Source organism: Ipomoea nil, unplaced genomic scaffold (assembly GCF_001879475.1).
Source record: "Ipomoea nil cultivar Tokyo-kokei standard unplaced genomic scaffold, Asagao_1.1 scaffold0117, whole genome shotgun sequence".
Lineage (NCBI taxonomy): Eukaryota > Viridiplantae > Streptophyta > Magnoliopsida > Solanales > Convolvulaceae > Ipomoea > Ipomoea nil.
The window spans coordinates 1,064,937-1,137,025 of record NW_017616545.1 but is presented as its reverse complement, the minus strand read 5'-3'; the positions used below and the strand labels follow the sequence as shown (position 1 = coordinate 1,137,025).

The window sequence follows — 72,089 nt, the reverse complement described above, 5'->3', positions numbered from 1 at the left end:
GTTGAACGCAAGCATCAACACATACTCAATGTAGCCCGAGCTCTCCGTTTCCAGGATTCTCTTCCACTTGAGTTTTGGAGCCATTGTGTGATGCATGCTACATTCTTAATAAACAGGTTACCATCTCCTATTATTGGACTTGTTAGTCCTTATCGAAGATTGTACAATCAGGAACCTGATTACACAAATCTGAAAGTCTTTGGATGCTTGTGCTATGCCTCCAACCTTGCTCCAAATACTCACAAGATGTCTGCAAGAGGCCGAAAGTGTGTATTCATTGGAATACCAGCTCATATTAAAGGCTACCTTCTTTATGATTTACTTGATGGCTCTCTGTTAGTTTCCAGAGATGTACGTTTCTATGAGGATCAATTCCCCTTCACAAAGGACAATGGTTCTATGGAAGTCACAAATAATGCTGAGAATGAGCCATCCCTTCCCATCATCCCAATTACTACCACTTTGGAGCATGAGAGTCTTCAACCTCAACCGGTTCAAACCACTGGGATGCATAGTGATGTTGCACTGCCAACATATTCTCCACATGATAGTCAACATGGCAGTTCCCAATTCCATTTATCTATGGAATCCGAAAGTGCACAGGAACACTTTGATGATGATGCACAAATATCAGATGAGCAGAATGATGAGCATGTACAAGAAGCAAGCAAAAGTCCCTCACCTCTCAGACGTTCAAACAGACAACGTCGGGTTCCAAATAAATACCAAGATTTCTACTGTGATGCAATACACAAACGATCATCCCCCCACGTAATGTCTAAGGTGATGTCACTTGACAACCTCTCTCAATCACATAAAATTTTCTCTTTGGCAGTTAGTTCTACAGATGAGCCAAAGTCATACAGCCAGGCTGTCAAACATGCTCATTGGAGGGATGCCATGAACACTGAAATTAAAGCTCTGCAAGAAAACAAGACATGGGATATCACTGACCTGCCTTCCGGGAAAATCCCCATTGGTTGTAAATGGGTTTACAAGGTTAAGCTCAAAGCCAATGGTTCCATAGAACGATACAAAGCTCGTTTACTGGCCAAGGGCTACACTCAACAACTCGGAATTGATTACATAGAAACATTCTCACCGGTTGCAAGGATAACGACCATTCGGACTTTCTTAGCAGTGGCCACATCTCGTGCTTGGCACATTCATCAACTCGATATAAATAACGCTTTTTTGCACGGAGACCTAATTGAGGAAGTATATATGAAACTGCCACAGGGGTTTGAATCTGAGAAGCCTAACCAGGTATGCAAGCTTCGCCGCTCCTTGTATGGCCTCAAACAAGCGAGTAGGCAGTGGAATTCAAAGCTAAGTGCTGCTCTGCTACAGATGATGTTCGTGCAATCAAAGTCCGATCCTTCCCTGTTTACTAAGGGCGAAGGTACTACTTTCATAGCAGTCCTCATATATGTTGATGACATACTGCTTACTAGCCCAGACATGTCCCAGATTCAGAGCCTAAAGGTGTATCTTGACAATGCTTTCAAGATAAAAGACTTAGGCGAGTTGGGTTACTTTCTTGGAATTGAAGCACGGAGTAGCGACACAGGTCTGAACCTCTGCCAGCGCAAATATGCCATGGACATTCTTACAGAAACTGGTTTCCTCGAGTGCAAGCCGGCTTCCTCTCCCATGGTTCCTGGTATCCATTTATGTCATGGAGACAGTGAGCCCGTCGCTGACATTGGCTCATACAGAAGACTTGTTGGCCGATTGTTATACCTCACGACTACAAGACCAAACATAGCGTATGCCATTCAACAGCTCAGCCAGTTTGTTGATTCACCAACTGTGAAACACATGCAAGCAGCGCACCATGTCCTGCGATATATCAAACGAGCCCCCGGGCAGGGCATCTTTTACCCAAAAGGCGAAGCCACACAACTCAATGTCTTCTCCGACTCCGACTGGGCCACATGTTCAGAATCCCGTCGGTCCATAACAGGCTTTTGTGTGTTTCTTGGCAGTGCGTTGATTTCTTGGAAATGCAAGAAACAATCGACGGTATCTAGATCCTCCTCCGAAGCCGAGTACAGGGCTTTAGCCGCAACTGTAAGCGAAGTCCAATGGATCACCTTCCTTCTCTCCGATTTGCAGATGAAAATGAAGAAGCCTGCAGCAGTGTTTTGTGACAACAAATCCGCCATTGCCATAGCCGAGAACTCCGTATTCCATGAACGCACAAAGCATATCGAGATAGACTGTCATCTCGTACGCGAAAAAGTTTCCCAAGGTCTCATAAAGCTTCTCTCTGTCACATCTTCGAATCAAACGGCCGACGGATTCACTAAACCCCTTCCAATACCACAGTTTCAGTTGTTTACATCTAAGTTGGGCACACAAGACTTGTATGCGCAACTTACGGGGGGGTGTTGGAAGAAGAAAAATAAAGAAGCATGCAGCAGTTCCAGTTCTGTTTTTGTTCAGTTTGGCTGAGGCCTTTTTTAGTCTTTTCTCTCCTACCGGTGTAACAAACTTTTCCGCCCTTATTCTTTGGTATTTAGGCGTTCTTCTTTTCCTGTAACCGCTGAGACAATTCACAATGCAAATTACCATTCCCTTTTCTCTCTTTCCATTCAAGCTAGTTCGCATATGACTTGTGTTCCAACAATGAGTCTGCTGGTGGGCACCCAAGGTTGCAAGAGCATTTGCCACCTAACTGCTTAGCTTCCTCAATATAATGTCTCGGATCTTGTCGTTGGAGAAAAAAAATATAGGCAGCCATGGCGAATTACAATACTATAGCTTTTACTGTCATAAGTTGTAAATCCAGGATGTATAGTAGAAAGATTATGAGAGTTAATTGCTCTCTGCAAACTTCTGCTCTGCTCCTTTTTTTGAAGCAGTCTTCCATTCCTATTATCAGTTTGAGTTTAAGTGTTATGGTTGTGTGTCCGGTGGGGGAAAGGTGTTCGTACGTCTTTGGCGGCTCTAGGTGGAATTTGTTGCAGTGGGTGGCTGCAACTGCATTGGAATCAGTGGATGGAGGGCTGAAGACGCATGAGCTTGAGCACCCTTTGTCGAAGACGACGACGAACCCGAGGGTTTAGATTGTCGGGAATTTTGCTCCGGTGACGGAACATCCCGTTCGATAGTGAGCTATGCTTGCCCGATTGGTCTACTTCAATAACCGCCTGCTTGCCATGTCAAAATATGATTTGCCATACAATGACATCAATGGCTGGAATATGGCTATTGGCTGGTGAAGAAGGAAGGGAAAGGAGGATGGTGAAGGAGATTATTTAGACTGTTAGGAATTTTTTTAATGAGGTGTGAAACAATTGATAGGAAGGACCTACAGAAAGAAAAAATAAATAAATAAATATAAATCGGTGAAAAGTTAGAAAAAAAAAATTAAGAGATAAAAATACACTTGACAAAAATAGGATTTTATTGAAAAGGTCAAAAGTATTTAAAAAATGATAATTTGAAATGTTAAATAACAAAATTAATAATCTGAGAATAAAGGACATCTGTTGAAATTAACTCAATATAAATCATTCAATGGATTGGGAAAGATAAAAGATAAGCCAAGGATGGGTGGTATCTATGAAGTGGACGTAGGCCACATCATCTAACATATTTACAATAAAGGAAACACTTTTCAACATCCAAACCTAACTTGTTTCTTTTGTTTTATTTATTTATTTATTTATTTATTTATTTATTCAGCCCTATTCCCTTCCACACTTTGTTTATTTATTAAGAAAAATGATAAGTATATTTTAATCAAAAAAATTATCGCTACATTACATTTGTGCGAGATCATCTCACAAGTCCTTATTCGTGAGACTAGTCGGATCAAGTTGAGTTAATATAGAAATGTAATACATATACTACAAATGTAATACTAATTAGGAATAAAGTATTTGTTAATTATAAGGGTAAGTGTAATACATTTGAGAAAAAATGTAATCCTTTTAAATTAAAATATAGAAGTATTATATTTTTCTTCAAAAGTATTAAACTTACTCATATAAGTAATAAATATTTCATTCCTAATTAGTATTACATTTTTCAGTATAAGTATTACATTTTATCTCAACTCGACTCATCTCACTGATTGACAAGGATCCGTGAGATAGTCTTACACAAATTTTTACCTTTAAATTTATTATAAGAATAGAATAAATGGGATAAAAATCCTAACTCATTTTTTCCTAAATTAATTAAAAAATGTAATGTTAAAAAGTGTTTAAAAAAAGTCAAAAGGGAAAAATATATAATTTCAAAAAACAAAAGTAGATGCGGGTATTACCCCTTCATTATTGTAGATAGACTTTCAAGACTATTCAAACCCTAGGCTTGCAATTCGTTTGTGGAGATTTGGAGTAAATGTGTTTTATTAATGGAGTTTTTTTCCGAAATGATCCCTTGACTATTGCTCATTCTGAATTTTACATTTTGACTTTTAATTGCATTAAATATGGTTCATCGATTTTTAAAAAATTCATCTAATTTGGTTCTCTATTACATATTCCGTCTAATCAGTGTTAAAATGGAAGGTATTTTCGTTCGTTTACCTATTGTATGCCTAATATACACTAAAAAATAGTCGATGGACTATTTTGGGAATAGTCGATGGACCATTTTGAGAAAAAACTCTTTATTAATGTACAAAAAAAAACCCTTATTAAAGAAGCAGAATGCATTGGTAGTTTAGTTGGTTTTTGCTTGACAGATACAATATAAGGGGTAATACCCACATCTACTTACAATATATTTTTGCTTTTTGCTTGTAATAGTTGGTTTTTGCTTGACAGATTATAGGCGAGAACTCAAGATTAAATCAAGACAATTACAATATAAGAGTGGCGTCTTATAAACACTAGAAGCTAATCCTACTGTTGGAAAAAATAGCTTATATTAAGTGATTATTTTGTGGTACAATTATTTGTGGGGTCCACTTCCAATTTTGGTCGGGTCAAAGTGGATTGGTTGGCCAGCCATCACCTCGTGCTAGGTTGACGTGATGAGCCGTGAATCGGCCAGGCCAACCAACACGAGTTGATCCCATGGTTCGGTTCGACCAACTAGAGTCGTTGTCGGCTCAGGATGGTTCTGGCAGTGACCATTTTGAGTTTTAATTCATCAATTACAGAATTAATTCAGATTAATTTCAATTTTGAATTTCGAACTCAGGATGGTTCTGGCAGTGACCGTTATGAGTTTTAATTCATCAGTTACGGAATTAATTCAGATTAATTTCAATTTTGAATTTCGAATTAAAAATTCCAATTTTGAATTTCGAATTAAAAAGCTCAACTGGCATGCTGTTTCAGATGTTACAAATGACATGTTAAAAGCTATTGATATCCTCAACTCCTATATAAGTAGTGGTAGAGCAGAACATTTTAACGACAACAAAACATTGTTTTTTCTCTCTCGAAATTCTGCTTCTATTCTATTCTTGCCTACTGTGTTCTTGTTTTGCTCTATTTCGTTGGGTTCTATAATTTGTTTGGGTGCTCAAACACTGAATCGTAGTACGTTTTATCTTAAAAAATCTAAGCTACAACGCTCCTAGGACTTTTGGGAGATAACAAATAAAATTTTAAAAAAAAATAATTCGTTCGACTCTGTTAACCACCTACATCGTACCTACCATATATCGATTCATCCTTTCCAATTTTTCTATAAAATTATAATCTTTTTTCGTAACATTATTATTGAGTTTTTCCAACTTTATTTCCTACACCTACCACCTGATGGCTGGAGGCTGAGTTATCATAATTTATCACTTTTGCAAATCTTATCGGATCATAATATAGATATTTAGACAAAAAATTTTGCCGCGTGTGACAAAGAAAGAACCAACGCTGGGTCCAACGCTCTTCTCCCTCTATTAGTGACAAAAACACAGTTCCCACAACCAACAATGGACCCCACCCATGAAGCAGTGTAGCTTTGTAGTGTTGTATATATGTCGTTATATATATATATATATATATATATATATATATATATATATATATATATAGGGAAGGGTTCAGGTGCGGGTATAGCTTCCCGTGCGGTTAGATCTAAGCTGTTAATCAAATTTAGATCAATGGCTCAAATCAATAAAAATTTAAAAAAAAAAAACGCGTGTCGGAAAGAAGATAGAGCCTACGCAGCGTCTACACAAATGATAGTGTCTACACAAATGAGTAGCGTCTACACAAATGATAGCGTCTGCACAACCTCACGCACATTAAGTACAAACACACACACATTAAGCACAGCCTCACGCACATTAAACACAAATCCCACGCACTTTAAATATTAACTCACAGATTTTAAGTTTCAACAACTATTGACCCTCACGCACATTAAGTACAAACTCCACACACATTAAACACAACCTCACGCACATTAAACACAAACCCCACGCACTTTAATATATTAACTCACAGATTTTAAGTTTCAACATTAAGCACAACCTCATGCACATTAAGTACAAACCCACACACATTAAGCACAACCTCACGCACATTAAGCACAAACCCCACGCACATTAATCACAGATCGGCTCACCTTAATTTTGACCTACATGCAAAAATTACAAATTTGTCACCGCGTTTTTTTTTTTTTTAAATTTTGATAATTCTGAACGTTGATTTAGGCAAGATGAATGGTCCAGATTCAACCGCACAACCGCATCTGGGCACTCTAACCGCACCAGAATCTAATTCTATATATATATATATATATATATATATATATATATATATATATATATATTATGGTTTATCACCTCACAGTCTTGAAGCTTGCTAGTTGCTATGATGAGATTGTGACAATGATATTATTCATTAGCACTAGATAATTTAAAGCTAGGAAAGCATATTAAATCAGGAGATCCAACACGTCCTCATGTATGTATAGTATACCAGAATTTTTTTTATTTATTTTTATTTTTTTATTTTATTTTATATCACACCGTATTTTCAAAAAAAAAAAATTCTTAAATTTATTTGGCAAGTATATTTTTTAAGAGAATAATAGTGATATATGACAGAATTCTTTAAACTATAATAGAAAATGAGTTAATACCTAAAATCGTCTTCGACTATAGTGGTTTTTCTCAATTTTGTTCTAAACGACTTTGGTGACTTAATGTAGTCCCAGAGTTTTGTGTTTTTACTCAATTTCGTCCCAGACTTTTGTATTTTTGATCAATTTAGTCCTCCATTTGTTATTCCGTCCATTTGTTGTTAAATAAATAGACAATTCAGTAATTTTAATATTGACATTTCTTTATTCATAGACATGTGAAGTGCGAAATCCCTCTTTTTGTTACGGATTACTCCCAGAATCACTTCTAAAGCTGCGAATATAAAATTTGATTCGTAGGTCTGAGAGTAATTCTGGGTGTAATTCGTGTAAGAAAGAGAGATTTCTCACTTCGCAGGTTCAAAGTAAAGAGAGGTCAATATTGATATTATTGAATTGTCCCTTTATTTAACACCAATTTGACGGAATAACAAACGGAGGACTAAATTGAGCGAAACACAAAAGTCTGTGACTATATTAGGTCACCAAAGTCGTTTAGGACGAAATTGAGAAAAACAACTATAGTCGAGGACAATTTTGGGTATTAACTCAATAGAAAATACTATTTATACTTTTAAAGTATCATGTAATGTGTATTAATTTGATGGAATAAAAAGAGAAAAAATAGTTTCGTAAAATTGAAAATCAACAAACACGTTAGAATTAAAAAGTGAATTTTTATACATCGAGTACAATTAATTTCTTTTTTTGAAATTACACTACATACAACAAAATTAAGCAGTGTATTCAAAATGTCCAATGTAATCAAGAAAGCATGCATTTTAAATTGTACATGGCGCAAATTAACAGATGGTCGAAATCAACAATTGTGTATAGGGTAGGCAAGTGCCCCGGCCACTCACTATGAGCATTAACTCGAAAGAATCCATCCATACACAGCAATTATAGATGCCCCCATAACAAAGTAACAATAATTGCGAGGGCACATTCAATAAGCTAGCTAAGGAACCTAGAAGAGAAGTTGTCCAAGGACAGGCAATACAACATGGCAACATCAAAAGATTGCATAAAAAATCTGGCAGAAAAGAGAAATTCACAGTTAACATTAAGCCATTAATTAATATGAGCTACACATCACATTATACATCTTCCAATACATACATATATTTATGTTCAAATATACTGTCCATAAAACAGTTGAAAAAATAGCATAAAAATATCATTGAAAGTGGTTATTTTATGGTACAAATATATGTGGGGTCTACATTCAAGTTGGGTCGGGTCAATATGGATGTGAATTCTTTGTAGTGAGACGAAGAGATTGCTATATTGTACGCTCGAAACGGATAATGGGTGAATGAGAAATTAATTTTCAAAGTAGACCCATTTGAGTTAGAAAATGAAAGTGGAATGGTTTTGTAAAAGCATTTGTCCCACATTGGTTTGGGAAGTGCGTTTGCACCACTATATATACAAGAGTATTTTAGTAACATGTTGGTTTGTATAGCATAGAGTTTCTCTTTCTTGTGCAATGGGGTTGTAAATCAAATTTCAAAATGAACTTGTGAAGGCTTGATTCATGTACGCTAGCACTTGCGGACATTTGTTATGCCAAATTTTCGTATATATGATTACTCGCATGTAACCTTCCGGGTACCACTCAGATTAGTTACCTTTTGAATTCGTAACCTTACGGGTACTGTTCGGAGTAGTTACTTCTCGGAATACTCACGTTCCGAACCATTCGAGCCACTCTTCGGAATACCGTTCTAGGTATTAATTCTGATGTTATGGAATTAATGAATTAATTTCAATTTTAAAATTTAAATTTTAAAATTAATTCCAAGAGTACATGAGTAATGGTTCCATTGTCCCTTACAAAGGTTACAAAGCTGAATTTATTTCAGTTGTTAATGCCATAGATTAGTGCTATTTATTTCTCCATCTCCTATAAAAGCTTGGTGTTTGGCAGGTTGTTTACCTGCTTGATTTTGGACTTGCAAAATCTTTGTTTTCTCTCTTCCTCTCTCAACTCTTTTCGTACAAAGAAATTCTGCCAAATACTTGTTCTAATAAACTCCTTAATATTGTTACAACATTTTCATAAATTTGTTGCATAACCAAATGTTCAATAATTTGAACTTATGAATTTATAAGACCAAATACAAGATTAATACTTATGGAATCTTGAGGACTTATTGTTAGACATACAATCCAATTTGAGATGTATGGAGACAATTAAATCCATAACCTTTAATGGAGCATCTTAATGATTTTTTTTTTTTTTTTTTCCAAATGATCACTCCCAATGATTAAAATATTCTTTAGCGAAATTAATGATATACACTCATAATCGATTTGACCAACTAAATAATGAAAATATAATTTCCCATTATTAGTTGAGCATACTAAATAATCGAGTAAAATTACACTTTTGGTCCTATGACTATTGGGGCGTTGTTAATTTCAATTCATGAGTTTTAAAACTGTCAATTTAGTATCAAAATCAAGCAACAGATTTTTCCATAAATTAATCTAGTAGTTATGATCACAGAAGTAGAATGGAAGGATTTATCGGCAATAGAGGAGAAATTTACCTTGATTGTCAGATTTGCGAAGAAACGGCTGGTGATTGATGCAATTAGGCTGAGATTTCAGGTGATTTTCCCTCTAATTGTATTGACGCATGTTGGAATGCTATACGCAAGACACATCTTGGTCCAATTCACCATGGAGGAGGATTGCAACAAGGTCTTAGCACAAAATTTGGATTAAAATTGTAGATGAGGGAGGAAACGAGAGAGGATGGTGGATACGGCGTCTTTGTGCACCGATTGGGAAGATTTAGCTGGTGGATTTAGCTACAAGTCAAAGATGCGGTGGTGAAGTTTGTTGGAAAAACCATTCAATAAAGAAGGATTTTTCACTTAATTTATTTCTTCTCCTAATGTTTTGGAGCTGCGTGAATAATTCCTCTACTGTTCACCAGTCAAAGACGTGGCTTTTATTCAGGATCCATTACCATTAAAATAGGACTATTTGTGTGGTCTGAAGGGAGAAGGTTGTTGAAGCTTTGTATTATAAAATCCTACTTCCAGTTCGAGCAGAAAAAGAAGACAGCAGAGCTTCTCCTTCTTTGTTCATAGCTTCCTCCTTGTCGGTTTGAGCATAACACTACATTATTAATCTGTGTAGCCTGTCGAAAGCATGCCGGAACCGTCACTGGAAAATTTATGCTTTTAAGGTATGTAGTGTTTTAGAAACACGGCACAATGTTCTATTTCCTATCTATCTTGAATTCCTATATGTGTTTTGTTGTCATACACCTCTTTCCGGCCTGTTCAAACTTCGCGTTGGCATTGTTATAGCACCAAATACTCAACAGTTAAAAGCATAAATCTTGTTGAAACAATGTCATCTATCGTCAATAAATATGGGAAGCGCAACATTCCATATCTGTACGATTTTATCTATAGTAACAATCTCAAGTCGCCGTCGTTCATCATCGAATGGCTCCTCAGCGTGGAGGATCCGGAGGGGGAGCTTTATAGAGTCCAGAAACTGATCCTCGGAACTCACACGGCAAAGAATGAGCATAATAGGATTTTGCTAACTTAGGTATGGTGTCATCTAGTGTGAAACACAATTTTAATAGGTCTAATACTACTATGCAAACTGCTACATGTGTTGGCCTTGCTAATTTTGATCATAGTGCTCATACTGTTAATTTATCTTTGGGTGTTAGTACTGCTACTAGTAATTTTATTAATAATGCTACAAGTAATATGCATAGAATATGATATGATATCATATGATGCCGCACATGCATATTGCTTGGATGGGCATCCTAAATAATGATTTTGTGTGTCTTGTTCTTCTTAAGTGGATGGACTATTTGACCATGAAACTGTTCAGTGTTATGTCTGAACTAACGACCGATATATTTTGCTGATGATGCAAAGCCGAAGGTCTGCTAGCTATTTGTGGTAAAGAATATCAAACGCCCAAAGCTTTACATGCCATCATGTGAATATATGATTCGAATTTAATTGGATTATTATTAGTGAATGTGTGACTATTTTAAAGCAACTACAAAGCTAGGCACCGCCGATTTCCATAAATACTATGCATGTAGTTGTGGTGACGATATGATGGTCGAATTCGGGGATGGAAATTGAAAGAAATTTCTGAATAAAACAAATATACTCAGGTAATTTGACTTTTAAGATGTCATATATGTGCAAAATAATAAACATGTGCTTGCTTTGAATTCCTCTGTTACACATGTCTCTAATCTTACACAAGATGAAGATATTAGTCAAGTTGCTAATGCTATGGCCGTTACTCATAATTTTCATATTGTTTCAAATGTTAATGCGATTGGTATTCATGGTTCTAATGCGTAGAGTGTAAATAATATTTCTACTTCTTTGAGTGTGCAAAATGCTTTTTTTAATAATGCTAGTCATGGTGCTACTTCTTTTAAGTTTGCATAATTCTAGGACTAATTTAAACCTTAGAGACCTAAGTGTTACTGTCCATGTGAATAGTGCATCAGTTCATTTGGCTGCGCTGCTTCTAATGTTGGTATCTCAAACGTTGAGCTTGGGTCTAATGATCATGTTTCGGCCGATGTGCCTAATGGGAATAGTGTTTCATGTGCTTATCTTAACAATAATGCAAATGTTGGCAGTGTGGCTGCAAGCCGTGACCATAAGTCTGGTCAAAGTGGTAGACAACCACCTAGTAATGGTGGTATTAGTTCACGGGTTGTACCATTTGTTAATAATGGTACGACTGGAGCTATATAAAATGCTACCAAAAATTCTTCTATGTCCTTTGCTAAGCTATTTTCTTTCCATGTGAGAGTTCAACTTGGTCTCATAGAAGTGAGGCGTGTATCACATTTGAAGATATTGAGGCCCAACAAATGAACATGATTGATAATATGATGCTTGTTGGTAAGTTCTCATTGGTAGACCTGTATTGGTTGTTATACGGGAACACTTTGCTAAAAATCTAAGCCTTGCAAATAGATATTGCTTTAAGTACTGTTGACTTAAAATTACCATGTTATAAATAACAATGGACTATTTGTTGTTTTGAGAATAAATATGAAATTTGTATTGATTTGTAATAAATCAATGCTATACATGCGTTATGATTTACTCAAGTGAGGAAAAAATTGTGAAGTTGAAATAATTTGAATGTTAAAATTATACATATCAAGTTCACTTTATTGCAATTTATTATTCTCTAATAAATGATGTTTGATGAATATATATTGTGGTTATGAGATTAATTTCTCTCAAGAAGATTATGTAAAATTTGTGATTGGGTTGTTCAATTTGAAGTAGAATGCAAACAACATCATTTATTTGGCTTATTGATAATGACTATCAAAATATATTATTTAAAATCTTAGTTGAGCCATGCTAGAAGACCTATTACTCTTGTTTAAAGGGTGATTATGGAGGTTAAGGGAACCATCTATTGAAATATATTCAACTATTGAGTATGTATTAATTAATTAAGTGCAGAGTTACTATAAGTCTTCACAAATCAAATTTGCAAAATTCAGTCCATAAAGGAGCCAATGTTGGGCACCAAAGGCTAATTTTGCAAGAGATCAAGTACTTTTGAGAAAAAGTATTTGTAAGTAGTGCATTCTGGGTGTAATTAGCTCCTTATACCTCTTCCCTGTAAGTTCCTGAATTAGCGCAATGATTGATTGTCAAATCTCATGTCACTACTGAAGGCGGTAGTGGTGAATCTTCAAAAGAAAATCAAAAAGCCAAATGGATCCATTAAAAGATTCAAGGCTAAACTTGTAGCTAATGGCTACACTTAGCTTAGAGATTTGGTGAATACTATTTTTATACAGATCCACTTGTAACAAAATTGCAATTGTTTGTGCTTCGTTCGCTTTAGCTTCTTTGCACAGGTTGATAGTCCACCAAATGGACATAAAAACAACATCCCCCAATCTTGATTTGGAAGAAGAAAACTACATAGAATAGCCTCTTAGATGTGTTGATCTTGGCTAGGAAGGAAAGGTATGTAGACTCAAAATCTCTATATGGCTTGAACAAGCAAGCAGTGGTATGAAAACTTTCGTTAGACCTATGTTATACTATTAACCGGTCAAATATCTCTTTATATACTAAAGAGATTGAGTCTAAAGTTGTGATCATATGTCTCTATGTAGATGATATGTTGATTTTTAGTTCAAACATTGGTGAAACCAATGAGACTAAGCGAACACTTTATGCCAAATTTGATATGAAGGATCTGAGTGAAACCGATGTTATACTTGGGTGAAAGTCACGAAAACTGACAATGGTTACCATCTGTCACAAAGCCTTTATACGGATAAACTATAAAAGAAGTTTGACAACTTTGATATAACCTCGGCTAAAACTCCATAGATACAAGTATCAATTTGTCCAAAAATTTGGAGATAAGTGTATCTCAAGAAGAGTATGCAAATAATTGAAGTTCTAGTGTTTTTAGTAAATTATACTAGACCTAACATTGCGTTTGCAGTGAACAAACTCAGTCGCTATTCACCTAACCCAAGTGACTCACACTGGAGAGCACTTAAACGAGTGCTTCAGTATCTCAGAGGTACCATAGACTGGGGTCTTGACTATACAGGATTTCTAGAAGTACTGGAGGGGTTTTGTGACATAAACTGAGTAAATGACAGCAAAGATGTTAGCTCCACTATTGCATAGCTAGATCAACTATGGAGGCAGAGTTCATAGTTCTTGATCTAGCAAGCCAAGAAGTAGAGTGGCTAAGAAACTTGTTGGCAGATGTGCCATTGTGGGGGATCAAACACCTTTGGTACCCATTCATTGTGATTCATAAACTGCCATTTGTGTTACAAAGAATTGGTGTCTACAATGAGAAGAGAAGACACATAAGAGCCAGACATGAGTCTGTACGGTAGTTAATTGCAAATGGGGTAATCGCAATGTAATATGCGAGAGGAATATTGCAGATCCTCTCACAAAAGATTTAAATCGGAAGGCTATCCTTGAAACATCAAGGGAGATGGGTTTAAAACCTGTGAGGTAAGGAATTCATGATGGATACCACTAAGATGGTCAAACGAAATCATTGAAAGACTTATATCTAATTTGTGAAAATAAATCGCCATGATTCACTCTGTAGCTTGTAATAGGTGGTCTATGTTGAGATAGACTTGACAGAGGTAAAGTCTATATTGAGATAGACTTGACAGATTTGAAAAGTCTATATTGAGATAGACATGACGGGGATATTTGTGAAAGTTTATGTGTGCATTAGAGTTCAAAATTTCTCTGATCAATGAGTTCAAGATTCATATATATCACTCTTGGGAAGAAAATTACTCAATGTCACTACATGTTAGTTCAAGAGCTGATTCACTAACATTAATGTCAACTTTGGTGTACTGCTCAAACATTCCTTTATTAAGCCTTCTTTCTGAATGTGTGGGGGATTGTTGGAAAAATCATTCAATAAAGAAGGATTTTTCACTTAATTTCCGTGTTTCGTTGTCATACACCTCCTTCCGGCCTGTTCAAACTTCGCGTTGGCATTGTTATAGCACCAAATACTCAACAAAGTTTTTGATGGGGAAGTTTTTGATGGTGGCAGAAGGTGAATCACGATAGTGGAGGAGGCTGTGGTTTGCAGATTAAAATTGCAAACAAAGGTCCCGACGTGGAGGAGGCGGTAATTTGTAGATGAAGGCTGCGACGGTGTGGGAGGCAGTGGTTTGTAAATTAAAATTGCAAATGAAGGCCGCGATGGTGGATGAGGCGCTGGTTTGCGACGTTTCGGCGGGGAAGAAAGAGAAGATGAGAAGAAAAGACTAAATTACCCTCATTATTTCACCCGTTAAAATTTTTCGGCCACTTTTCGCTGACAATTTAGCCGGATGGACTGAAATTGAGAAAATTGAATAGTTACGGTACTAAATTGGCAGTTTTGAAACCCGTGGACTAAAATTAACAACACCTGAATAGTTATAGGACCAAAAGTGTAATTTACTCTAAATAATCAATTTTTGGTTCCAAGTCCAACTAAAGGAATGTGCAACTAATGAGGACATAACTCCCCACCATAATTGGACATACTAAAAAAACCAAAATACACACTACAAGAAAAAATGAACATAGACAACGATTTTTAACCGTTGTCGTAGGGGTAAAATTTCTCTTGTTGAACCCAGTTGTTGTAAGTCCCGCACATAGACAATAGTTTTTAACCATTCTCTTTTCTATAAGCAACAAAAGTCTTTAACCGTTGTCTATTGAGTGTTGTTGAAACCGGTGTTATTAAAAGTCACGCACATAGACAATGATTTTTAACCATTGTCTATTGAGTGTTGTTAAAACCGGTGTTGTTAAAAATCACGCACATAGACAATGGTTAAAAACTATTGTCTATTGAGTGTTGTTGAAACCGATGTTAAAAGTCACGCTCATAGATAACAGTTTTTAACCGCTGTGTTTTCTAAAAAAAGACAACGGTTAAAAACCATTGTCTATTGAGTGTTGTCGAAACCACTGTTGTTAAAATTCATGCCCATAGACAATGGTTTTAAACCGTTGTCTTTTGTAGAGAAGACAACAGTTTTTAACTATTTCTATTATGTGTTGTCGAAACTTGTTGTGTTCTCGATAATTTCAAGAATAGACAATGACGGGTTTTAACCGTTGCCTTATATATTAAAGACAACTATTTTAAACCGTAGTTTTTAACCCGTTTAGATTTTAAACGTAATCATATAAAAAAACAATTTATCAAAACACCATCACCAGGTGTAGTTGCACAATGTTCACAAGGTTCAAAATACACAAGAACTAATTACCAAGTCTAAATACTTCAATGACCAATTCCAATCACCATCTAAGTCATAATATTTCAAAAAAAATAATTCCAAGAACCAAGTCCAAATGTTCACAAAGTTCTAATTATCAAAACCATACCTATTCTATATAACTTGATACACTATCTGCTTATTCAAAATGCACCAGATCAACAAACACTACCAATTGGTTCCTATTTTTCACACTTTGATTTTCAACCCCACCACTATTTTGCCTCTTTTCTAGATTCTCTCCAACCATTCTACCCTCAACTTGGTTGCCAAGAGTGACAACTTCACAAATTTGCACACCACCCCGTCAACACATTTAACGCTCTCCTCATTCCCCTAATCAAGATTCTCAAAATCATAAAATTCATCATAAGAATGAGAAGACATTTTATCATAACCACCTATAGACTCATCCTCCCAAGAATCGAGTGAAACGTTATCAAAAGCATTAACACATAATCACAAGAAACAAGAGAGTCATCTTCATAAGAAACACACTTCTCATCTTCCCACACGACCTCGATATCATCATCACTTTCACTAGCTTCATCCACCCTTGTTGTTTTTCCAATTCATGAAGTGGAATCTTTTCAAGAACGGGGGTGTCATCTAGCAATGGATCATCCTTGGCCCTCTTTGACTCAACACTCTTTGAAACATTAGCTTGAGCCTCGATCTCAATTTTTGTAGTGAGCTCCTTCATCATGAGGCTAAGAGTTTCCTCCAACCTTTACAATGGTTGGGTGAACTCTTCCTCAATTTCCTTTTTCACTTCGTCCTTGAGAATAGTCATTGCTTCCCTTTCCTCATGTATGATCATTTTCCCCTTCATCTCAAGGCATTCAAGCTCATCATTAAGGTGTGCTGGGTTATCTTGAGGTGGTTCATTCCAATATGAGTGAGTATATGGCTCATAAGATCTTCTTTCATCATCATGTCATTGGGTGGGTACTCGAGGTGGTTTTTCGGGTGGGTAAATATGTTGAGGTTCATATGAGTATATAGCATGAGTTTTTTCAATGTGGTATGGTGGTGGTGGATAATGAAATGGAAATGGTGGATGTGGTGGGTAATGGTATGCATAGGGGTTGTAATGGGTGTGTTGTCCACAAGTGTTAGATGGAGAATGGTTCATTGGTACTCCTCCATCGGGTGAACATCCATAAGGATAGGCATCCTTATTCATTGGTGAGCTCATTTGCTATGTTATTGAAAAATTTCTTGCACAAAAGCTCCACCAAACAAGTGTACTTGCAACTAAAAGTAGTTGCAAGGTGAGCAAATATGATATGCAAAGTATTTGGTGCTCACTTCCATAGAAAGTGGCAAAACAAAATATGTACAAAACAAGAAAAACAATGAAATGAATGGGCAACCTAGAACTCTTATCAACACTCTATTGGATTGTCAAAGTAAACGCACTCTACTTAGCACCTATTGCCATCCCCGGCAACGGCGCCATTTTGACAAATGGATTCTTTTACATCTACTTGTAGTGTAGTGTGATGCAAGGATGGAAAAGTGTAAACGGAAATGTGGAGTCCCCGAGTGTTGATCTCAAGGATGGCAAATCGAAGAAAGCAAAGTGCAAGATAATCCTTTGTCACAATGCATCGACGAGAGGAAACTAGGTGCAAGAAAAGAGTATGGGAAACATACGTTGCAAGCATATACGGCAAGGAAGTTAAAGGAAAAAGCAAATATATAAAGCGGGGAATTGGATGGAAAGGACTTGTGCTCATGCATTCATTGGTCTAAGGTAGACAAGGGATGGTGCAAGGCAAGACTATCCTAAGGGAGAACTATAGCACCAACACTAAGTCGTGTAGGACTTAATGTAACGCCCCTTGTTAAGATCTTCAAGCCCGGATTAATTATGTAAAATTAATCCCGCTAAGAATATTTAAAAAGGATTTAATTTAGTTAGAATCCCCTTAATTAATTAATGTGGTCCACAATGAACCATGGACCCTTGTCTATATTAAAGACCTTAAACCTGTTAGGAATAAAGAAAGTAGGCCTTTACTATCCAGATTCTGATTAGGATTCCTGATTCTATAAATAGGGGATTAGAAAGCAATTAGAATCCTTACCACCCATAGTTATATTACACGAAAATATTCCCAAGAGATTCCCCATCACCAAGCTTAGGGAGATCAATCAGAGAAGAACCTTAATAGCCAAGGGAGTATTAATTAAGGCTAAGAGGTAACCCATGTCTTACAAAACCTATTTTCCTTTCTATTGTTTATTGATTGGCTCCGATTGAATGATTGATTGTGTGATTTTGTATGTATATCTTGTTAGAGCTTGTCTTTAGGTTTATATGGTGGATTATTGCTATTCTTGATATTCTTGAAGGCCCTGTGTGGTTATTGATTTGATCTTGTATTTAATTATGTCTAGAGCTTGTCCCAAGGGTTTATATCGTGAATCTCGTGTTGTGATGATCTTGGTATTCATGGGTGGGTTTATGCATGCTCGGGTGTTGATTCTAGTTTAGGATTTGTCGTTAGGGCTTTGCATATAAATTTCTTGATGTTCTTAAAGTTCCGGATGCTCCTGAACCGTTATGTGATTGATGTCGAGTCTTGGCTTGTCTAGGAATTGTGTTAGAATGTAATTGGAATAGTTCTTGGTTCAATCTTTGTTAATCGAATCCGTGTTGTTGTTGATACGTGTTGGAATGTGTTTGGACATGGTTTTGGGTTCCACGAACGAACACCGGACCAAATAATCACCCTCGTACCAGTGAGGGGTAGGTGGGGGGGAACGAGTCCCCACCACTTACCCTCGGGTATGCTGCCCAATTCTAGCGGGCAGTGGATTGCCCGCCGGCCACCCGCTGGAACGGTGTGGCGCGGTGGGTCGTTTTCCCCTGTTTGTCGTTTCCCCATGTCCCGTTGTGCCCCGTTGTACCCTGTTTGATGTTTATGAGTCTCGTATGATGTTTTGAGTGTCGTTCTAGGAATTTGTGTGTAGTGTGTATCATTGTTATCGTACCTTGATTATATGTTGTTTGATTGAATGATGATGAGTGTTGTGATTATTGCGCAATGATGGTTGGGATTGATGATGATGAGATTGTGATTGGTGGAAATAAATTGTTGGCGCGTAGGAGTGGGTTACGAGCATTATTCGCTGATGGTTGTTACACCATATGTTTTTCAGGTACGGATCAGTAGCTTCAGAGTGCGCTAGATGGACACGAGGACCTAGCTTAGATAGTTTAGTATTAGTTAGATGGCCTGTGAGCCTTGGATTGTATATGGATATTAATTATCGTTTATGGTTGTTTAGTTAATTTAGCCTGTGCATCTAGGTTCTCAAACCTAGATGTGGCATAGCACCCCGATACTTATGTTGTTAGTTTCGCTTTGTTTGGATGAATAATGATAGATTTGCCTTTATTTTATAGGCTTTAAATGTTTTAAAAATTAGGGGTGTTACAGTTGGTATCAGAGTCTAAGTTCAACCCTAGGAAGATGCCTTTAAGATAAGACTTTAAGATATTAAGCTCGAACTCTAGGCGTTTAAGTACTTAGGACATAGGAATCTTAGGATGCGTGGTGAGATTGTTAGTTTATTTATCGCTTTTGATAAGTTTCCTATGTTTGTTCTTCATTTCCTATACTTGCTCTAAAGTTGTGATATTCTTGCATACTTTTACATGCTTTGTCGCATATCATTCTTTGATTAATAACGATTTACCTTGACATGCTAAAACTTGATAGACTATTGATTTTGTTTAAATGTCATACTTAGTTATTTGCCTAAGCATGAAAGTTGGATTATTTTCCTAATTAATTTGTTTATAAACCGGCTAAGGACTTGCATATTGTCACTTGATTACTTGATCAATGTGCCTTATTTGGATATTTGTTATTTGGCTAAATAACCTGGAACCTGTAATTGGTAATTTTATTCGGCCTATAATAGCTCACTTATCTTAATCGTGATTGTTCAATTACTTTGATAGTTAACTTACTTATAGCTTGATAAGTACTTGCATGAGTTTGCATGAAAGTTGTGGGAACGTAGCTTTATTTAGGAAGGGGGGGGGGGGGGAGCGGGGAGGGGGGGATGTGATGTGTGATCCTTATGATGTCTTGGACTTTCGTTTAAGTTTCCCGTGTTCCTTGTTGGTATCATAGTAATGTTATTCCTTGAGGTTTTTCATGTATTCAAGTTCCTTTTGTTGTTCATATGGGTGTGTAATTGTTTGGATTTGAATTTGTGCATTTTTGGGACTTTTCCCGAATTGATTCCCTTTTCTTAGTCACGTTCCAGCAGGACCCTGGTGGGACCTTGACGGGACCCTGGCAAGAGGTCGACCTCCCACTTACTGCCCACTGATACAGTGTGTTGATTTCTTGACTTTTCGTTCTATTGATCCATTGTGCACTTGTGTGTCTTCCTTGATGTTTCTTATATGTTTAACAAGTAAATAATAATCTATACTTGAACATGAAAGTTAATTTATTTTCAAGTTGCATGAAAATTACATGGACATAACTTTATTCCTCGGAGAGAGAGAATGTGATATCTTATCTTTGTGGGGTTAAACTTAAGTTTGAACCTCTCGAGTTTCATATTAGTCGAGTCTCCTTGGTTTCTTATTGCTTTATGGTTATGCTTCGGGGATGAAGCATCTTTTGAAGGGGGGAAGGGTGTGGTTGTAACAACCCAAAAAATTTAAAATTTTTTAACTTTCCGCTTTAAGAAACTCCAAAATAGCCATTTTTCACTCTTCCAAGATTCTTTATGATGAAAACAGTTTTTGAATTAATTATTTTGAGCTACATAAATTCAACATCGGGACTCGTTCTATTTCTAAAACCCTATACCAAGTTTGACCCGAAAGTCAATCTGAGTGAAACCGGGAGAAATTCGAGGAACCTAAACCAAGTGGTCATCTAGAAAATATCTTTGGAAAAATATATTGTGACCCCAAACCATTTAAAACTATCCTTCTAGACCATTGGCCCATGTTACACGGTGGACCACAAGCTTCCAATTCCTTGTCTGATGCCTTTGAAGAATCAAAAGGAAGACCATTAGGATAATACCCCCCTATTATTTTAGGATAATTATAATGAGCATAATAAATTCTCCAACCGAAATATATAATATACAGTATTTTCCTAATTATATATAGACAATAAATAGACAAATGCATAGGTACGTAGGAACATATACATGTACCGTACGTAGTAATCCTTGTTCCCCAATTTTATTACCTAATATCATCATGGACCCTATTAATGTTGAGAGTAACATTATACTCATAATTCTAAATATACATGTACAGAGTTATACATATAGGCATTGCTTAAAACATAAACCTAATCTTCCCTAATTATACATGCTTGTACGTCATACATAAGCTAAGCCTACTGTACTAATATGAATATCTATAAATATGTGTGTGTATTTTAGTCCTTATCCCCATATATTCCTTCATAACCTATATGAATATACCTTATACAGAAGCGTGTATATGTACATCTAGTTATTTAGTTACTTCCCTAAATATATGTAATATTCCTAGTCCTAGCCTAGGCCTTGTATTTAGGAATTTGCATATAGATTTCTTGATATTCTTGTGGTTCCGGATGCTCCTAAACCATTATATAATTAATGTGGAGTCTTGGTATGTTTTGGAGTCGTGTTAGAAAATATTTGGTGTGATTCTTGATTTAATCCCGTTAATTGAATACGTGGTGTTGTCATTATGTGTTTGAATGTGTTTGGACAAGGTTTCGGGTTCCACAAGAGATCCTGGGACCGAAAGTTGCCTATGAGTCAGTGGGGGGTAGGTGGGAACAGGGGTGCCTGCCACCTACCCGCTGCCCGTGGTTACTATTCCAGCGGGCAGGCGGCTGCCCGCCGGGCACCCGCTGGAATAGTATGTCGCTACCAGCGGGTGGTCCTCCACCCGCCACCTACCCGCTGGAAACCCGGCGTGGTTCATGGTGTTTTTCCCAGTTTGATGTTTCCCAGTGTCCTGTCGTGTCCCGTTGTATCCCGTTTGTCGTGTATGAGTCTCGTTTGGTGTTTCGAGTATCATTCTAGGAATTTATGTGTAATACGTGTCGTTGTTGTTGTGTCTTGATTGTTATTTGATTATGTGTTAATTGATTGAATGATGATGAGTATCGTGGTCATTGCGCAATGGCCGGTGTGACTGATGATGATGATGATGTTGAGATTGTGATTGGTGAAAATGAATTGTTGGAGATTGGCACCACTTGTGCCCGGTAATTATACTAAAGGTACAGGCTGTAACACCCCAGAATTTTAGAACATTTAAAACTTATATAATAAAGGTAATCCTTATAAAATCCCGGAAACATAATATAAGTATGCCACACCTGGGCTAGAGAACCCAAGTGCACAGGCAAACTAACTAGGATCCTCAATAATGTCAATACATAAATATGGCACGCAGGCCGAAAGGGAACTATCTACTCTACGCTTCACGTCTCTAGCGCGCTCCGGTGTCTACTCATCTGTGCCTGAAAGCCAAATATATCTGTTCAGCGAGAGATGCTGGTAACCCACTCTAACGTGTTGAAATACAATATGTATAGATACAGATATAGGAAAACCATTTTGAAGCAGGAAGATATACGTAGGAGACTCTAGCCTTTAAAACCGGGAATAGACTCGACAAGTAGAGGTAAGCATGTTAACAGTAATAGATAGTTAAGTAGAGATATCATCATAGAAATGCACATCAAAGGTCACAGTTCCCTTTCCGATTTCATCATATCATCATTCAATCATCATTCATAGCACAACCACGGGACCAATTGCATGCCCCGAACATGAGGGTTAATGCGTATAGCATTAACACGGCCCCGCAGCACCCTACCTCAATACCGCGGTATGAGGGGAGTTGATCGCAACCAACCCTTTTAGAACCGTTGACGAACTCAACGTCGGATCACGATCCTACACACCGCTGACGCACCCAGTCAGTGGACCGCGATCCCCTTTACAAGGGGGGACATACGACCCTACACACCGTCGATGCGCACAGTCGGTGGACCATAGCGGATCTAAGCCCGGCTTACCCCTGAGCTGTACTCAGTAGGTGGGCGAAGATCCTCGGAGACTATGGCCCTACACACCGCTGTCCCATCGTTCGGTGGATCGCAGCCAGCCGTAGCCCTACACACCACCTGATTACTCAGGTCAGTGGACTACAGTCTTCCTCGGCTTATTGGCCCTACACACCGTCCTGGTGCATTCAGGTCCGGTGGGTCATAGCACCGAGGCCCATAGTTGGACCTGTAGTCCAAGAAGTAAATCAATTTGGCCTCAGCCACTTCTGAGTTTTAACCCAGGACAATCCATTGGCCTTCAGCCACTTCTGAACCTTTAGTCCGTGATCAATCCATTCGGTCTTCAACCGACTTCCGAACCTTAGTCCGGGAAATATCCATTTGGTCTTCAATCGAATTCCGAACCTTAGCCCGGGAACCACCCAATTGGCCTATAACCAAAATGGGGGATCATGCAACAGATAACACATAGGAGCACGTAATAACACATTGGGATGGGAGAGCCATATAAATAATCTTACGTGTGATCATTCACATACTAAGAATAGTCCTAAGGGTTCATACAACTTCCACCTAGGCCAACGGGTTACTGATTCAACTAGCATGCAATTCCTAAGACTCGTTTAACCTACGAATGGTACCCGGAATATAAACTAGACTCGAGCACGACAAACGGGGTGCGTTGGGACACCGTGGGGGATGGGGAACATCAAACGGGGAAGCTGGAGAGCCGGGGTGGGGTACGGGCCAGCGGGTAGCCGGCGGGTGGGGGTCACCCACCGGCTGCCCGCCGGAATTCACTGTTCCGGCAGCGGGTTGCCGGCGGGCAGGCGACTGCCCGGCGGCTACCCCCTGCCCGGCGGTGATTCTGGGCAGTGGGTAGGTGGCGAGTTCCCCTACCCCCCACTGACTCATTTACCATAATTTCGTTCCGGGGACCTTTGTGGAACCCGAAACCATGCTTGGACACTTTCAAACGCAATTAACGACACCACGTAGTCAAATAACGGATCAAAAGCAAGAATCACATACGACTCATCCTATCACGACTTCTAAACATAAACAACACCCGAACATGCGAATTCCCACCCAAATATAAATCAAGAACATCACAATGCAAATTCCCAATTCATCCTAGGGCTCTAATCCCGCCCAAACCATCCAGAACATACTTTATCTTTAACATCAAGAAATATCAAGATTCGTCAAGAATCATTATATCAAAATCAAGAACTTCTTTTCAACATCAAGATCATCATGATCATCAAGAAGGCATATAAATCATCTTATCATCAACAAGATCATAACACAACTAGCATAGAAGAATTCATCAAGACACGAGAATATAGAGGGAGGCCTAAGAGGGAGATCATAGCTAAGAAAATAGGTTTTGTTGAGACATGGGTTACCTCTTAGCCTTAATTAATTTCCTTGGCTATGAAGGGTCGTTCTTTAAGCTTTCTTCTTTCTTGATTTCTCCTAAAGGGGATTCTTGGAACTCCTTGTGTGGTGAGAGATTATTGTGGTGTAAGATCTAGGTGCCTCCTATGACCCTATATTTATATATATTCCTAAGAGTCCCGATTGGGTTCTAAACACTATGGGCTTGCTAATTCTATTCCTTATAGAATTAAGGGGTTGGTTATAGGGATGTGGGCCCATGGACTATGGTGGGCCTTTCTTAGTTGATTAATGGGTTTTTAATTCTCCTTTAAGGGCAAGTGAATAAATACTTTGTTAGGGTTAGGGGTCGTAACACAGGATGTTACACTCTCCCCCCCTTACAAGAGGCTTTGTCCCCGAAGCCGGTTCGTGGGTCCACTCTTTCACCCCTAGACGTCACGTATTTTGGCCCCCTGGTTAGGAGATGTGGCCCCACGTGTTGTCTTCGTTGGGGTAGACTGGATCTTTGGTGCGGTGGTAGTTTTGGAGGGTTCGGGTCTACCTTGGTTCCCTGCTCCAGAGCTGGATGCCCCGCGAGTGCCCAGCATGGCCTCGATTGTAGCCACCCTTTGATCCAATGCACGTGTCGCGCGGATTAGGGACGAGAATCCCTCGTCCATGATCTGGTTCTGTCGGGTGAGTTGTGCGAGGATGCGTTCGTTGACGGTTTCTCCACTTTGGCCCCTTAGGTTTCCTCTTGCCTGTGCTGGTGGATTGGGCTCGCTATCTTCTTCCTGTTCCTCATTTTCCCCCGGTTCCCCACATTCTTGCATTGCCCTCTTGAGTTTCTTGTTGGAGATATCCAACTGATCTACCAGTTCCCTTCGTTCTTCCTCGGGTTTAAGGCAAATATCTTCGAGGGTGATGTACTGTCCCCCTTCGCTGTAGTAGATATCATTGCGACGGAGATTTTGAGCATTGAAAACCATGACACTTGCGGTCTTGACCTCAGTGTGGCTCAGATCCACCCCCTTTTTCTCCATGATCCAACTTAGGATCATTCCGTAGGGCAGGCTAAGTCGGTTGCTGGTTTTGCAAAACTCCATGTGTTTCAACATGAGGGCCGGCAAATTGAACTTGATCTTGTGTTTTAAGAGATAGGCAAAAGTACACTCCAAACTCCCCACATCCTTGCTTTTATTATTTGTGGGCAAAAGGCTATCAGTCACAATCATAACCAATATCTTTTGTTCTGCGGTTAGCCACTTCCTATTTGGCCGTGTGACTAAGGTGAAACCTTCTTCTTTTCCGAGTAGGTATCCGAGGTAGTCTTTGTACCCCGTATTTTGGGTAACAATCCACCCTTTTCGGTCATAGCTCGACATTCCTGTGGTGGTTAATTTCAGGAGTTTGGCCAAGCGGCCTTCGAAAAGTATGATTTCCTTCCCTCGGACCTTGGTGGTGATTTCTATTTTATCACCTCGCTTGATGGCTACCAAATGTTGGTAGAACTCCTTCACCAGTTCGGGGTATGTATCCTCTTTAATGGTGAGATAGGTATCCAATAACCCTTGGTGATTAAGCATATCGACCAATTCCGGAGAGAATTGATCGGGTTCAAGGGCTTTACCTCCGATCACGGTGTAGCCGGCATTGCTCCACTCTGGGATGCGGATTCCGAGGGGTTTCTTTGGCATTGTGAAGCGTTTCTTGGTGGCGAGATTTTCTGGCGACTTTTCCGGTGGGATTCCGGCGAGGCTCTGGCGGCGGGTTCGGCGGTGGGTGGCGTTCCTGTTTCGAACGGCGAGGAGAGGGGGGGTGTCGCACGGTGCCGGTGGCTAGGCGTGCGGCTGGCGGTGCTAGGCAGCGGGTCGGGGCTGGGCGTGTCGTGGGCGACCTCCGGGCGAAGGCGGGGCGGTCGGCTGGGCGGTGGTTTGGTGGTGCGAGGTCGACGGGCGGCGGTCGGCCGGTGGCGGCGGCGTGTGGCCGGTGGGTTTCGTGGGGGGTGCTCGCCGGCTTTGGAGTGGGGTGCGAAGAGGGAGGGGGTGAGGGTGAGAGTGGGAGGGTGTGAGGAAGAAGAAGAGTTTTTTATTTGGGGATTTTTTGGGGTTTTAGGGATTTGTGGGGTTTTAAGAAGGGAGTGTTCCCTTAAGGTTTCAAGAAACACTTATGGTTTAGTGGTTAGGAGCTTAGACTTGTAAGTCGGAGGTCTAGAGTTTAATTCCCATCGGTGACATTAAGCTTTCCTTGTTGTGTAGTATTTGTCTTTTTCCTTCCTTTGTCTTCTAGTGGTGTGGAACTTGATTGGTTTTTCTTGTGGTTGTTTGTTGTTTGGTCTTTCGTACTTAGGTTAAAATATTTTGATTTTATTTAAAATAATTTGAAAGTGGCTAAACTAAACAAGTAACTCTAACTACGAGGGTGGTTACAGGGGTTTCTTAGCTTATCCTAAACAGAATTCGTCCTCTTGGTTCTCCTCTGGTGGGTTTGCGTGATCCTCGTCTTCCGGGGTCATGTTTTCTTTGTTGAGGGTGTCCTCGTTCACGAGTTCGGCTTGCGTACGACTCATGACGAATACCTTTCCAGTGGCACTGCGATTCCCTTGGTTGTTCGTGCCTCCGTGTTGGCCCATGTTTTTGGGGCGTGAACTTGAGGGTTATGAGCAGTGGAAGGCCTTGTGTCCCTCTTTTCCACAGTTGAAGCACCGTAAGGGGTTCCCCATGCAGTCCCTGCCTCTATGGCTTTGGTTGCATCTTGGGCAAGGGAAGCCCCCCGCATTGGCTTCGTTGTTTCTTGGGGGTGCTCTTTGTCCGGCTGGGTTGTTTGGCCTGGTGTTGGTATCAGTTCTGGTTCGCTTAATTGGTGGTGCACCACCTCCGGTATTCCTCTTCCGAATCTGATCCTGTACCCCACGTTGTAGTAGTTGGATTCGGTAGAGGTTGGCAACACTGGAGTAAGCCTCGTTGAGGGTGCGGGGCCCGCTTACTATTAGTGCTTTCCGAGCTTCGAAGTTGAGGCCCGATACAAACCTTTCTATTTTTGTTGATTCCGTGGGAACTAATTCTGGCGCGAAGCGTGCCAGTTCGAGGAATCATTTATGGTATTCAGTGATGGTCGCCGTGCCTTGTTTTAGGTGGAGGAGCTCCTCGTGCATCGAAGCTTTCACGTGTGCCGGGTAGAATCGTTCTCGCAGGCGCATTTTCAGGTTTTCCCAGTTGATTCCTGGTTCCTGCCTGTAAGTGGGTCCTTCGTGGGTCCACTAAAGATCTGCCTCGTGTCCGAAGTAGAACGAGGCTATCTCCACGCGGCGTTCTTCTGGGCATTCTACCAACCCCAGAATTTTGTCGAAGGTCCGTATCCATTCTTCGAGGATGGCGGGATCTTCTTCGCCCGAGAACGTGGGTGGTCGATGGTTCGAGACCTGTCGGGCGACTTCTAAGTTTGTGTTCGGTGGTGGTCTGTTGTTGCGGAGGGCTACGTCGCTTAGTTCTTGGGCGACCTGGGTGAGTTGCTGCAGGGTTTGAGCCAGGGGGTCGTGTGTGGTTGGTTCTGGAGTCCTTGATTGTCTTCTGTTCGGTGCCATGTTGCTGATCTATAGAACCAATGTTTACACTGATTTAGAGGGTCGTTCCCTTACCTTGGTGTGATAAGCGAAGAGAAGTTCTTTTAAGTTAATGAGGGATAGGGTGGTGGGATGTTATGTGATGGTGGTGGGTAGGCTCACAATCTCACCGCGCGTCCTAAGATTCCTGAGTCTTATGTCCCTGAATACCTAGAGTTCAAGTCTAATGTCCTAAAGTCTGGTCTTAAGAGTCTTATCCTAGGGTCAAACTTAGGCTCTGATACCAACTGTAACACCCCAGAATTTTAGAACATTTAAAACTTATATAATAAAGGTAATCCTTATAAAATCCCAGAAACATAATATAAGAGTATGGGGTAATATGCCACACCTGTGCTAGAGAACCCAAGTGCACAGGCAAACTAACTAGGATCCTCAATAATGTCAATACATAAATATGGCACGTAGGCCGAAAAGGAACTATATACTCTACGCTTCACGTCTCTAGCGCGCTTCGGTGTTTACTCATCTGTGCCTGAAAGCCAAATATATCTGTTCAGCGAGAGATGCTGGTAACCCACTCCAACACGTTGAAATACAATATGTATAGATACAGATATAGGAAAACCATTTTGAAGCAGGAAGATATACGTATGAGACTCTAGCCTTTAAAACCGGGAATAAACTCGACAAGTAGAGGTAAGCATGTTAACAGTAATAGATAGTTAAGTAGAGATATCATCATAGAAATGCACATCAAAGGTCACAGTTCCCTTTCCGATTTCATCATATCATCATTCAATCATCATTCATAGCACAGCCACGGGACCAATCGCATGCCCCGAACATGAGGGTTAATGCGTATAGCATTAACACGGCCCCGCAGCACCCTACCTCAATACCGCGGTATGAGGGGAGTTGATCGCAACCAACCCTTTTAGAACCGTTGACGAACTCAACGTCGGATCACGATCCTACACACCGCTGGCGCACCCAGTCAGTGGACCGCGATCCCCTTTATAAGGGGGGACATACGACCCTACACACCGTCGATGCGCACAGTCGGTGGACCATAGCGGATCTAAGCCCGGCTTACCCCTGAGCTGTACTCAGTAGGTGGGCGAAGATCCTCGGAGACTATGGCCCTACAAACCGCTGTCCCATCGTTCGGTGGATCGCAGCCAGCCGTAGCCCTACACACCGCCTGATTACTCAGGTCGGTGGACTACAGCCTTCCTAGGCTTATTGGCCCTACACACCGTCCTGGCGCGTTCATGTCCGGTGGGTCATAGCACCGAAGCCCATAGTTGGACCTGTAGTCCAAGATGTAAATCAATTTGGCCTCAGCCACTTTTCAGTCTTAACCTAGGATAATCCATTGGCCTTCAGCTACTTCCGAACCTTTAGTCCGGGATCAATCCATTCGGTCTTCAACCGACTTCCGAACCTTAGTCCGGGAAATATCCATTCGGTCTTCAACCGAATTCCGAACCTTAGCCCGGGAACCACCCAATTGGCCTATAACCAAAATGGGAGATCATGCAACACATAACACATAGGAGCACGTAATAACACGTTGGGAGGGGAGAGACATATAAATAATCTTACGTGTGATCATTCACATACTAAGAATAGTCCTAAGGGTTCATACAACTTCCACCTAGGCCAACGGGTTACCGATTCAACTAGCATGCAATTCCTAAGACTCTTTTAACCTACGAATGGTACCCGGAATATCAAACTAGACTCGAGCACGACAAACGGGGTCCGTTGGGACACCGTGGGTGTAACACCCCGTGTTACGACCCCTAAGATCAATTAAATCATTTAATCAATTACCCAAAAGAGAGAATTAAATCACAATAATTAATTAGGAAAGGCCCACCATAGTCCACGAGCCCTTATCCCTAAACCCAATCCTTAGTCCTAAAAGAAATAGAACTAGCAAGCCGATAATATTAGTTCCTAACTAGGACTTCTAAATATATAAATAGGGGACTTAAAAGGCACCTAGAAACCCCCCACCACAAGAATAACGCCCACCACCCCAAAGAGCTCCAAGAATCCCCCTAGAAGAAATCAAGAAAGCAAGAAAGCTTAAAGAAAGACCCTTCATAGCCAAGGAATTAATTAAGGCTAAGAGGTAACCCATGTCTCAACAAAACCTATTTTCATAGCTATGATTTCCCCCGTAAGATTTCCCCATATTATTGTGTATTGATGATTTGCGATATTATTATTGATGATTGATGGGATAATTCCATGGGTGATCTTGATATTGGGAGATTCTTGATAATTATGATGTTCTTGATGATTATGTGGAGTTCTTGATGTTTATATGTCATTCTTGATAATTGTATGGCATTCTTGATGCTTATGTGTTATTTGCACCGAATCTTGTAATTGGAGGACGAATCGTATTTTTGTGGGTATAAAAGTGATTAGAACCCTAGGTTGTATCGTATGATATCATTCTTGGTGTATCGGGTGGGAAATCGCATGTTTGGGGTGTCGATTATGTTAGAAAAGCATGATAGGTTATGTGCCGTACGCTTCTCGTATTTGATCCGTTAATTGACTACGTGTTGATCGTTAATTGCGTTGTAAAGTGTCTAAGCATGGTTTCGGGTTCCACAATGGTTCCCGGGGCGTTTTTGTGATGAAAAGAGTCAGTGGGGGGTAGGTGGGGGTAGGGGACCCGCCACCTACCCGCGGCCAAGTCGGGCAGTCCCAGCAGCGGGCAGCCGGCGGGCGGGCAGCCGGCGGGTGGACCCCCACCCACCGGCTACCCGCTGGAAAATACCCCAACCCGGGGTTTCGGCTTCCCCGTTTGATGTTCCCCCGACCCCCGTGGTGTCCCAACGGACTCCGTCTATCGTGCCTATGTCTAGTTTGATATTTTGGGTACCGTTCGTAGGTTGTATGAGTCTTATATATTGCATGCTAGTTGAATTGGTATCCCGCTGACCTAGGTGAAAGGAGTATGAACCCCTTAGGACTATTCTTAGCATGTGAAGGATCACGCATAGGTTTTGTTATACGTTTCCTCCCCTTCCCAATGTGTTAATGTGGGTTACATGTGCTTGCTACGTGTTATGTGTGCGTGTCACCCCGAATTGGTTGAGATCAATCGGGCTATACGGGCAGTCGGGTGGGCTGAGAACCATACCGGCTGTTAACCAGGCTGGTAGAGACCGGTCAGGTATATAAATATTATATAGGACTAAGTTCCACTATACGGGCAGTCGGATGGGCTGAGAACCATACCGGCTGTTAACCAGGCTGGTAAAGACCGGTCAGGTATATAAATATTATATAGGACAAAGGTCCACTATACGGGCAGTTGAATGGGTTGAGAACCATCCCAACTGTTAACCAGGCTGGTAAAGACCGGTCAGGTATATAAATATTGTATAGAACTGCGGTTCATTAGTCGGTTGCGATCGACTCCTCCGTAATGTGAGACGGGGCAGGGTGCTGCGGGGCCGTGTCAGAGCTATATGCGCTGACCCTCATGTATGGGCATGCGATTGGTCCTGTGGCGCCAACAAAGTGTGCTATGTGATGAGATATGGATGAGTTGTGTTTATGAGCATATTGGGGGACGTGACTATGGGATTTATGCTGGGGATTGTTTACATTGGGTTATGATTATTAAATTGTGCTCAGCTTTATCTGTCTTGCCTGTTGAGGATTGTATACGCCTGATATAACTGTTACTTGTGTCTAGCCTTATCTGTCGAGTCATTCCCGGTTTTAAAAGCTAGAGTCTCGTAGGATATATCTTCATGCTTCAAAATGGTTTTCGTATATCTATATATATCTCTATATGTAATGTATTTCAACACATTGGAGTGGGTTACCAGCATCTCTCGCTGAACAGATATATTTGGCTTTCAGGCACAGAAGAATAAGTCACTAGAGCGCGCTAGAACTTGGAACGTAGAAGTAGATAGTTTCCCTTTCGGCCTGCGTGCCATGTTATGCATTTACATTTTGAGGATATTAGTTAGTTAGCCTGTGCACCTGAGTTCTCTAGCTCAGGTGTGGCATAGCACCCCGCACTCTGGTATTATGTTTTGGGATCTAATGAGATTTCACCTTTATTTCGTAAGTTTTAAATATCTTGAAAATATGGGGTGTTACAGTGGGGGATGAGGAACATCAAACGGGGAAGCCGGAGACCCGGGGTGGGGTACGGGCAGCGGGTTGCCGGCAGGAAGGCGACTGGCCGGCGGCTACCCGCTGCCCGACGGTGATTCTAGGCAGCGGGTAGGTGGCGGGTTCCCCTTCCCCCACCTACCCCCCACTGACTCATTTACCATAATTTTGTCCCTGGGACCTTTGTGGAACCCGAAACCATGCTTGGACACTTTCAAACGCAATTAACGACACCACGTAGTCAAATAACGGATCAAAAGCAAGAATCACATACGATTCATCCTATCACGACTTCTAAACATAAACAACACCCGAACATGCGAATTCCCACCCAAATATAAATCAAGAACATCACAATGCAAATTCCCAATTCATCCTAGGGCTCTAATCCCGCCCAAACCATCCAGAACATACTTTATCTTTAACATCAAGAAATATCAAGATTCGTCAAGAATCATTATATCAAAATCAAGAACTTCTTTTCAACATCAAGATCATCAAGATCATCAAGAAGGCATATAAATCATCTTATCAATCAACAAGATCATAACACAACTATCATAGAAGAATTCATCAAGACACGAGAATATAGAGGGAGGCCTAAGAGGGAGATCATAGCTAAGAAAATAGGTTTTGTTGAGACATGGGTTACCTCTTAGCCTTAATTAATTTCCTTGGCTATGAAGGGTCATTCTTTAAGCTTTCTTCTTTCTTGATTTCTCCTAAAGGGGATTCTTGGAACTCCTTGTGTGGTGAGAGATTATTGTGGTGTAAGATCTAGGTGCCTCCTATGACCCTATATTTATATATATTCCTAAGAGTCCCAATTGGGGTCTAAACACTAGAGGTGCGGATCATGTGAATGGCAATGCGGCACCATCTTGATATGTTGGTGGTTGATAGGCCGTTTGTCGGTGGGGGCATGTAGTTGCCCAGAGGAATAAGGGGTGGTGATATAAGGGTGGCCTGGAGGTGTAGGTTGGAACTGATATAAGGACGGAGGGGAGCTACAAGGTTGGAACTTGGTATAAGGTTGGAAGTTGGATTGTGTGCTTTGTTGATTACTTGCTAACTGTCTTAAATGCCTTTGTTGTCTCTATTTGCTATTTATATGCTTATCTGTCTGTCGTGTCTTGCAACGTGTCCTTAGGACGCATGCTAGTCTTTATGATTATTCTATGATGTCGAGTCTGTTAATGTATCTTGAGTCTTGATCTTGGATTTAAACTGGAGTCTCGTAAGTATATATGTATTCCAGTTTTAAAATGAGTTTCTTATATCTTCCTATATTGTACTTAATGCGTTGGAGTGGGTTACCAGCATTATTCGCTGACGGTTGTTATACCGAATGTTTTTCAGGATCAGTTGAGTAGCTTCGGAGCGCGCTAGTCGGATTCGTGGACTTAGTTTAGTTAGTTCTAGCCTTGATGAAATGGCCTGCGTGCCTTGATTCGTATTTGGATATTAATTGTGGTTTATGCTTTGTTAGATAGTTTATCCTGTGCATCTGAGTTCTCTAGCTCAGATGTGGCATAGCACCCCGACTATGATGATTAGTTTATGCTATGTTTGGGATAATTAATGTTAGTTGCGTTATTTATTTAAGCTTTGATTATTTTAAAAATTAGGGGTGTTACAGTTGGTATCAGAGTCTAAGTTCGACCCTAGGATAAGGCCCTTAAGACAAGACTTTAGGACATTAAGCTTGAACTCTAGGTGTTTAAGTTCTTAGGATATAAGAATCTTAGGACACGCGGTGAGACTGTGAGTTTATTTATCGTTTTCTGTTAAGTTCCCTATACTTGTTCCTTGTTTCCTACGCTTGCTCCAAAGTTGTGATGTCCTTGGAAAATTTTGCATGCTTTGTCACATATCATTCTTTGATTATTAATAATTTACCTTGACATACTATTGATTCTGTTTCTTAATAAATGCTGGACTTGGTTATTTGCTTAAGCATGAAAGTTGGGTCATTTCCCTAATTAATTCATTCATACATCGGCTAAGCACTTGCATATTATTGCTTAATTATTTGGTAAATATGCATTTTTTGTTATTTGATGGAATACTTTGGAACTTACAATTGGCAACTTTATTTGACCGATAATGGCTCACTTTTCTTAATTGTAATTGTTTGATTATTTTGATATTTAACTTACTTATAGCTTGATAAGTACTTATATAAGTTTTCCTGAAAGTTGTGGAAACATAAACTTATTTTTTAGGAGGGGAGGAATGTGATGTGTGATCCTTATGATGTCTTGAACTTTCGTTTAAGTCTCCCGTGTCCCTTGTTGATATCATAATAATGTTATTCCTTGATGCTTACCATGGATAATATATATATATATATATATATATATATATATATATATATATATATATATATATATACATATGTGTGTGTGTGTGTAGGTATGTATGTATGTATGTATGTATGTATGTATATGTATTTTTATTGAAATTTGTTTTAAAAACAAATTATAAAATGTCCGTATTTATCTATACTATTAACAAAAGTAAAATCCTCCACTTCAACTTTTTCGCCAAAATTAATATGAATATTAATTAATTTATATCTATATTATTAATAAGAAAAAAAAAATTCCGAAATTTTTCTCTCTAGGGTTTGCAAGAGTTTTCTCCTCCCCTAGGGTTTGCTAGGTTTCCGACGGTTTCCTACGTTTTTTCCGGTGATCATCACTGTTTGGCAACGCTAGTCGCAGCGGGAAAGTGCGTATGGCAGCGATGGTGGATGGCTCAAAAAACTTGTTTACGGCGGGTTCTGGATCACAGACCCGCCCAACCCAATGAGTACGCTGAGTTGGAACTGCCGTGGCTTGGGTAATCCACGGACAGTTCGAGAGGTGGTGGACATGGTGTCCAAAAAGCAACCCGACTTTGTATTTCTAATAGAAACTAAGGTAGCGCGAGATCATGCTGAGCGTCTTCGTGTTACGATTGGTTTCGAAGGCTTATTTTATGTTGACAATGATGGTTTGAGTGGTGGATTAGCGTTATTGTGGAAGAAGAATAATACGGCGAGACTCCTTAGTTACTCAAGAAACTACGTTGATATTGAGGTAACTATGACAGGTCATCCGGCCTGGAGAATGACGTGTTACTATGGTTATTCGGACCGTAATAGGCGTGCTGAATCATGGGATTTGTTGAGAATGTTGGCGGCAAAATCGAATCTCCCGTGGGTGGTGGTGGGGGATTTTAATGATTTGCTATACCAGTATGAGAAGAGAGGGGGAAATCCACATCCGAATAGCCTTCTTCGAGGTTTTGGGGAGACGATTGAGGATTGTGGATTGGCCCAGTTGCCAATGATTGGATACCCATATACCTGGGAGAAGGGGAAAGAGACTGCAAACTGGATTGAGGAGAGACTTGATAAGGTCCTAGTAACGAACGAGTGGCGCAATATAATTCCCCATGTAAAGGTTATGAATTTGAGAACCAGGAAGTCAGATCATTCACCCATTTTTTTCACAGTTCAGGAGGAGGTAGGGAGGGATGGGGTTAGAAGAAGGGGTTTTAGGTTTGAGATGGCATGGTTATATGATGAGGGATGTAGGGGTGTGGTGGAGCAGGCGTGGCAGGAAGGGAGAGGGCAGGGTTTACAGGGTTGTGTTCAATACTGTGGAAACCGGTTAACACGATGGGGTGGGGATCGGTTCCATAAGTATGGGAAACAGATTGTGCAGCTGAAACGGGATCAACAACGTTTGAGAGGATGCACTGACTCGGCCTCTCTTGTCGAGTTTCAGCGGATAGAGCAACTTCTGAGTCGCACTGAGGCCCAGGAGGATGCATACTGGAGGCAGAGGGCCAAGCAGCACTGGCTCAAGGAAGCTGACGCCAATACCAAATTCTTTCACAGGTATGCCTCTCACCGAAAGAAAAAGAATACTTTACTTAGATTAATGAATGACAATGGGGATTGGTTGGAGGGGGATCCCATGAGAGATATCATTCTGGACTATTTTAAGAATATTTTCAGCTCTGGGGGTCCGGGAACTGGAGATGATTTTTTTGGGGGGATAGAACCCAGGGTATCACAGGCGCAGAATGACTCACTATTACGGCCATTTAATCTGGAGGAAGTAAAGGATGCATTGTTTGCAATGTATCCGGATAAAGCACCAGGACCAGATGGAATGAATCCGGGTTTTTATCAGCATTTCTGGGATGTGGTAGGAGGGGATGTTGCGAGTTTTGTGCTAAACTGTCTTGAATCAGGTGACCTCCCGTCTGGCTTGAATGAGACAGATATTGTGTTGATCCCTAAAAAGAGTATTCCAGAGTTAGTAACTGATTTGCGCCCTATAGCACTTAGCAATGTCATTTACAGAATAATAGCTAAAATGATGGCTAATAGAATGAAGCCTTTGATGGAAGGAATAATATCTGATACACAGAGTGCTTTTATCCCAGATAGATTAATAACAGATAATATTCTATTAGCTGCAGAAGTGGGGCACTTTCTGAATCGAAAACAGTGTGGATTGAGGGGCTGGGGTGCACTTAAGCTGGATATGGCTAAGGCGTATGATCGAATGGAGTGGCCTTTTCTCCGTAATATGATGATGGCATTGGGTTTCCATGATAGATGGGTTGATTTGATTATGAAATGTGTGACCACAGTCTCCTATAGTATTCTGATAAATGGCTCAAGGAGTGACCCAATAATACCCACGCGTGGTTTGAGACAGGGAGACCCGCTATCCCCATATTTGTTTATTATCTGTGCAGAGGGACTCTCGTTGTTACTACAACAGGCTAATAGAGCGGGATTAATTCATGGATGTAGGGTAGCAAGAGGTGCCCCTCAGATTTCTCATTTGTTTTTTGCGGACGATAGCCTTTTATTCTTTAAGGCTAATGTGGAAGAGGCTAATGAGATAAAGAAATGCCTGACTGTATATGAGGATCTATCGGGACAGGTGGTTAACTACCACAAGTCGAGTATTTGTTATAGCAGGAATACGAGTAATGTGGATAGGGAAAGTGTGGCCCAAGTTTTGGGGGTGGAGCAGGCACCAAACTTTGGCAAGTATTTGGGTCTACCTTCATTTGTGGGTAGGAATAAAAAGGCAGCTTTTGCATATATTGAGGATAAAATACGCCAAAGAATTGGGTCGTGGAATAAAAGGCTATTGTCTCAGGCAGGGAAAGAAATACTGTTGAAAAGTGTGGCACAATCTATGCCTACCTTCTCAATGAGTGGCTTTTTGCTACCTATATCAGTATGCACGGCTATAGAAAGAACGATGAATAGATATTGGTGGGGTTCTGGGACGGACAACCGAGTTCACTGGAAGGCTTGGGACAAGCTATGTGTTCCTAAGAAGTATGGTGGATTGGGTTTTAAGGACCTACGTGCATTTAATCTAGCTATGTTAGGGAAACAGGCATGGCGAATGCTCACTAAGCCTGATTCCTTAGTAGCTCGTGTTTACAAAAGCCGATATTTTCCCAGGGATACTTTCTTTGATGCGCAGGTAGGAAATAATCCCAGTTTTTGTTGGTGGAGTATAATGGCATCAAAGAGCATAATTTGTAGTGGGGTCAGACGAAGAATTGGGAATGGGGAAACTACATCTATATGGACCCATCCATGGTTACTGGATGACCAGGACCCTATGATACAAACAGAGATGCCTATACAGTTACGAGAGGCCAGAGTAGTGGGGCTAATAGATCAACAAACTGGTACATGGGATAATGAAATTTTATCAGATTTATTTCAACCTACGGATGTCGAGAGAATTATGAGAGTACCTGTATCCCGGGATTATAATGATGCATGGTATTGGTACGGGGACCCGAGAGGATTATATTCTGTGAAAAGCGGGTACAGACGATTGGTGGGAGATTATGAGAATAATCAAGACCCCTTTACTAATTGGTTAGCTTTATGGAGACTAAAAATTCCACCAAAGTGGAAAATGTTCCTCTGGAGAGCTATTTGTGATATTTTGCCTACAACTACGAACTTGCTTTTAAAGAGGGTGGAGGTGAACCCATATTGTGCTATGTGTGGGATATCACATGAGAATACAATGCATGCATTAGTCTTGTGTGATTTTGCAAGAAACATTTGGGATCAATCCAACCTTACAATCCCCAATATTGTCACGGATATTTTTCATGTTTGGTTTGGGGAACTTCTAAATATTTTAGATTCTGATGGAATGTTATATGCAGCATCAATTCTATACAATATTTGGAAAGCTCGAAATGGTGCAGTTTGGGAGGCATTTTTACCACGCCCGGGGTCCCTACTCAGAGCCGCAGCGGCAGCCAAGACCGCATGGACTCAGTCCCGCCCAGCCATGGCTGCCACTGCCACTGCTACGCTGCCGACAGAAAACCGCCACGCTGCCCAGGCGAGTCCCACCGCCGGCCGCGGTGCTGCCGACGCCGCCGGATCCTCTGTGCCGCCAGTGAGAAGATGCAGGGTCGATGCGGGATATCTACACGAGACAGGGAATGCAACTGTAGGGGCCGTTTTATTAGATGGAGATGGAGCCTATATCTCGGCACTAACCGCGCCGCTACCGGCCTGTACGTCACCACTTATGGCTGAGGCTTTGGCGTGTAAGGAAGTTTTATCATGGCTAAAGGATCGAGGTGAACAGAATATTGAGATCTACACGGATTGTTTGACACTACAACGCTACCTTACATCATCAACCACTGCGTTTCGCTCTTACGTTGGCTATGCCATTGATAGCTGCAGGCAAATTGCCGTTTATTTTCACTCATGTTCTTTTAATTATATTTCTAGATCGGACAATTATTTAGCTCATGCTTTAGCCACTACGGCTTATCAGCAACCTGATACTATGTACTGGGATACTCACCCACCAGACATTATTTCAGCATTTTTCTAATGAAGCACCGCAGAAAATTTTCAAAAAAAAAATATCTATATTATTAATAAAAGTAAAATCCTCCTATTAATTCTTGATCAAATTAATCAGTACATGTACGGCATGAGCACTACAGAAGATTGAACATATTTAAGTTGTGACTCTTTGTGTAAGGTAGAATCAGACAGTGAAAATCTATCAGAAGTACACACTCCTGAATTCTTAAATAGTTTGAGATTGTCTGGCATTTCTGATCACTCATTGACATAAAAGGTTGGTGCACTACCTGTTATGTTATTGCGGAACATAGACCACTCTGATCTCTTGGTCTTTGCAACGATACGCGCCTCATCGTCACAAGATTGGCAGATCGCATTGCCGAAGCAAGAATAGTTAATGAGACACATCAATGAACCAAAGTTCGTATCCCCCGAATGTCTCTTACCCCTTCAGATATGAGATTGCCCTTCAAGTGTATGTGACTTTTTCCTGGGTCACCCATCCTGTTGCCTGAATGTTTTAGCTCTGGACGATGATGGACAAAATTCTGTTATGTTACTACTACAATGTTGTCTACAAAGAGGTTTTCAATAATGTGTAATTCAAACCAGTGATATTATGTTTTCTTTTTATACAAACATGACAAAATTGTTATATATCTACATAGAAAATATATATCTTCCGTACAAGTAATTTCTATAACTGAGTTGATAGACAACCAGCTAATTAGCCCAATTAATACAAATCCTAAACACTAATATACAAAATCTCTAAAGTTTCAACAGTGGATGCGTATATCTACACGTTAGTTATTAATTTGACAATTATTTGCTTGAATTCAAGCAATGATAACATTTAAAAAACATAATCGATCTAACTCATCTTCAATTACACTATATAATATAATATTCGATGTTATAATTTATATAATTGTATATCGATCCTAATATTCTTAAAATATTATAACAAATTTATTCCGTGCAACGCACAGGGAAAATACGAGTTTAATAAATGTCCTATGCCGCTATGCCAGTAATAGTATTTTTTTTTTTTGTTTGAGATATTAAAAGGTTTAATTTGCAGATTATATTATTATTATTCGGATTTTGTCAAATTTTAAAATAAAGGGCGGGAGCCCCTCGGCCCCTCCGAATAGTGAATATCCACAAATGTATTAAAGAAGGATTCTTGCGCATTATAATATTAAACAATTTTTGAGTGCATAATATTAAACAATTTTATACTTGCAAAGTACGATTAAATATTTGTATTCACTATGAAACAAAATCCTTTGTTTATGGAATTGTGCAAATAGGGCTGGCAAGTGACAAGCAAGTTGTATGTATTGATTATTTAATTATAGTCTTCTTTTATTTATTTATTTAAAATAATATTTATTGCATTAGTTTAATGGTGAGTTGGTCCATACACATCAAGATGTCAATTTCATGAAGAACTTCCCTTCATGGCCTCATGGGCATGATTCCTTTTTTGTGATATGTAGTGTGAAAAGAAGACGAGTTAATCCACCAAAAAAAAAAAGTAAAAGTAATTGGCACTTTTTTTTTTAGTTTTGACTTTATTTGCAATATATATATATATATATATATATATATATATATATATATATATATATATATATATATATATATATATATATATATATGTGTGTGTGTGTGTGTATTTATTTATTTACTTATTTATTTATGATATCATATGAGAACATGAGAACACATTCTGATCGTCCATCAAAGAGATTTTAATGAATCAGTTCAATTTTTCTTATTTTTAATATATTTGTTTCCTTATTTGATGTGGTATGGTGTTGTTTTTAAAGGTTTAAATTCTTAAATAAAATTAAAAAAAAAAGTATTAATTGAAAAGGACGTGGTAGAGTAGTTAAAATTCTGAAGTATTATATTAGTGGTTTTGGATTCAATCCTACCTATAACATTTTAATATCAAATATTCCTATTTAAAAAATCAAGTTTAAAAAGTTTTTACATTGTTTTGTTAACATATTATGTATACTTAGTTAATAAATTATGTATATATTTTAAAATTGTTTTAAGCTTAATCGCCACTGCTGGAAATTATTGAATTTCCGACCACCTGAAAGTGATCTTAAATCAAGTTGAATGCAAAAAGTGGTCAAAGACAGCAAGAAAGGTTTTTCCGGATACCAAAAGTGGTCGGAACAAGGCTTTCAACTTGATTTAAGATCACTTTTCAGGTGGTCGGAAATTTTATAATTTCCAGTAGTATATAATATATAAATTATAGATAAATAAATTAAAAATACATAATATAGAACAGGGTCCATCCCACGATATAATGATTGCAATATTTCCTAACACAATGAATTGAAAAGTAGTAATTAACTTATCTGCATGGATAACTCGATTGGTCGCAGACTCGCAGAGTGTAAAATTTGTCACAAGAAATAAATGATCGAATTTCATAAGCAATAGTGTGATTTCAATATCTCAAAATAAGGAATCAATTAAGTCACCGTGATTTAATCCCTCCATAAATTAACTATTGAACTTTGAGCAGTCGATTCTACCTTTTTGTCAAAAAATAAAAAATAAATAAAAAATAGTAACATCAATTTACATGTATAAATAAGGTCTAGAATCATTAACATGTATAAATAAGGTCTAGAATCTAGATTAGAGGTTAAAGAGGGTGGCGGCATGTGAAATTGTGAATGTATGTGCAACTCTTTTATTTTATTCTTTTAAATTATAGCTTCGGTAAGAGTTAAATAATTCAATTCACATCAGCCCAACCCAACCCAAATATTACTAATGAAATGCCATCTTTCTCTCTTTCTCCGATCCATCTCTCTTTTCTTTAAACACTACTTTAATTCAACTACGAGTTTAAAATATACACATTATAATATAAGAATTTTATAATGGCCATACACATCATATTTTTATTGTATCTATTATTTTATTATATAAACACTAGAAATATTTGTATATACAATGCTGTAGGTGACAATGTCGTCATATACTTTATAAAATTATACATTTTAATTTATAAATTGTGAGTACTCTTTTACTATGTCCGTTTGACAAAATATAAGGTCCAATTTTAAAAAGTACACCGTCAATATTTTTTATATAAAAATTTCGGTGCTTCTTACCAAAAATGAAAAAGGTGTGTACTATTAAAGTATCAAGTGATTTAAAAGACTCCGTCTTGTGATCTTAACTGACAAATGACTACAAGAAAGTATTCCTTTTTAAAGATGATAGTATTAGAATAAGATAAAAGCAACATTTTTTGCTATAAATAGAGGATGAAATGGAAAGTAGAAAAAAAAGTTGCAAATTAAAGTGCGACAAGCGTGTAATGTGATAGACTTTTACAGCACTTGGGATATGATAAATGTCTGTTGCATAATTAATTAATGAGTAATTATTAATTAATTAGCATTATCTAAAAAATTAATTAGTGATATGGGTGTTTAAGATGTTATCTAAGAATATATTAGTGTGGCACACTTTCCTTCGTGGCCTTGTGTAGGACCTGTCTTCGCTTTCATTTGGGGAAATGGAATAAAATTCAATTCAACAAAGAATTTTAAAATAAAATAAGATGTCCTTTATTTTATTTTATTATTGTTAATAATATTACTTCTTAATATAATCAATGATCATTATCATTAGAAAGAAAATACTATTTATTTTTTCATAAGTTTATACTTTTTTCATTCGATTTGTAATGACTAATAAAATAAAAAAAATAATTAAAGAATAACCATATTATACAAGAAGAATAAAACTTTAAATTTTAAGGTTATATAGTATTATAAGAAATATTTAAGTTTTTTGATAACGGGGAGTTTGGTAATTAGCTATATATAAATTGCTAGTAACTAAATACAACCTAAACGACACATGAAGATAATTATGGTTTGAATTGTGTAATAGTGCATGTGTGGATGAAAGGAATCAAACTCATCACAAGTCCACATTTGTTTATCAATAAATCAATCATATCTTGAACATTGAATTTTTTATATTGTATTATATTATATCATATTATTATATATTATATTATATTATATTATTTTCACCTTACCGAACATGGTGGATATGTTTATTTAAACACTAGTTTTAAAATATATATATTGAAATAATTTGGTAGTGGCACACGACAAGCTCACTCATGCTACAGTGCAATAAAATAGTATTTTGTTTGGAGTATTTAAATAAAAAATATCAATGCTTCCGTGTACTATAGACAATGTTGAAATTCAAATTATATATGTTTATTTAATTGCCCCAACCCGTCCAAACCCCTAGGGGAAACCGCGATGTGGGAAATGACTTTTCAATTTGGTCATAGGCCATGTTCATTGCACCTTAATCAAAACGGAAATTGGGTCATGGACTCATTGACCTCACCTCATTTTATGCTTTTTCTTTTGTTCCGGTTGAATGTTAACAACAGATCTATATACTATCATTTTATTTTATTTTGGTGAAAGCAAATGCAAATAACTTCATTTATACGGAGGAATATAATCAAGTCAAGAGAATACGATCGAGGAATGTCATTCCATACCTACCTCTGCACTAGACTGAAAGCTTTCACCTCTAGCAAAGACATGATGAGTTATATAGTTTATTGACTCCTTAACGTGATTCACTGACTATTACATTTTCATTAGATTGAACCAAATGTAACTGTGACACCGCAAAAAATTACCTTAATTCCCGAATTAATTCCTACAATTATTCTTTCTAATGAGGAATTAATAATCCCTTAAAGCCCAACCTTTAATCCAATTATTCCTAGTGATAAATTCATCTAAAGCCCAAATTCCTACCTCTATATTCCCATATATATCTATATAATCCCTTACAATAAAGTGGGCCTAGTCTTGTTATACACATATATAAAATATGGACTATGTCTTCCTTATAATTGTTTTATGAAGGTCCAATCTAATCCATTATCCCATTAAAAGCCCACACACTATCATAAACCCATTTATACAACTCTTATAACCGAATGTATCTCTACATACCCTAGCAAGACAAAGACCTAGACAACTTTTCCTTTTTCCCCTTGCCTTTCACGCCATTTTCCTCTCACTTCCTACCTAAAATTGTTCTTCATTTTCTACACAAGAAATCAAGCCAAGACTTCACCTTTATGGCATTTTGAGCTAAGAAATGGTAAGATAATAGCTCCTAGACCTTTTTCATTCCTAGTGTCTTCATCTTTCTAAGTCTTTACTCTTTTGTGTGTTGGATTTTGGGGGCTTTTGAAGATGATCTTGGAGATGGGGCTTGCTAGGATGGTCTAGGGAGATTGTGGAAGTGTTTTGCTAAGCTAGAAGGTAACTCCATGTCCTGAAAATCTATTTTCACTCTATAATGAAATGTTCACTGTGTTTTGGTTTTTCATGAGCATATTTCTTGTTTATATGCTAGGTGTTGATGTTGAATCTTGAGTATCTTGTTGTGTTATTATGTCAACCTTGTATCCTATATTTTCTTGTTGATTTATGACATGATAGTCCTTGATTCAAACCTACTGGAAGTGTATTTTACATTCTGGGAACTCATTCTAAGCTTACTGGTGGATTGTTGAAATTTGACCTAGAAGGAGGGTCCAAGGCGTGGGGAACCCCCTTCTAGGAGGCTGAGGGTGGTAGTACCCGTCCAAACTCCCTGTTACGTTCCCAAGGGTGGTTCAGGCGGGTAGTTCCACCCATCGAACCCCCCTCTTAGTTCATTTTGGCTGTTTTCTTGCACTGTGTAATTCTAAATGCTCGCAGTTGGTTTGAAATGTTTATTGAAACCTTCCATAGTCTAGAACCGAGTATTTTAGGCTTGCTTTGATTGAGTTTGGATCTTGAATCCTTTGATATAATCTATTCTTGATAACCCTACGATCTATTATTGAATTTGTTGATCTGAATGCTTATTAACTCGTTATAAGTATTCTTGTGTGCTTGTATTTGATTGCACGCTAGTATATTGAATTCTTGAGGCTAGTATGATCTTGTTGAAAGCCCTATTCTTGGAATCTTATTGAATTTGACTTGCTTTTATTATCCTTGAATCCCCTTTTTTTGGAATCTATTGAGTTATTGGTTTGAAGATTAATGGTTGATGATATATTCTTGGAATCCATCTTTGTTGAGCTATTCCTATGAACTTGATGTTGATTATTGTTCTCTTAAGAGTTTATTCTATTGTCTTTGCTTCATATGACTCTCTTGTTGAATTGAAACCTTGATTCTTGACGATGAAATTGATATGCTGGCAAAGTGGATAGTGTGGGGCTTATTTGAATTAAATGCAAGGATTGATATTTGATTTGTTGGGCAACCCGGTCAAAACGTATTCTGAGTTGTCGGATCTAATTCTACTTATTGGGATTGGAGAACCCAATAGGGGTGTATACACTTAAGGGATTAGAGCTGATCCATTATTCGAGTCATTGAGAATGACTGTGAAATCAATATTGGGGTCTACGACCCCGTGAACTTGTGAGATTGCGTCCCTGAGTGGACTTGAGCTGTCTGGAAGCTCTCCACACTGATCCACTATTATTGAATGTTGATATCATTGAGATTGATTGTGGTTATTGATATTGTTGATATCCCTGTGTTGACTTGAATTTGAGATTGATATTGTTGAGATGATTGTAATGAGAATTGAACCATACTTGAATCGTACAGTTGTGTTACCTATCTATTGAACTCTATCTCCTGTTGATATTCTTTTGGAATCTAACTTGTTGATTGAATCATTCTATTGCGTTGATTATATTATATCCTATTCTTGAGTTGAGCTTGATTATTGGAATTGAGTCATTGCTTTGATTATCTATTTTGAGTTGAGTATTGAACCTCGTATTTGTTGATAACGGGTCTAGTGCCCCTATAATTGTATATTGTTGATTGAGTATCACTTGTTGAATTCCTTTAGCTAAGTTTGTTGCTATGACATATGTATGTAGTCATACTGTTGCAAAACCTATTTTGAAATATAAAAGTATATCTATGTAGTTTTACATTATGGAGTGAAGTTACTTAGCATTTCTCGCTAATTCTTTTAAAACTGCTTTCTGGTATGCAGTAAAGTCTCCCTTTGAGAGAGCGTAGTTGGATGAGCTGCCTAGTTAGCTTAGATCGTTGTATTTCATTGCCTCAGACTACGTTGTCATCTTTTGTGATGTAGTTGAACCCGTTTTGTTAGACTTATGTTTTTATTAGACTTATGCTTTGGATTTAAGTTGTTTCAGCCTTAGCACTTAGCCTTGTTTAACCTAAGTGTGGCATAACTCCCTGGTTTAGACTTGTTGTTTCCGCAGTTTGTTTTTCTATTAGACTTTTATTATCTGTTGTTGCTAAGTTAAATGCCTTAAGTTATGTTGTGAAACCGAGGGTGTTACAGTAACCGATCTTAAGAGTACCGTCATTCAAACCCAAGTAGAAATTTAAGCATTTTATCTAAAAAAAAAATTATGTTGTTGAAATCATCGGCCCGTTTCAATATAATTCCTCCAACCAATAAGATAGCATCCCCTTATAAGCTAAGCAAGCACTTTAGCCAAGTTTGGATATTGCACACAACTAATAAGACCAATAGGAGTAGCTGCGCTACATGCCTTCCAAACTCATGAAAAATCACTGAGTAGCTCGCCAATGAGAGCTTGGGACCTCTTATTCAGTGAGGATTGCCAAGAGATATAAAGTATATTGTAACATGCTTAATACTCCTACATCATTGCAATTAATTAAGCTTGCCATAGGGGCCAAAGTAGAGCCTCTACTTTCGTTATGACTATATTTTCACTACATAGCAAAACAACCTAGATCCATTGAAGCAAAATGACATTCTAGATTGAAACTATTGCCCATCCTATATAGCTAACCTTTGAGGACCCAAACTTGTTTGGGTACCTAAATCTCATTTAAATTGATTAAGGAATGCAAGGAGACAACTAAATGCAAAGAAGTGTGGTACATTGATAGTGGTTGATCCAAGCATAGGACCAGAAAGAAGACTTTTCTTAAAGATTTCAAGAAAATATATGGACCAAGAGTCATATTTGCAGGAAATGAGAAACCAGGCAAAACCAATGGCGTTGGATCAATTAGAAGAAACAACCGGAGATTAAAGACATTCATACATGAAAGGACTCAAATTCAATCTTCTCGCACTAGTCAATTATGCGACAAAGGCTACATAGTTGAATTTTGCGAGAAGGAATGCAAGATCAGAAGCATAGAATATAGGAAAATTGTGATTATCGGAAGGGAAAAAAAAAAGAATGTCTATATAGTTGATTAGTATTCCGTAGAAACAATTTTGTGTTTGCTAAGCAAAGGGATATGAGGAATTGAGTTGGCTTTGACACAAAAAGATGAGTCATCTTAATTTCAAGATGATCAACAAATTTTCTCAGAAGAATCTAGTCATTGGATTACCCAACATTGTCATTGAGATGAAAGGCTTCTGTGATGCATGTAAAAGGGGGAAACATATTAGATCCTCATTTAAAGCAAACCACATCCTTCATCAACAAGACCTTGAGCTTATTGCACATGGACCAATTTAGACCAATTGATCTGCTAAGCATTAGCGGCAAGAAGACCCTTGTGATTGTAGTTGACTATACAAGATATACTTGTGCAATATCTCTAGACAAAGAGATTGAGACTCTAAAAAGACTATCGGATACACTCAAGTTATTCCATAATGAGAAGAGACTTTAAATTGTCAAGATTTATTTATATAGAGGAATGGAGTTCGTGACTCAATCCATCAAATTATATTGTGAATCCAATGTCATACTTCATCAACTATCATTAGCTAGAACCCCTCAACAAAATGGCGTGGCAGAACGGATGAACCACACCATCAAAGAAGTCATTCGCACTATGATTGCAGAAGACAAATTGCCTAAAAGGTTTTGGGCGGAAGCAACCAATACAAGGTCATAATTAGAATCGCTTCATGATTCACAAGTTTCATCAAAAGACTCATGAATTTGTGGACTAGAAGAAAGCCAAACATATTGTATTTTCATACATTTGGTTGTAAATACTATGTTCATTATAATGGGATGTCGCAATCTTGAGTTTTGATGAAAGAGCTGATGAAGCAATATTTCTTGGATATTCTCAAATGAACAAGGCATTCGAAGTTCTCAATAAAAGAACTATGATCACTGAGGAATTTATTCATGTTGTATTTGATGAGCTTATGATCAACACTGGTGATATATGTGATCAGATCACTAAAGATGTTCAGAAGCTTAGCATAAGTGATCGACCCTATGTGATGCTACCTCGCAACATCCTACTAGAAGAAGTCGATGATGATGAAGAATACCAATCCATCTGAAAGGAAACATATGTTTGTATGTAGGAAAAACCTACAATTACATATCAACCAGTAGAATATACAGTTGCTGATCAACCGATGAAAATGCAAGTATCATCAGTACAAGCCGATCAAATGGGGGACATCTCTACGCATCTAAGCATACCCCTAGAAATTGCTCCGGATGTGAGATGGCTCAGAGATCATCCACCTAAGCCAGTTATTAGCAATGTACATAAAGGGATTCATTCTAGATCATCAAAGTAGAATGAAACTATGTTTTCATCCTTCAATTTCTCAAATTGAGCTTAAGTAAATTGAACAAGCTCTAGTTGATTCAGATTAGATTCAAGCCATGCATGAAGACCTGAATCAATTTTGCAAGAAACCAAGTATGGGAGTTGGTTTCAAGACCTAAGCATCAAAATGTTATAGGAAAAATGGGTTTTCCAGAACAAAATGAATGAAGATGTAGTTACGTTCGAAACAAAGCTCGTCTTGTTGCAAAAGGTTATTGTCATGAAGAAGAAAAAGATTTTGATGAAACCTTTTCTCCAGTAGAAAGACTGGAAGCTATAAGAATGTTCCTAGCCTATGGAACTCACATGAACTTCATAGTATATTAAATGGATGTCAAGAGCGCTTTCTTAAATAGATTGCATGAGGAAGAAGTCTATGTAGAGACAACCACCATAATTTATCATCAAAGGAGATGAAAATATGGTGTATAGACTTAAGAAGGCTCTATTTATATTGTTTGAAGCAAGCACCAAAGGACATGGTATTACACATTATCAAATTTCTTGGTCAACAAGGAATTTTGCAAAGGCAGTGTGGACAAGACCTTTTTCATGATTGAAGATGATAGTCACATTTTATTAGTTCAAATTTATGTAGGATGATATTATTTTTGGATCATCTAATCACGTTTTCTATCCTCATGAAAAGTAAAATTTGAGATGAGCATGATGGGTGAACTTAATTATTTCCTTAGTCTACAAGTCAAGCAATTGAAGGAAGGAATATTCATCAATCAAGCCAAGTATACAAGGAGTTTTATTAATAAGTTTGGAATGGAAGACAAATCAACAGTCAATATTCATATGATTACCTCAATAAAGATGGACTTAGATCAAGATGACAAAACTGAGGATTAGAGTATGTTTAAAGGCATGATTAGATCTCTTTTTAATTTGATGGCTAGCAGACTAGACATCACCTTTGTAGTCGGAGTGTGTGCCAGATTCCAAGCTAATCCAAAAGAAAGTCATCTTCAGGCAACCAAGAAGATCTTAAGATACCTCAAAGGCATTCGGAATGTTGGATTATGGTATGATAAGGAAGGATGTATTGATCTAATTGGTTATAATGATGCAGATTTTGCAAGTTGGAAAATAGACAAGAAAAGCACATTTGGAACATGCCAATTCTTACGAGGAATGCTCATGTCTTGGTTTAGCAAGAAGAAGAATTCCTTAGCGACCTCAATGATAGAAGCTAAGTATAGTGTTGCCAGAAGTTGTTGTGCTCAAGTCTTATGGACGAAGAAACAACTAATGGACTATGGAGTAGAGGCTAACGAAATCAGCATTTTGTGTGATAACACAAGTGCCATTGCAATAATTGAAAATTCAGTTCTTCATTATTCAAGGACCAAGCATATTGATATTCGTCATCACTGCATTAGTGATCATGTGGAGAAGAAGAATATCAAATTGGAATATGTTTGTACTGACAAATAATTTGATTATCAACTCTATGTGAGTCATGGCTTAATCAACTCAAACATGAGCTTGGAATGCTAAGTTTGGAGTAATAAAATTTTCTTATCGGAATGATATGTTGAAATCCGGAGGAACCTATTCGAAGAAGTCTAAGAAACAACTATCGGAATGACATATTGAATATCGAAAGAATTAATGTTTGCATTTATTGGATGGATAGGTTGAATTTCGGATGAAACCAAAATCTCAACAACTGATATGGAACAATTGTTGCAAAATTCGAGCCTCGGCGCCTAAGCACTACGTTCTGGTCGGCTGCTTAGAATATCACCGTAATGGTCGACTAGGCTGCCTAGTCGACCGATGAGTTATTGTTTCATTTTTTTTTTTTTTTAAAAATGGTTTATTTCGTTCAAAACAATGTCATTTTAAGCGAAATAACCTAAATCATTCAAAACGACGTCATTGATACTATGAGTCTATGAATTGATTTGGAAGTTTGGAACTATACTTTGTAAGTTGTACTTTAATTTGTGGAATTGTGTTTTGATTCATTAACATTTTATACAATTTAAAATTTTAGATTTTTTTTAGGTTAATATTTAATATTTTAGTATTAGCTATTAAAGTATCAAATGGTTCAAAATTATCAAGTTTTAAAAATATAAAAAATGTTAAAAAAATGGTTGCTTTGCGATTTTTTCAACACTATATGGAAGGAGTGGATGTTCTAGAAATCACTACGGAAGAAGCTGATACTTCTAGGGTTTCGGAAGGAGTTGAGGATGTACCAGAGGTTCCAGAAGAAGATGGTAATCATGAAGAACTTATCCTAAAACAAAATTAATGTATAAAAAGACATATCATTAAAAGTTCTAATTGAGATCTTTTAAATGATACCCATACATTTTTTATTTCTATTTCTTTAAAATAAATCTATAGGTACATAAAGTCATTATTTTAGTGTAATGTTTATGTACATTCAACTTTGCTTTTATGAACATATACTATAGAGTGAATGTAAATACATATGATGTACATTTAGTTTAGCATTTATGGGTATTAAGGTTTACGTATATGGACATATAGAAAAAATATTATGAACATAGTACAAGACGAATGTTATTAAACATGATATGTCTGTAGTATAATGTTTATATATATATATATTAAGCCTACTATAGAATGAATGCAAATACATATGATGTAAATTTAGTTTAGTGTTTATGTTGGATTTCAACACTGCACTATGGTTACTTCCTAGTGAATCACCCATCTTGTTACTGCTGTAAGTCAAGCACGCTTAACCACTGAGTTTTTTGGCAATCAGGTTGCCATATCCTACTTAAACCTATTGGTGATAAGTAGGTGGAAATTAACCATTTAACCACATCCCTCCATGGTAAGCCACTACGCCATGTCTCAAATCGAGTAGGGACTGAACTTAGCTAACCCAGCCGACGCCCAACAATTTTCCTCCCAGCACCTGCCGCAACTTTTGGACACCAAGCCTAGTTGCGCAGCAGGCCTGACTCGGTCCTTAGCCTACACGTCCATCATACCCCTTCTGATACTAGACTTGGCTCGACCTACGCCCACATCTCGGCGATTCAAATCCGTGACCTCTACTCCGATACCAATTGTTGGATTTCAGCGTTGCACTATACTTACTTGCCAATTGGTCAATCATCATGTGACTGTTGTAAGTCAAGCACGCTTGACTACTAAGTTCTTTGGCTATCTAGTTTTCGTATCCTACTTAAAACCAATTGGTGATAAGTAGGTGGACATTAACCATTTAACCACATCCCTCCACTGCAAGACACAACGCCACATCTTGAATTGAGCAGGGGCTGAACTCGGACACCCCAACTGACGCCCAATAGTTTATGAACATATAGTACATGACGGATGTTATTAAACATAATGCATTTGTAGTATAACGTTTATGTACATTAAGCTTTGTTTTTATAAACATATAAAAGGAATATTATGAATCTATTAAAAAGTGAATAAAAATACATATGATGTACATTTTTTGAGTACAACTGACTCTGTTACAATGTAGTATCTGTTCATAGCTACTTTCTCAACCTTTTGAAGCACAAAGAGTCAATACGGCCCCCATTGGGGCTCGAACCGGTGATCACCCATTTGGGAGAGCCACTTCGTGCCACTAAATCACAAGGTCATTGGCATATATGATGTACATTTAGTTTAGTGTTTATGGACATTAAGGTTTAGTTTACGGACATATAGAACAAATATTATGAACATAGTATACGATAATGGTACTAAATATGCTGCAGTAATTGACACTTAATATAAAACTTGTTGTTTTGGACTAGGGTCCGTGATGTAATTTGTCATTAAAACCTAACATGATTGAAATGTCAATGCTATTGAAATTAATATATATTTGAGAATGTAAATTATTATTATTATTTATATTCGTAAGAAGCAATTCGCATGACTTGCATTTATCAAAGAAATATACCATCTTTGGAAATATGAAACAACACACATAACCTGTATTTACTAATATTACATTTAGGAGTTACATTTATTATAATAGTCTAATAGATGCAAATTTCGATACCTTTAGGTAGCCATATACATTATTTTTTGTGGTGTCTACATTTAATTAAAATTTTGAAATTTAAAATTTGTGTCTATCAAAGTCACTCCGCACCTAGCTTATAGCTGTCACTTACCTATAAATACACACAAATCCGGTTCAATCTATGTCTTTTTTTGGTATAGCCCTCTTTGTATCACCATTGTATTTTTGGAGTCTGATAAGTGATGGGTCTGTGATTTTTTCTTTAAAAAAAAAAATTAATCCCAAGACTGATTCATTATAAAGAAAGTAAAATTTGATACAAGATACTATACATACTTTATTATAATAAGAGATTGTAAGAATATCATAATAATATTTTATTTCTTTGTTTATTTTGCACTATATAAATGTTATACATAATATAATTATTAAATGAAAAATACTTGGTGGACTTTCATTTTCTACTTCCACCTTCTTCAGTTCTTCTCCCTCTCACAAGTCATTGATGTAAACATTTTTCCTAAGACCTACATGGTGAAAATAACAAATCTATATTTGTCACATCGTGCAATAAAATTGGGAAATAGAATTTGAGAGTACATATATAATAACTCTAAAAATGAAAATGTGTTATTATCTGTACATCGCACGGGTAGCATAGTTATTTTAATTATAAATCTAGCAATATAAGTTATAATTAGGAAATCTTATTATAAAATTTTTTCCTAAGTAAGTATTATGTGCACAAACAATGCATTATAATTTCACATAAGAAAATACATCTCATTAGGGGTCTAAATCAACACATATAAAATTTAAAATATAAATATTTTGTTTTCTAAATATAATTCCCTTATTATTATTATTCATATTGTTCTAATTATAATATATGTGAGATATAATTAGAAATAAATCATTTAAATTATATAAATATTGTTTATAAATTTACCTAAATCTGTACCTAACTAGAGGTTATATTAACTATGCAAAATTTTAATTTTAATTTTGTATGCTATGAAAATACTTACCAAACTATACATATGAGAAGTTCAATTACATATGCATTTTTAGTCCCTTAATTATTTCTTGCTAATCATTTTTGTCCATAACTTTTTATTGTTACAATATACACTTCTAACTCTTAAAAAATTGTACTTTTAACACAAGCAACAAAATTATTAAATTCTGTTTGAATTTTACTTAGTACATGAGGTTTTTTTTTTTTTTTTTTTTTTTTTTTTTTTTTTTTTTGTGTAAAAAAAATAGTACATCAGGTTTTTTTTTTTTTTTTTTTTTTTTAATTTATTATCTCAATTCTAAATTACTTTTTCAATCTTGGTATTTCATGTAAAAATTAAAATAGAAAATTGACAATATTTTTTTCTAAATTTGACATCCTCAATTGTGGTACATTATCCATATTTTCTCTGCACAAACTTTTTAAAATTGTATTTTTATTTTACAAATGAAATAACGAGACTAAAGAAGATTACAATTAAAGAATAAATATTAAAAAAATACTAAATTGCACATGTTTCTAAAAAATTTTTTTAATAGAGTTTAATAGTTATAATACTCTAAAGAAAAAAAAAAGCAACAAAATAAAAAAAAAAAAAAAAAAAAAAATTTTCCTCTCACCGCTTCGTGAGCAGTTTTCCTCCACCTTTTGTGAGCAGTTCTCCACCTTTTGTAAGCAGTTCTCCACCTTTTAAAAGCAGTTCGCCACCTGTACCTACAGTTCCCCACCTTTACGAACAGTTCTCCACCACCGCAACTACGAGAGCATGGCTGCCGACAGCCATGAGGATATCTCCCACTTGTGTGAAAACTTGACTCTAGCTGATGTTGACGATGAGGACGCAGCTTTACAGCTGCAGAATGTGCAGATCGTGGACCAGAGCGGGGAGGGCAGCTTCTGTGTGGCAGGCCTCCTGGTGACCAACCGGACGGTCAAGTTCCTCTTCTTCTAGGACACCATGGCTGCGGTGTGGCAACCGGCTATGGGTGTTACAATGCGACAACTGCAACCGCAAAGGTTCCTGATACGGTTCTACCACGAGACGGACCTCAACCGCATCCTTGCTGATGGGCCTTGGACATACGAGCAAAACCTCTTGATCCTGCACAAGCTTCACCCTGGTGAGGATCCAGAGGTCGTCCCCCTTAACCAGGCGGACTTCTGGGTTCAAATCCACTCCTTACCAGCGGGGCTCCGTTCTGAAGTTGTGGTCTCCGCCATCGGATCCTTCTTAGGAACGCTAGTCCAGGCAGATGAAAAGAACTTCGGTGGCTCGATGCGCACGTTCTACCGGGTACGAGTAACCGTTGATGTAACAAGGCCCCTGAGGAAGCAGATGAAGCTTCGGAAGGGAGATGGTCAGTGGGCTGTGGTGGACTTTCGCTATGAGTGCCTACCGACTTTCTGCTTTATATGTGGTGTCATTGGACATGGCGACAAGGTCTGTCCTAAGATCGCACAAGGGGTCGACCCGAGAGTGAACAAACCTTACGGGGCCTGGCTAAGGGCGGGAACAAGGAAGAATGTGCCTACTGTAGGCCAAAGGTGGTTGGCCCCAGAGTTGGATGACGAGCGCAAGGAGTGGAAGCCGCCGGGCTGGTGCGACGATGTCGCTACCACGTCGGCCAAAGCATCGGGCAGCGGTGGCACAGATGTCGTGCTTGTCGATCCGAAGCGTAAGAGGGTCGATATGGAAGGAATGGAATATGAGACGGAGGATCCAATGGACAATCAAACGGCGGGACTTGCGGCGCAAGCCCGCCGAGCATTATGAGTCTCCTGAGTTGGAATTGCCGGGGGCTTGGCAACCCGACGGCAATTCGTGTGCTAGCGGACTTGGTCCGCTCGAAGAGGCCGCAAGTGGTTTTACTGATGGAGACTTTCGTGGATACGCAGAGAATGGAGCCAATAAGGGTTCAACTGGGGTTTGAGGGTCTGTTCGTGGTGGATGCCGATCGTCATAAGGGGGGGTTGGCGCTTCTTTGGTCTAAGGCCGTGGACCTTACTGTCATGGGATACTCGAACAATCACATCGACTGTTACGTATCTTTGGATGTGGGGAGCCCAACATGGAGGTTTACGGGGTATTATGGATATCCCAAACGACAACATAGGCGTAGTGCGTGGCAGTTTATGAGGCAGCTGGCAGCGCAAAGCATGTTACCGTGGTTGGTGATGGGGGACTTCAATGACCTCCTCGACCAATCCGAGAAGCGAGGCCGAGCACCGCATCCACCGTGGTGTATCAGGGGCTTCCGAGAGGCTGTGCTAGATTGCGGCTTACAGGATCTTCCTTTCTCAGGCTACCAGTTTACATGGCATCGGTCGCGTGGAACTCCCAACATGGTGGAAGAAAAGCTGGATCGTGTTCTATGCTCTGACAGTTGGTTAACCATGTTTGATCGCGCCACTGCTAGCTCCATCCATTTCCCCTATAGCGATCATTTGCCGCTAATCCTAAACCCGACAGCGGAGCGGCGTGAAACAAGGAGGGCCCGATTTTGCTTTGACAACATTTGGCTGCGGGAGGACATGTGTTGTGAGATTGTGTCGCACAGCTGGGAGAGAACAACGGGACTGGATACTCTGACAAGGATAGCGCGGTGTAGCTAGGATGTCGGGCGGTGGGGCCGTAGCTACAACAGACAGTTCCAACGGAGAATTGACCAATGCAAGGCTCGCATGGAAGCACTCCACTCGCGGTGTGATGCGCGGGGGTTTGGCGAGTATGCTGCTGTCGAGAAGGAGTACCTTTTCTTGCTCGAACAACAGCACGGGTACTGGAGGCAACGAGCAAAGGAATACTGGTACAAGGGAGGGGATGTCAACAGTAAATTCTTCCACAACTCCCTAAAAACAAGGCGGCGCAGAAACAAGATCCACCGGCTGAAGACTGATGATGGCCGCTGGATTACGGACGAGGGCGAACTAGGGGACCTTATGATTGATTATTTCAGCAACTTATTTACTGCAAACCAAGGGGACATGGAAGAGGTTATTGATTGCATTAGTCCGAGTGTAACGCCGCATGAAAACGACATGTTGCTCCAACCGTTAAGCAGGGACGAGGTACACGAGGCTGTGAATCAGATGCATCCGGATAAGTCTCCGGGACCGGATGGGTTCGGGCCGGGGTTCTACCAGCACTTCTGGGACATTTTCGGGGGCGAGGTGACTGTGTTCTGTAGGGACTTCATGCAGACCGCGCAACTGCCGGCTAAGGCTAGTGATACGCTGATTGTCCTAGTGCTGAAAAAAGACACACCTAAAACAATGAAGGACTTGCGCCCGATTGCATTATGTAACGTGGTGTACAAAATAGCTGCTAAAGTATGTGCTAACAGGCTGAAGCCCCTTTTGCATAAGTTGATTAACAGTGCGCAAAGTGCGTTCGTACCAGGTCGCTTAATAACCGATAATGTCGAAGACCCAGGGTCATAAGGGGATGGTTGCGATGAAGGTCGATATGAGCAAAGCATACGACCGGGTGGAATGGGGATTCTTAGAGGCCGTTATGGGGAAGATGGGGTTCTCACGCCATTGGATTGATATTATTCTCGGGACAGTGACATCGGTGAAGTATCACGTGCTACACGCGCAACATCAGCTTGGTCCTATAACCCCCAGCAGAGGCATTCGACAGGGTGACCCACTGTCCCCATACCTTTTTCTGCTTGTCACTGAAGGATTGAGCGGTTTAATAGAAAAGCAAATGAGAGCTGGGAGACTACATGGGATATCCATTGCCAGGCACGCACCACCAATCTCCCACTTATTGTTCGCGGATGATTGCTTCCTATTCTTAAGGGCAAATATCCCTGAGAGTTTGAACATGAGGTATGTACTCGACACCTACGCTGCAGCTTCGGGACAACATGTGAATTACGACAAATCCACAATATACTTCAGTGCAAATGTTGGGCAGCAACACAGGGGAGAAATCATTGACGTGCTTGGGGTGACGGAGGGGGACCCTGGTGGGAAATACCTTGGCTTACCCGCTGTGGTTGGCCAGAAGAAGAAACACATCCTGGGGTTTGTGAAGGACCGTATACTAGCAAGGATCAGAAGTTGGAACGCTAAACTTCTATCCCAGGTTGGCAGGGAAGTCTTGCTGAAGAATGTAGTTCAGTCAATGCTGGTGTACGCGATGATGGTCTTCCTATTACCGGCAGGCCTGTGCAAGGAGATAGAGACGATTATGAATGAGTACTGGTGGACCGGTAGGCTGGGGAATGGGAAAGGGATGAGATGGCGCACCTGGGCGGGGTTATGTGCCCCGAAGGCAAGCGGTGGCATGGGCTTTCGACGACTACACGAGATGAACCATGCTCTCCTGGGCAAGCAGGCTTGGCGCCTTATAACCAGGCCAGCTTCCCTTGTTTCGCGTGTGTTCAAAGGTAGGTACTTCCCGAACACCACCTACTTTGAAGCCGTTGAAGGTAGCAATCCTTCGTTCATCTGGCGTGGGATGCTGGCAGTCAGGGGCATCATGAGGCAAGGATGTAGGCGGTATATAGGGGATGGGCGAGACACCAAGATAGGTTTTGAACCATGGCTACCTGTGGGGGATGATCCATATATCCGCACTGGTCTGCCCATGGTTATTTCTGAAGCACCAGTCTCTTCTTTGATGAATGTACAAGGCATGGTGTGGGATGTTGATTGTGTCCGGGATGTGTTTGATACCCGAGATGCAAATTTAATTCTCAGCATCCCTATTAGCTTGCGCAAGCCTCCGGACGGCTGGTATTGGTTTTGGGATTCGAAAGGAGCTTATACTGTGAAATCATGTTATAAACACCTTACACTCGTTGATCGCGACGCACGCCCCTGGCTGAAATTTTGTAACGTCCATGTTCTACCAAAAGTGAAATCGTTCGGCTGGCAGTTGGCTTCGGGTTGTCTGCTGACCAGGGATGCCTTGAATGCGCGGAGGGTGAGTGTTGCGGTCCAGTGCCACATGTGTATGAATGAGGAGGAATCAACGACCCATATGTTTGCGCTTTGCCCAAGGGTGGTAGCAGCATGGAGTAACCTGGGGATACACATATGTCCGCCCAGCAATGATGCCAATTCGTGGTTCTTCGCTGGTGTGCAGGCGTTGAAGGACGAGCAACTGGCCAAGTTCATGATGATTTGTTGGGGTATATGGCTGAGTAGGAACGAATATGTATGGAAGGGCGCTGCCTTTGACATGGACCACATGTTGCGTCAATCGTTGGTCTATCTTGAGAATTGGTGTGCAGCGAATCTGGATTCCACAGCTACAGCGCCACGCATGCATGCAGACAAGTGGATGCGGCCACGGAGAGGCATGATCAAGCTGAACACCGATGCAGCTTTCCGTGGTAATGGGGTGGGATGTGGCTGGGTGCTACGCGATGATGATGGCAGGTTCCTGGCTGCGAAAAACATGTGTTTCGCTGGGAGCTACTCTGTGAATGAGGGTGAGGCTTTAAGTGTACGTGAGGCGCTCAACTGGCTGATGGGTATAGGGATGGGCAATGTAGAAGTAGAAGTAGATTCTCAAATTGTGTTTAATGCTGTACGTTCTGTTCCTTTTGTTTCTGCATTTGGTTTATTAGTTGGTGACATTAAAGAGTTAGCAGCCACAGTAGGTGGTGTTGAATTCTCTTTTGTAAGACAGTCTGCGAATTGTGCCGCCCACGCTATTGCACGGGAGGCCTTTTCTGAGCCAGGTCGTGGAGAGTGGTTTGATATACCACCTCCTTTCCTTGTCAGTTGTCTGGATTATGATTTAATGAATTAGCTTGTGTTTTGATCAAAAAAAAAAAAAGTTATAATACTCTAAGGGGCAGTTTGGTTCATAGAATGTCATATTATTTTAGGGACTGTTGGATTGCTGTGAATGTTAGATTCATGTATTTAGTAAAAACTGAGATATATAATATAAACATGTTTGGTTGAAGTATTATTATTTATGGTATAATGATTATTTTACTTTAATACCCTCAATATATTTTCATACATTTCAATATTCCAATGCATGCAACCATGCAAAATTTGATATATATATATATATATATATATATATATATATATATATATATATATATATATATATATAATTCCCATTCCTTCATCCGAAAAGTTGACTTGTGGCTTCATACATACAGATTCTTAAATTTCTAAAATTCAAATGCGTGGCTTCCATAAAGTTGATTTTTCATGTTAAGCAAAGTGAACTTAGCTTGATTGCTTTGACCGAAAGGTTAATTTTTAATTATTTTTTTAACTTTTCGGTAAAAAAGAAAGCAATGGTATGGAAAGTGAAGGGAAAAGTTAATAAAATGCCAAGGAAATCTTTTAATACCTAAGATTTCAAAGGGAATCACATTCCCTTTAAAATAGGAAAAAAGGTGATGTGGAGGGTGAATTTTATTCCATGGAAATGTTACATAACTCCAATCAAACATAGGAATATTATATAACCAACCAAATATAATCTTGGTTATTTTAGATAACTCAAACCAAACGGCCCCTAAAGGTTAAAACTGTAAATTTTTCGAACAATTAGGGGTTATATTGTAATGGTAAAAAAAAAAAAAGGAACTAAAACGACTAGTAAGGAACAATTGAGAAAACTAAAAATACAATTTTTTTTATAATATTATTATACTATACATTTTAACAACTTTTCATTTTTTTTTCTAATTTTTAATTTTTAATTAAATTCATAATAACATAATTTATTCTATACAATGCACTGTTAAAATACTAGTCTAGTTAATAGCGGTTTGATTCGAATATAATATTCATTTTTTTATTTAAAAAACTATAAATATAAAGAGTTTATATTTGTATATTAAAATCTATTTCCAAAATTTCAAAGTATAGATTCGTAGAGTCGCTATGCTGTGCATCCGCGACGTCGTTTTGATGTTGACTTAAAAAAAAAAAAATTCAAAATTGCATAATTACAGATCCATAATTTCATAACTATACATCAAGAATTGCATAACTATACATCCAGAATTGCATAACTACACATCCATAACTTCATTACTATACATCCAGAATTGCATAACTACAAATCCATAACTTTATAACTATAAATCCAGAATTGCATAACTTCATAACTATACATTCAGAATTGCATAACTACACATCTATAATTTCATAACTATAAATCCAGAATTGCATAACTATATATCCATAATTTCATAACTATACATTCAGAAATTATGCACAACATAATGTTGTTGACGGGAATCAAAACTGAATTTCTTTTTTTAAGTTGGACGCATTTTTAGTCAAAACGACGTTATTTTTGCATCCGTATGCATCATGCATGGTGCACACAGATGCACAACGTAATTTGCCAGATTGGTATGAGTTGACATTTGTCAATGTCTTTAAGAGCCCAAAAATTGGGTTTGCTTTTGAATTGGGCTTCAAATATCTTGGTCTGATCTGCTACTCATTGGAACGAAATACACTAATCAACATGTCTTTATCTTTAAATAAAGTTTGGCTCTAATTTTGCTAAAGATTCGTAATATATTTTCGCGGGAAATTATATCGTGCACCATTGTGCATTCTGGCCCAAAATGATATCATTTTGTGTTTTTTTTTTTTTTTTTTTTAAATTCTGTTTCTCGAACTTCTAAAAAAAAATCTCAATGTTTTGAATGTACATAATTATATAATAGAATGTACATAATTGTATATTATAATGTATATAAACTCCTTACATAATACACATAATCTTTTTTGAAAGTATAATACACATAATCTAACATAATATATAATACACAATAACTCTTAATATAATACACATAAACTCTTAACTCTTAAAAAAATCCCTTGTTTCAAATGTACATAATTGTATAATAGAATACACATAAACTCCATCGCGTCAACTCCTCACACAAATTAACAAAACGACGTCGTTTTGGGCAAGACGGGCCGCACAATGCATTGTGCACCCTGGTGCACAATATAATGATTGTATTTTCGCATGGGTATAGCCAATTGTTATACCATGGGCCATGTTTCATATTGTATTGTGAACCTTGATACAAAAATTTTGTACCTTCAATTAACACATTATGTATCTACAGTTAACAATTTCTATACATGTAAACAAATAACTTGATAATTGCTGACACATAGTATGATAGCTACAGGTACAAAAATGATCAACTACAGGTACAAAATGTATCAACTATAGATACATAATCTGGCTTGATAATTGCTGAAACATAATGTGATAGCTACAGGTATAGAAAGTATCAACTGTATGTACAAAATGTGTGAATTATAGATACAGAATCTGAAGGTTAATTTTGGACCAAGGTCTACAATGCAAGGTAGACCTTGGTCCATGGTATAGTTTGCCGGGTATAACTGTATAATAGGGTGGTTGAGTGCATATAATTTGAACACCAAAATGTTCACAAATATAGGTGGATGAGAACTGTAATGAATTGTATTAACAGTAATGAATGACAAGAGTATAAGACCTAGGTATATATACAAGAAGAGACTTATGGAGACTAGGATTGGGAATCATAAATAGACTCAAATACATAGATAGAGTCTTAATACTCTCCCTCAAGCACATGGTACAGATGTGACCTGTAGCTTGTCTCTAAGAAAAGAAAACATAGGACCTGCTAAAGCTTTTGTAAATATGTCAGCAAGTTGATCTTTGGTAGAGATAAAGTTGACTTGAATCTCTCCCTTGGCAACTCTATCTCTCACAAAATGATAGTCAATTTCAACATGTTTAGTGCGAGCATGAAAATTTGGATTAACACACAGATATGTAGCACCAAGATTATCACAACACAGCTTTGGAACTGAAATCCAGTGATGCCAATCTCACGTAAGAGGGAGAGAACCCAGACCACTTCAGCACAAACATCAGCTAACCCCTTGTATTCAGCCTCCGTAGAGGATCTTGCAACAGTTCTTTGCTTCTTGCATACCCAAGACTCAAGATTTGATCGAAGAAAAATAGCATAACCACTGGTCGACTTACGATCCTCAGGGCAGCCATCCCAGTCTGAGTCAGAGAAGGCATGTAATTCTCTGGATTCAGATTTTCGGATACGTAAATGTTAAGATAGAGTCCCTTTGACATACATCAATACACGATTGGCTTGTTCCCAATGAGTGACCGTAGGAGCATGCATGTGTTTACAAAGTTGATTGACTGCAAAGGATAAATCTGGTCTGGTGATAGTAAGATACTCAAGAGCTCTAGCCAGACTTCAATATTACGTAGGATCATCATATAAATCTATAGAGTTAGCAGAAGATTTCGAAACAGGTATTGGAGTGGATAGAGGTTTGCAATCAGTCATACCAACACGTTTGAAAATATGCAGCATATATCGTTGTTGAGATAAAAGAATTCCATCACTACATTTAATGGTTTCAATGCCAAGAAAGAAACGTGGTTCGCCATGATCCCTAATTCGGATCACTGCCCATCACTAGAATGTCATCAACATAGACAATAAGATAAACATAAGTAGAATTCTGGGAGTAATACAATAGTGACACATCTGTTTTCGATGCCTGAAACCCAACAGATAATAAAAATGCATGAAGACGGTTAAACCAAGCTCTTGGAGCCTGTTTCAACCCATACAATGATCTCTTCAACAAGAAGACATGATTAGGAAATTGAACATCAATATATCCAGGTGGTTGCCGCATGTAAACAGTTTCAGTCAAATTACCATTAAGAAAAGCATTATGAACATCTAGTTGTCTCATAGTCCAACCAGAAGATATAACTAAAGAAAGAAGCAACCTGACTGTGGTTGGTTTTACAACTGGATTGAACGTGTCAAAAAAGTCTTGACCAGGAACCTGATTAAACCCCTTTGCTACCAACCTGGCTTTGTATCTCTTAATTGAACCATCCGCTTTTCTCTTGGTTCGAAAAACCCATTTACATCCAATCACATCCGGCCAAGTCGACTGGCCCCGTGGGCGCCCCCGCGGACGAGCCGCCACCGAGACAGCTTGTTGCGCTGTCTCAGCTTCAATAGGCGCTGCTGGCAGTGCAGTGCAGGTCTGTTCAGGGGCTGCCGGCAACGCTTGTTCGGTCCGAACCGTTGCAGTTGGCTGTGCTGGTTCTGACTGAGTATGATTAGCGTGAGTGGTCACCATGGGATGAAGGATAGATGCAACCCATGGTTTATCATGGGAATCTGAAATTTTCTGCACAGAAATTTTAGTAGCAAAGGGAAAAACAGCGTCATCAAATCTGACACGCCTGCACACGAACACCTTATTAGTCTGTAAGTCCATACATCTATACCCCCTAAAAGACTCAGGATAACCAAGAAAGACACATGGAGAGGACCTATAGGACATTTTGTGACGATTATAGGGACGAAGATGAGGATAACACGGACAACCAAAGACACGAAGAAAAGAATATGAATGAGGAGATTTATGCAATAGAGAATGAGGACTGGAGTTATTTAAAATAGCATATGGCATTCTGTTAATTAAATAAATCGCAGTTTCAAATGCAAAATCCCAAAACCTAGATGGAACAGACATACGAGCCATGAGAGTGAGACCAGTTTCGATAATATGTCTATGTTTTCGCTCTACATGGCCATTTTGTTTGTGAGTATAGGAACGAGACTGTCTATGATAGATCCCTAATTTTGTGAGAGAGGAATGCAACTTTTTGTACTCGGCACCTAAATCAGATTGGATAGATTTGATTTTATGATTAAAGAGTCTTTCAACAAGAACACGAAACTTCTCAAAGATATCATAGAGATCATATTTTTGTTTCATGGGAAAATACCAAGTAAACCGAGAGAAATCATCAACAACGAGAACAAAGTATCTATAAGCATAAGAAGATAAGAGAGGAGCTGCACCCCAAATATCAATATAGACTAAATAAAGAATGTTGGAACTAGACGTATCAATATATGGTAATGGAAAATGAGCAGATTTACCCATTTGACATGCATTACACAGACTAGAACTACAACGAATAGCACTATTAGACCCACTAACCGAACAAAAGGGAAGAACACAACTAACGACACGATGGTGTGGATGGCCCAAACGATCATGCCAAACAGAAGGAGACGCACGAGCTAAAAGAAATGCGGAAGGTGACGAACTAGGAACTGGTAGTGTGTATAACCCACCAGAACTATTGCCCCGAAGAAGAATCTCATTGGTGTTGATGTCCTTCACGACAAAAAAGGATGGTGAAACTCAAAGAATACTTTATTATCAGCTGCAAATTTTTGAACCGATAATAAAGAGGTAGATAAAGTGGGAACATGAAGTATATTAGACAAATGAAACGACCTAGAGGGGGTATGAAAAGATGCAGGACCAATATGACTAATAGGCAAACATGTACAATCACCGACACGGAGTGTGTTATTGCCATTATGTTCATCTGAGATAGAGAGTGCCGCTATATCCAGACTCGCATGATTCGTTGCACCCGTGTCTGGGAACAAAGTATGAGAGTCCGGTGAAGAATCTGAAGGAGCTCCCTGATAAACTATATTAGCCTGTGGATCCTTTTCATACCGTTTGTAACACGTATGTGCCGTGTGCCCGAAGTTTCCACAAAGTTGACACTTTGGTTGGCGATTTCCGTTCCTACCACCACGACCACGACCACCGCCATTCCCGCGACGGCCGCCACTACCGCCATGAGACTGCCCGGATTTCTGGACGGAAAAAGCTGTCGGCGACGGTCCTCCACTGCCGGCGACGAACTCCTCGGCACTGAGGAGGGCCGAGAGTTCATGAATTGTCACCGGTGTTCCTCAAACATTGAGAGAAGATACAAGACCCTGAAATTCACGCTGCAAACCCTGAAATACGTAAAGGTTTTGTTCTTCAAGCGTAAGGTGCCGGCCGGCGAGAGTTAAATCCTTAATGAGAACCTGTGCCCCGCCGATATAATCAATGACGGAAGCATCACCTTGTTGCAACGTCTGAAGTTTCCCAAGAAGGTTCAACGAGCGAGACCGAGACTGTAACACCCCACTTTTCTTAAACTTACTTAACAAACTAAAACCAAATTAAGATAATCTAAGCAGCGGAAAAGTAAACTTAATTAACAACTTAACAGGAGTGTCACCGCCACAATCACCCCCCGCGGTGATTGCACATGCTAAGGGTAAAACTAAACATTAAAGTCAATCTAGCAACCGAAAACTAGGGGAAAGAAACCCCGGTGTGCAACATCAACAAAAGGGATAGTTTACTACAAACCCAAAACAACAAGAGTTTAGACTACAAAGTCATCTAACTAAACTAGTATATCTCGTGCTCTCTCGTACCTACGAACTGGGCCCACTTGAAAGGGGTTAACAAACAACAAGTAGCATACAAATCCCGTTAGCACGAAGCTAAGTATAACGTCACTTAACCCTGTAAAGTAATACAATATATACTTTAGGAAAAACAGAGTTTTACATTCTTGAATCAAACAACTTAAAACACTTAAATCATACTTGGCGTTAGCTTCTAGATGCTTGCAACCTAAATAATAAATAGGCATGCTTACAACAAATAACTCTTCACAATCTCATACTTATAAACAAAACTAAGCTTTCTCAAGTACTCAACAATCTCATGTTTTCCCATAAAACTCATTAACATGCTCAATCTATCAAATACTAATCATGCAATCTTGTGCAAGTCGTATACCCATGAACAATCTCGTGCTACTAATAATGCAATCTCGTGTGTTAGGAATAAAGTGTAATGGTTTTGATATGCCAAGTATGTATTTGTAGAACTCCCAATTTTATTTTATAGGTCTAGTAGAGTCTAAGACCATGATCGGGAAATTATTTAAGATGCAAAAGAGAAAAACAGAGAAAGATGCATGAAAATAGAAGAAGAAGATATAAAGCCTAAATCAAGAATTTGTCTGGAGAAAATGACAAATTGAAGAAGAAGATGAATGATATGAAATTCACGTCGCTACTACTCAAAAAGATATCCCAGGAGAATTTTCGTTGAAGAAAATTAAGATTGGAAGATTGCATGAATTTGACTTGGAGATCAAGCATCTGTACGAATGCATAAATAAGGAGCGATTCAAGGAAATCAATTCAAGATGGGAGCCAAGGAAATCAATTCAGGATGGGAGCCAATGCATAAATAAGGAGCGATTCAAGATGGGAGCCAATGCATAAATAAGGAGCTAGTTTCACATGGAAATCAATTCAAGATGGGAGCCAATGCATAAATTGGTAGCTAGTTTCACATGGAAATCAATTCAAGATGGGAGCCAATGCATAAGTTGAAATTGGGAGCCAATTCAAGTTGTAGTATGGGATGCAATTTCAAATAGGGGTGCCAATTCAAGTTGTAGTATGGGATGCAATTTCAAATAGGGGACCGATTCAAAGAAGACAGACATTGAGACCGATTCAAAGAAGACATTGAGATCAATTTGAATTGAGATGAAATTGGGGGCCGATTCAAAGAAGACATTGAGATCAATTTGAATTGAGATGAAATTCAAAACCAGGAGAAGAAGTTGTAGTATGGGATGCAATTTCAAATTGGTGAAATTGGGAGCCAATTCAAGTTGTAGTATGGGATGCAATTTCAAATTGGGGACCGATTCAAAGAAGACATTGAGATCAATTTGAATTGAGATGAAATTCAAAACCAGGAAAATAAGTTGTAGTATGGGATGCAATTTCAAATTGGAGACCGATTCAAAGAAGACATTGAGATCAATATGAATTGAGATGAAATTCAAAACCAGGAGAAGTCTGGGAGCCAATTTCTAAGTTAAAGTCAAATAATTCAAATTGGGAAGTAATTGAAGCACCAGGAGTAGATTGGGAGCCGATTACAAGTCAAAGTCAATTGGCTGCCAATTACAAAGGAGAAATTCAAATTGGGTGCCAATTACAAGTCAATTGCAATTGGGTGTCAATTACAAAGGAGAAATTCAAATTGGGAGGAAGTTCAAAGCAAGTTTAAAGTCTGAGAACACCCAGACGTGATAATGAAGAAGATGAAGGAAAACATACAATGAAAATATTCTCACAAGGAAAAACACTAGTCTAACTAGTATGGGATTAAATTGAAGAAAATTTTTGAAGTATTTAAATTCCAAGAACCACTTCAGAGCTGATAAGAGAAGCCATTCTGCACAAAACTGAGACCCAGATATTTCCAAGAAACGTGAGAAAACCAGAGGAATATCAGATGAAGTTTGGGTACTCATTTGCATGAAGTTGAAGCTCTACCAACGGCTAGCTTATCTTTTCTGACACTTTGCCAGAAGATAAGATAAGATCTCTGAGAAAAGATACAAGAATTCAAAAATGAGATCGTTTCTTTCCAACGGACAGATTCTCATTACCAGCTATAAAATGATGAAGATATGAAGACTTGAAGACAGAGAAAGAAATACGAACTCAGAAAAATATAGAGCAAGACATACAAAATAGAGCATAAGAGTGCAGAGAGCAAATGTCTCATTTGGTACAGAGCACACTAAAAGAAATCTTCAAGTGAGAAGTCAGAAAAGAAAAAGAACTCTGAGAGCTTAAAGAGAAATATTCAGAGACTTCTTGAACATAGCAAAACAGAGCATAAAAATCAAGTGCTTTACTTGATACACTTAAAGAGAGAAAACACTCAGAGCGTTCAAGAGAAATCATTCCAGAGTGTTTCATCTTCATAAAAGAGACTAAGCGTATTATTGAAGATCAACTACAGAGTCTCGAAGTTGGAAGCAAGACAACACTTGTTTTGGAGAAAAACAAGAGAAATGAGGAAAGTAGCACGGAGTTGTGAAATCCTGGATTGTCACACGGAGCTGTGAGATCCGAAGCAGTAGTGTCGGAGGCATTGGGCGTGATTAGTGCGGGCTTTGTGATCAAAGCACTAGATCACGGGATACGTTTCTACCGGAGTGTGGAAGACGGGGGGAAAGTAACGCGGAGTCGTGAAATCCTGGGATAGTAGCGCGGCGACGTGAAACCCGAAGCAGCAGTCTGGTGTCACTGGGCGTGATTAGTCTAGGCTTGGGGATCAAAGCACTAGATCACGGAAATTCATTGTATCTTGGAACTAAGAAGTGGTGGATATAGTGAATTGCTCTTGGAGATAAGAGCAAGTGGAGTAGGAGGGTTACACCACCTCGCGAACCACTATAATTGTCTTGTGTTCTTTACTGCTTTCTTTACTTACTGTTCTTTACTTGTTCTACACGAGATATATAACTAACACAATCTCACACACACTTTATCTTTATTTAATTCCGCTGTGCACCATACTCTAACAATCTAGTTAAGAGTTTTGGTTTATCTCTGGCTTAGCAATTGTTGTGTTGTGCGAAAAAGTTTGAAAGTCTATTAACCCCCCCCCCCTCTAGACTTTCACCTTACCTCTTTTGGGACCAACGATTGGTATCAGAGCCTGTAGCCTATTTGAGTCAGCCTATACCAACCTTTGGTATTAAAACACGTTGCCCAATTGGGTTAACTGTTTTTTACTGCTAGGCTAATCCATTCTACAAAGTGTGTGATTGGATTAATCTTTCATATCTCTCGTGATGATGAAGAAGAAAGATTTAGCTCAAAATCTATTATTCTCACTTGATAAATTTGATGATTGGAAAGTTCGTATGCAGGTACACTTATCGGCTTTACACGATGAAATGTGGGAAGTTATTTCCACTGGCCCTATCGAAATATTAAAAGTCAATACGGCATTTGTTATATCCCCGGATGCTCCACAGTACGTACAAAAGCCTAAACTGGAATGGACATCGGATGATAGAACGCGGAATAATCTTGACAATATTGCCAAGGATATTCTATTCAAAGCCGTAGATGATACAATATTTCCAAAGATCCGAAAGTGTGGTACTGCCAAAGAAATATGGGAAACTCTCATCAAGGTTGACGAAGGAGATGAACAAGAAAAAGACAATAAGCTCACAATCGCCATGATGAAGTTTGAAGATTTCAAAATGCTCTCAAATGAAAATGTTGCAGACATGGAAGCTCGAATGATCAAAGTTCTTGGAGAGATTAGTGATCTTGGCAAAAATATTAGCCAAAAACAAATTAATCTCAAAATCCTATGAGGCTTACCATCTGCATGGGATATGAAGGTTACGGCTATGCGCGATCACCGAGATCTAAGAATGTTGTCAACAGACAAGTTATTTAGTGATCTAAAAGCATATGAGTTCGAAATGAAGGCCAAAGATGATGATGTTCATGAAGCTCGAAATGCTGCTCTAATGGCTGAACAACCGTCAACCTCCAGGTCAATAGAAAATAATGTTGATTTTATGACTGACGAACAGTTTGCTCTTTTTGTTAAAAAATTTAGAAGGTTTATGCGAAAAGGAGACAACAAAAGTTCTGCTCGTGGAAAATTCGTCTCTCGCATAACACAAGAAGAAAAAGTCGAAGAAAACAAGGATTTATGCTACAATTGCCGCAAACCCGGAAATTTTAAAATTAATTGTCCATATCTGATCGTTAGCAAGTATCAAGGCAAAAATGTTGAATCTACGCCGAACAAATCCGAAAGCAAAAGGTTCAAGCGTGATAAAAGAAAGCTCTCTTTAGCAATAAACCGAATGAAAATGATGAATCGGAGGAATCATCATCAACCGATGAAAGCTCATGTTCGGATGATGATACAGCTCTAATATGCAAGTTAATTGAGTTGAGTACAAGTGAAGATTGTCTTATGGCTCTTGAAGCAGAGGAAGAAGAGGTAACATCTAATTCTTTAAATTCTGTTAATTCTTCTTTTTCTCGTGAATCAATTGACAATCTAATGCGAGAATGTCAAGAGATTATTCTCACGCATCCTCAACTCAAGGAGCGCAATAATATTCTAATGCTTTACTTGAAGTGAGTAAATTGAAGAATGAAAATATTCATCTTCAAGAAGAGTGTAAAGCAAGAGAGGTTAGAGAACATAACCTTCGGGCAACCATTGCTACGTTCACTAACTCGTCCAAAATAATGGATAAGATGGTGTGCATGCAAAAGCGATCAGGAGATAGAACCGGAATCGGTTATGACTCCACACGTTCTCAAACCCCTCAAAATCTGACTAATTCTACTACTACTTTAACTAATAAAGTTTAAGTGGTAAAATTTGTTAAAAGTCAGAATAGCACGATGAGACAAGGACTTGGCTATCAAACAATAGCAAAATTGAATGTTGAAAGGCCAAAACAAATCTACACTACGGCAAAGCAACAAAAATTCTTCGAGCAAAGATATGTCAAAGAGTCAAGTGCAAAAAGATTTCATAGAAAAGAGGGAAGCTTTTCTAGAAATAGAGTTGGGAGATTTCATCTCACTCAAAAGGATTGGTTGTGTAATTGATGTAATGTTTTTTATTGACCAAAGCAACAATCCTCTTCCCAGGTGCCAAAATATAAAAATGTTTTTCAAAATCCGGCGCCAAAAATGTTTTCTAATGTGAGTTATGATTATCGAATCTCAAATGGTTACATATTGCCTCATCTTAATTCAATAAGATCTAGGTGGGTTTGGTTACCTAAAATCACTAACAGTAAAGGACCCAAGCAAGTATGGGTACCTAAAGTTAATTAATCTTTTTTTGTAGGATGTTTGGTACATCGATAGTGGTTGCTCACGCCACATGACTAGAAATAAATCATATCTAGTGAATTTCAAAGAAATTGATGGGCCAAAAGTTATTTTCGGAGGAAATCAAAATTATGGAATTACAAAAGGAGTTGGCACGATCAAGAAAAATGGATTGAAGATTGAAGATGTTTCATTCGTTGAAGGCTTGAAATTCAATTTATTGAGCACTAGTCAATTTTGTGATAAAGGCTATCTTGTAGAATTTTCTATAGATAATTGCCTAATAAAAAATGAGCTCACAAATGATATGGTACTCTCTGGAAATAGATGAAAGAACATGTATGTTGTTGATTGGAGTACAAGAAAAGATTCAGTTTGCTTAATGGCGAGAAATTCGAATGAAGCTAATTGGGAATGGCATATAAAGCTCAACCACTTAAACTTCAAGACTATCAATCAGCTTGCAAAGAAGAATCTAGTTGTAGGCTTGCCAGATATTATCTTCAAGAAGGACCAAGTGTGTGATGCATGCCAACGCGGAAAGCAAATCAAATCATCATTCAAATCAAAGACACACGAGTCAACGTCAAGACCGCTAAGCTTACTACACATGGACTTATTTGGACCGGTTGATCCAATAAGTGTAAGTGGTAAGAAATATACACTCGTTGTTGTTGATGATTTTTCTAGGTACACTTGGACCGTGTTTCACAAGGAGAAAAATGAAGTTGAGCAAGTTCTACCGAAGCTGTTAAAGCAACTCCAAAATGAGAAAGAATTGCAAATATCAAAAATACGAACGGATCGTGGCACCGAGTTCGTGAATGGAGTTATACAAGTTTTTTGCAATTCACATGGAATTTCTCA

General features: G+C 38.6%; 3 protein-coding genes and 1 long non-coding RNA gene across 4 annotated transcripts; all 4 read left to right on the top strand.

The window, feature by feature from the left end:
* Nucleotides 1-44,017: 44,017 nt before the first annotated feature.
* Nucleotides 44,018-46,898, top strand: LOC109156289. The gene is made up of 3 exons (XR_002049998.1): nucleotides 44,018-44,150; nucleotides 44,246-44,314; nucleotides 46,065-46,898. It is a non-coding gene; the product is annotated as an uncharacterized LOC109156289 (long non-coding RNA).
* Nucleotides 46,899-54,580: 7,682 nt separating this feature from the next.
* Nucleotides 54,581-55,396, top strand: LOC109160752. The gene has a single exon (XM_019309025.1). The coding sequence runs from the start codon at nucleotides 54,581-54,583 to the stop codon at nucleotides 55,394-55,396; it is 816 nt and encodes a 271-aa protein (XP_019164570.1).
* On the top strand, nucleotides 55,393-56,235 carry LOC109160652. Its single transcript, XM_019308956.1, has one exon. The coding sequence runs from the start codon at nucleotides 55,393-55,395 to the stop codon at nucleotides 56,233-56,235; it is 843 nt and encodes a 280-aa protein (XP_019164501.1).
* Nucleotides 56,236-58,675: 2,440 nt separating this feature from the next.
* On the top strand, nucleotides 58,676-59,395 carry LOC109160428. Its single transcript, XM_019308744.1, has 2 exons — nucleotides 58,676-58,822; nucleotides 58,942-59,395. Exons 1-2 carry the CDS (start codon nucleotides 58,794-58,796, stop codon nucleotides 59,393-59,395), a joined length of 483 nt encoding a protein of 160 aa, XP_019164289.1. The 5' UTR covers nucleotides 58,676-58,793.
* Nucleotides 59,396-72,089: the final 12,694 nt, after the last annotated feature.

Coding starts and splice junctions, on each gene's coding strand:
- LOC109160752 (XM_019309025.1), top strand. CDS start 54,581: ATGGCTGCGGTGTGGCAACCGGCTATGGGTGTTACAATGCGACAACTG.
- LOC109160652 (XM_019308956.1), top strand. CDS start 55,393: ATGAGTCTCCTGAGTTGGAATTGCCGGGGGCTTGGCAACCCGACGGCA.
- LOC109160428 (XM_019308744.1), top strand. CDS start 58,794: ATGTATGGAAGGGCGCTGCCTTTGACATG. Junction 58,823..58,941: donor AGGGCGCTGCCTTTGACATG/GACCACATGTTG, acceptor ACGGAGAGGCAT/GATCAAGCTGAACACCGATG.